This window comes from Pomacea canaliculata, linkage group LG7 (genome assembly GCF_003073045.1).
Source record: "Pomacea canaliculata isolate SZHN2017 linkage group LG7, ASM307304v1, whole genome shotgun sequence".
Classification (NCBI taxonomy): domain Eukaryota; kingdom Metazoa; phylum Mollusca; class Gastropoda; order Architaenioglossa; family Ampullariidae; genus Pomacea; species Pomacea canaliculata.
Window position 1 is genome coordinate 1,071,655 of NC_037596.1, and position 72,089 is coordinate 1,143,743.

The 72,089-nt window shown below is 39.3% G+C and overlaps 2 protein-coding genes across 2 annotated transcripts in view; both read right to left on the reverse strand.

Annotated features, from left to right (window-relative positions):
- LOC112569481 (deleted in malignant brain tumors 1 protein-like) overlaps positions 1-3,034 on the reverse strand; it is a 24,984-nt gene extending 21,950 nt beyond the window's left edge. The window contains exon 1 of the mRNA XM_025247284.1: positions 2,860-3,034. Coding sequence (XP_025103069.1) covers positions 2,860-2,917 — 58 coding nt within the window. The 5' untranslated portion in view covers positions 2,918-3,034. The remainder of the gene's footprint in view (positions 1-2,859) is intronic.
- Positions 3,035-11,703: 8,669 nt separating this feature from the next.
- On the reverse strand, positions 11,704-51,814 carry LOC112569476 (deleted in malignant brain tumors 1 protein-like). The gene is made up of 15 exons (XM_025247277.1): positions 51,636-51,814; positions 47,264-47,411; positions 46,713-46,885; positions 43,920-44,067; positions 43,045-43,217; positions 40,018-40,159; positions 36,491-36,663; positions 28,383-28,530; positions 26,432-26,604; positions 20,316-20,463; positions 15,880-16,049; positions 14,612-14,753; positions 14,101-14,273; positions 13,281-13,559; positions 11,704-12,929 (listed from the first exon to the last, which is right to left on the reverse strand). The coding sequence occupies exons 1-15, from the start codon at positions 51,691-51,693 to the stop codon at positions 12,622-12,624; spliced, it is 2,556 nt and encodes an 851-aa protein (XP_025103062.1). The 5' UTR covers positions 51,694-51,814; the 3' UTR covers positions 11,704-12,621.
- Between the last annotated feature and the right edge of the window lie 20,275 nt (positions 51,815-72,089).

The following is a 72,089-nucleotide window of genomic DNA, read 5'->3' on the forward strand; positions in this document are numbered from 1 at the left end:
TGTTAGTGCCTGCTAACAGATTATGTCGTCTGCAGAGCGTAGGCTGTAAATCGTCTTTCAACAAATGGAAATGGAAGTATGATTGTCATGTAGAGAGTAGACCTTTAATCACCCTTGATAATATGCGTTGTTTACGCGCACCTACTGTGGTGCAAAGGTCGAAACTTCCTTATTCTGCTAGCAGCTCATCTCTGGTAGTACTGATGTTGTTTGTGTTACCTTTAGCATGACCTTGCTTTAGTGGCTGGAAGGCTGATGGTTATGTAATTCTGACACTGTTTGCTGTTTCCTGCTTTTATGTGGGAGACAATTTCTTGCTTTTCCAGACAACAACAGTGAGAACCTTTTAAATCTTTTTCCCGTCTGGCTTCAGAAACTAGCTTAGCTGACTTATTATAAACGTTTGTTGACTTTCCTTCCATCAGACTTTGTAGAGATATTTTGACCCCTTGACGAACGACTGGTAGTTCTGCAGGTTAATTGTTTCTAGTCTTCTTGTTTTGAAGAGTATTAGTGGAAACTAGGTACAAATAGTACACGAATAGTTGCAGTCACTAGTTGTACCTCTCCCCAAGAAACGAACTAGCAACAAACCATGGCTTAGAAATGGCATGAACACCGCAGAATAACAGGCTATATGGCTATAACAGGCTATATGACTTTAGACTACCTAAGAGCACAGTTAAGCAGATCTTCAGATGTCACATTCTCATAAAAAAGCGTCTCAAGGCGGACCCCTACCACGACTTCATTGACTTTAAATAAGCATGTGAGAGACTCTAGCACTTAGGGCTCTGCCATGTCATGTATGAATTCAGCATCAAAGACAGCCTCGTTCTAGTCATTTAAACGTCCAGATACAAACCTAATAAAACTATAATCCACACATAATGGCTACAGTCAGTTCTTTAGGTTATCCAGGTCACACAGGTAATGTTAGACATATAGTCTAGCAAAACTCGTGGACTTCCAGGCAGCTATGAGCAAGGAGAAGGGTCCTCTATAAAATAAATCCTCATAAACAATATTTCAAAAAACAATCTTTGTGTATGGTTTTAACCTGTCATTGCAGCTTCTATAATATATAATTCATGTCGGTGTTTTAGTGGGCGCTTTAAAGTTGTCAGTCCAATTGTGTAAGTAGTTGTGTACCATGTGTAGGACGATGTGTTCACACCAATCAAGATTTACCACCTAAAAGACGTGCGTGGAATTATACTATTAGCTATAATTACTTATTCCCCCGAAATAAAAGTTTCTCTTCTGTTAACACATTTCAAGTTCTTCAGTTATCAGGTCAAGCTGAGTAACTAGTTTGTGTAAACATAATTCATGACGTGGACTTAAGGACACGAGCTTTGTCTACTAAGGAGTCTTGCAGAATGTCCACGGGAGACTAAAGCAAAGTACCACGTGCTTTAGATACTTTGTTTCAGGTTGATACGTTTCGTGGACAGAAATGTAAACATGAAAACATTGTGTAAAGATTTGGAGAAGCGTCGATACCGAGTAAAGTAGATATGTGTCTATAGTATCTTAGTATTTTTTGGACTATAAGGCTAAGAAAAAAGAAACGTGGTATCAGTATAGTGAATAATTGGAATTGTTAAATAATAATGAGTATTTTTGAATGTGCATTAAAGATTACATTTTTTCGTTTATCGTTTATTTGTATTGAGTACTATACCATTCTTTGTTCTAATGCAATTTGAACGGGCATGCAAGAAAAAGATTTATTCGTGTTGTTACAACAACAACAACAACAACAACAACAACAACAACAGCAAAATTGCGCAAATAACTGTCTGTTTTGTCTGCGCATGGAATACTTTTTTATATTCCTGTAACTAAACTTGCATTCATTTTGTTACTCTAGTTGTGTTTTACTTCTGCACCCAGTCGCGTGTGATAATTTTGATAGGGACATTAATATCATCCACAACAAGGGTGTAGAAAAAAGTGTCGACGAGTCCACAGCCAGAAAAAAACCTTAAGCAATCAAAAGGACCTTCTTCACAGTATTTTGATAAACCTTCTGTAAATTAGGTGACCTATAATAATATAGTAATCATCATAATAATGTCATAATAGCGATAATAATAACGATAATAATAACAATATGCAAAATTTTTAAAGCGCATATTCCCACTCCTAAGGAGCATGGTCATAGGGCCGAGGAACAAGAACTAAACATAAACAGACTCAAGGGAAATGAACACAAATAGCATATGAACAATAAAAATTAAGCAACGGCACTAATGTTAATAAAAAGAAGTACAGAAAATACAGAGGAACCAAATAACAAGAGCAAGAGCTGAAAGTAACATGATATAACAAAATTAGGGGTGTGAAAAAGGACTAGCATTATGGGAAATGTTGTTAGGACTATTGTTAACGGAATAGTGAGTAGGTGGTGGATATGGAAAAGAAGACAGTTCTATTGTTTTGCTGCACAGTAACTAAAACTCCTGTGGCCATATTTTGTTGTTCTGGTGACAGGAAGAGTAAGGAGACGATCATTAGACGACGAGCGGAGCTGTTAGCTGGGATGTAAGGGAAGAGAAGGTAAAGAAATAATGAGGACAGGTGCCAGCAGTGACATTAAATTATCAGTGATGCAAAGAATGGCCGCTGCCGTAAAAGGAAGTATGAGCGACACTTGTGGCAGATAAACATAGTAATAATTGTCATCGACCTTTCGTATCTTCTAAAGAGAAAACTTTGTAAACTATATCTTTAAACTATATGACATATATTGTCATAAAAAAACACTAATCTTGCCAGTGGTACCTTTCACAACACACCAGTATAGTTTTCATATCCTTGACAAGTTAATAAAGTAGTAGGATGACTACTTACCCAGGTTTGGCACCAACAGCAGGTACATGAGGTAAGTAGTGACCACCCTGTACCTCATGATGCTCGTTGACTCCGGTGATGAAGACTTACAATGATGGTGTGTCTGTGACTGACAAGACACTGGACGTCGACCGCAGCGCCGCAACTTTACACACAGCGACCAGGATGTGAAGGTCAGCGAGCAGCGATTGGCTGACATGTGACGTGCCTGGCTGTGATTGGTCGGCTCTGTTTTATCCTTTTTTTTATGTCTGTCTCTCTCTCTCTTAGCCTGAGGACGTGCATTTCTTTCTTAAAGGCATCACTGAGCCCTAGGCAAAGTACAGCTTTATTGAAAGACAAAGCAAATAAAAAAAAATTTCGGGTATAATCTTGTTTGTATGATTATCGCTAGTAAAAATAGCAGTTGTAGTTTATTTTCAGAGGAAGATTTCATCGTTAATCATTCCTACAGAGGAAGTGCAATATAGTTCTTACGCAGATTAAAATCAGTTTTCTACTGGGAAAAGCTTAGCAACTAAGCATACTCATGATTAAGTCATATATAAGAGAAATATTTCTACTAAATTATTTTGTAAGAATAAGACAAACATACTCATACAATAAAGAGTTCATGGCAATCAGAAGACTTTCTAAAATGTTTTTGTTTGTCCCGTAAATATTATTTACTTCATACATACGTTTGCAGTTTTTGTTCAGAGGTATGTTGTATGGTGTATGTGCTGGTCATCTGACACTTTTAGAAGCCGATTTGTGATCGTTAGAAATAAAACCTTTATGAAACCTCAACCTCTCTCCCTCTCTCTTTTTTGCCTCTGTGTAATGATAAATGCTAGATTTCTAATTACTGTTTTGCGATCATAACAAATGAAAGACTCTAAAATGAAAATATTTTATGCAGTTTATGTATAAATGCTTTTATGTTTAAAATATTGTATGTGTGCACGTGTGTGTATATATCTGTGCGTGAATGAAACAAAACGTATGTTTATACATCGGTACATCAACAAAGCACACCATAAGCCATAAGGTCTTCAAGTGACAGATGAAGTAAAGAATATTCAGCCATCACTCTATCTAGTGACAGTCGCTTTGAAATCTGCTTTGTGAAGTCTCTTTTTGTTTGAGCGAACTCAAGTGTTGTAGAAGAATTTTAAAGTTTATCTGTGTTAATGTGCGTCTGTGTGTACGTGCGTGTGTATGAGTGTGAGAGAGAGAGAACGAGAGACGATATTCAAATAGGTATCAAGGAAAAAAATTAAGTACGCTGTCTAGCAACGAATATATTACAGCAATGTCAAAGGTCGTGTTATCCTTCATAAACTTTCCTAGCTACAGTGAACATCAACTCGACCTTTAGTTGCTGCAGGCGATGACACGAGGCTGAGAAAATAATCCGCTTAGTGGTGTCCATCCCGACAATACTTGATGTTAGCTTGTTATCGTCACAAAACACTTTCTTGTCTTTTCGTCCTCAGATGTAGCAGTTAAATGACGGTGACTTCTTAGTTAGTAACACGCATCAATGACAGCTGTAAATAGGAAAAGAAAAAGAAATAAACAGTTTGCTCTGTGAGACAAGTTTCAAACAGACCATTTATCTTGTAACAACTAACAAACCCGCCGTTGCATGCACAAGGCAAGTAACTTACCAAAGACAAGTTTTACAGAGAACACAACATGTGTGGCAGGTAGCCTGACATCATACACTTTCTGTATAAGTAGCATGTCATAAATAAAGCAAAATCTTCTGATATACACACGTAACACTGTGCGTGTGTTGTTTGTGTGTGTGTGCATGTGTGTGTTCGTTCGACATAACCACAAAGGATGGAAAAGGTTTTCACGAATACAATGAAGGCGCGATTTAAAAACAAACTGCATGTAATGGTCTACGTAATTAAAAATAATAATCAGTACCAGTTATTTTGATAACAAGAGGTCATGTTCACCGTCTCTGTTCTTTCCATGTCTATTCTATCTCGTTTGTTCCTCTACTCCATCTATTAGAGCAGGTGTCTAGATGGATAGCTGGATGAGTGTGTGGATCAGGAGGTGCTAATAGCTTCATCAGCCGGTGTAAACACCATCCTTGGTTATAGGCGGTTATGAAAAACATCCTCTACATTGTTGTGAGCTAAAATAATAAAAACGTAAGTACTAAACATTCTCTGTGAAACACAAAATGAAATAAGAACTAAATAAGAAACCTATGTACACGAGAGCGCACTCACACACACACACACAGTATATTTATGTCCACATTTTGTCTACATATACTCGTGTCTGTGTTAAGTGTTGTAACTGCAGTCTTAATAGTGTTATTAATTTCAGGTACAAAGTTCGCTAATGACACATAGCCAGCGCTCGCTCTACCCAGGAGAGACTTCAAACTACAAGAACAAACGACTGTAGCCAGCGGAATACCTGGGGTCCACTGAGGTCTTCATGCAAACAGATGGACCCGTCTACTCTTTATTTTATCAATGCATACATCTATCCGTAAAACACTTATGCTTAACTACTACTACACTACTACTACAACACATCTACAGTTAACTTCATGATGGTTTCGACTGATTAATTTAGATAAGACTGATGCGTCCGGAGAGGGAAACTTTATCCATGATTAAGTCTGAAGTTTGTGAAATCCGGCTCAAAGATTCTAAGAAACTGCGTGATTAATCTTCTGTCACTAATGTGAGTGTGTTCCTTGCTTCCGACTGCAAAAGCATGATGAGCGTCGACATCATTCCTCGAGCATTTGCGTAGCTAAATATACGTCGTCGTCGTCGTCGTCGTCGTCGGTTTGAAGACAAGTTTCTTTCCCTGGTCACAGCTGACTGCGATGTAAGTGCTCTGTAAAAAGATCAAAGCGGTGTTACTTTTAACAGCAGACGGGCCTGGGAGAGAGAATTAACCTCAAGGTCACTAATAACTTATCGCAGTATTTCTTCCTCTTTCATTCCAGGCTGATGCTAACACCTTCCTCCACTCTGTAAAGCTCGTCTTGATTAATTTTTTGCGTCTATCACAGGATTCTTCATGTGCTAATCATCTGCAGTAGACGAAAGTACACCATTCATCCTAGTTTTAACCCCCCCCCCCAAAAAAAAAGAAAATAAACAACAAACAAACAAACAAACAAAAAAACAGTGTCAGAACTGAAGAACCATACACCTTAATAGCAGCCCAAGCAAAGTCAGGCTGAAGGCCATACAGAGCAGCATCAGTACTACCGACGAGATGCTAGCAGAACAACAGGAAAGATTCTCACTACGATCTTCAACTGTCACATTCTAATTAACAAGCATCAGCGGAACTGCAGCCACAACTTCATTGACTTTAAAAAGGCATTTGACAGAGTCTGGCAGGAGGGGCTATAGTTGATGCAAAAAGTTAGCATCGAAGGAAGGTTTGTTCAAATCATCAAAACGCCGCACAATACAATATTGCTGAACAACCAAATAGGAGCTTACCTTCGCACCCCAGTAGGTGTTGTTTAATATCTTGTTAACAATAAATGCAAAATTTGTAAAGCACACTCCTAAGGAGCATACTCTTAGTGCTTAAGGACAGAAGAACATGGTGGTGGTAGAGATGTGTTGTGTCAGAGAAAGAGAGAGTACAAGAAGGAGGGAAAATAAACTCCAATAGATAACAAGCAAGTTATTACAACGATATCGACAAGTATAATATACATGTATAATATAAATTATGATCCCTTTAAAACTTTGTTTGCTATAATAAGCATCAACTGATCCTTTCATTGCTGCAGACGCTCTCATGAGGCTGAGAAAATAATCCGCTTAGTCTGCACGTCAAGGCCATGCTTGATGTTAATCTGTTTGTTATCGTCGCAGTCCACATTCTGGCTTTATCGTCTTAAGATGGAGCACTCAACTAATGGCATCTTCAAATTAGCAATAAGAACATAGGACATTTGTTGAGGAAGAAGAAACATATAGTCTATCTGCTCTAAACATTTCCAACACGCTTTATCGTAGCAATAACAAATGAATAAAATCCCGTTTCAAGCAGATGGCAAGTGAAGACAGACTGGACAGAGTACAAATAGCGAAGGTGGCACAACATGTCTGGCACATTACCTGACACCCTAAACTTTTGTGTGCATTTAGCTTTTTATAAATAAAGCAAAATGCAATCAAATACAAACATGAGTGTTTGTGTGTTTGTGTGGTGGTGGACTTTGTGAAGATGTGTGTAGAGGTATCATATACAGATAAGCACTGACATGGGGAGAATAACTTTTTCCTTATTAATGTGTGTTCGTCTATTTCCTTACCACCATCAGCGTAGTATATTTTAGTATATTCACTAAATAAGGCGATATCATGAGGATTAATAATTAATCCGCTTAATTTGTGTCGCTCCGCAGCTCACAGAGACACAACTCGTTATCGCCGCAACTTTCTTGTTTCTTCGACATACTCAAGTGGAACATCTAGTGCATTGTCGTCTGCTAGGACTTTCCTGGAAGGAGTCCGGTCAGACACAAAAGTACAAAATCCAAATATGCATTAAATAGGATGCAGTGAGTGAACACTGAATACCAGGAAGAAATAATGACGAACACGTCTTTGTTCCTTTGTTGCAAGTGCTTACCGTTTGAGCTCGTTAAAAGCATTAATTACAACCTAATAGTTTCTCTTTGTCTCTTAACAGCTCTAAGAAAATCACATTTCTTGCAGTTTCAGTAGTAAGATGGGGAACAGGCATGCCAAACATTTTTCGCGCGACTTTGTCATTCGAGAGCAGGCGACTATCAATGGTGGACGTTTTTTGCTGTCCCCGGTTAGTCAGAGGATTACAGTTGTCGCCCTAGGAAACTATTTTGCTGAGCTCGAGTAATCTGTCCTTGATTAAGGTTTCTCTGGCTACCTTTGTGGCCTTTCTGTATATCGCGGTGATTTGCCTGTATTCTGCAGCTACCTTAGAGCTCAGGCCTCCTCGGTGTCGCAAAGGTCAAGACTTCCTGTTGACCCGTTCTGTTTCTTTGCCATGACGCGCTTGCGAATCTCATCAGCCATCTGACATGACTCGAGAGGGTGTCCACATCACATTTAATTAGACACCAAATTTCTATACACCTAGAGCCTGAAAGAATTAAGCAGGATCTTCTTTAACTTTTTACAGGTTAAAGCGAGTTGGGCGAGTGTTAACCTTAGGTTCATAAAGACGATGTTGTATTCGCTATTAATTAATATCTTGGCATGGATGTGGCCTCCTCTGTGCCTGATTAATGGTAAAGCATTTCTGCAGTAAGTTGAGATCGATCTGGTTTCGAAAATGTGTTACGTCACTAGTCTCGGCCCTATGTAAGGGGGAAAGGTGTTGGCGAGAGATAGCACGTGACTTTAATTTGTGACTGCGAAATTTAACAACCATAGAATTTTTATTTTTTTTAACACAAGATGGGAGTTCACACCGTGCCAGCCAATCGTTGATGTTCGTCTAGGCTGACTTTGGCGAGAAAGTACCCGATCATTGCGAGGACGTCCTTTCTAGGTACCACTCTCATTGCCTTCTCCAGCTGCTCGTACAATAGTTCTATGAATAGAAGTGCGAGCGTACACCTGAAAGATGGTCATAGTGTGGGACTAGTAGCGATGTGGATGGAGATTAACTTGTTTGAGATGAGGGGACCAACTGTAAACTGACTTTGCCACCTTTTTGTGGACAAGAAAACCTCCGCCATGTTGGTGTTTGGACACCTCGCCGCTGAACCACAATCCGTGGCCCTGGTCCGTCCATCAATGTTATTGCAGCTGAGAGTTTTGCGACAGTTCAGTCTAGTGATGTAGTCATTAAAGAGAAATAAGAAGGGGAGGCAACTATCGTGTCAGGCAAGGAAGCCAGAAAAGTAAAGCATTTAACAGCAAGCAAAGGCAGTGGTTTCCCTTGACACACCCATCAAAGCAAAACGTGTGTGTAGATCAATCAGCAGTCAAGGTGATTTAATTTTAATAATAAACTTTAAAGATTCTTGACATTAAAAGCAGATTTATTTTTAGAGAACGCTGTGGAATCAAAGTAATGAAACTCCATTTGTAAGAACATAAGTATGCTATGATGTGTGTATATATATATATAGGTGTCCTTTTAGAGAAAAGATTCCTCACAAAAGTTGTGTGTAAATATTGAAGAATAAACTGAAGAGCTCGATGTTATCATGTTTCATTGATTTCGTTAAAGTGCTGACAAGGTTTTCTTGCGTTTTGTTGTTGTTGTTGTTGTTGTTGTTGTTGTTGTTGTTGTTTTATTTCAGAGAATAGGGTAATGCTACCATTCTGCGGAATTTCGTCTGCTTAGTTTTACTTGAAGATCCTTCGGTCAATGAATTATAAAATTTCTTTATTTGACTTTGATAGCAGCAATATTCTGTAAGCAACGAAAGCATTTAATTCAGAACTTTTCAGTGAGTTATTGGCGTTCTCTTTCTTCATCGCTCCTAATTGTCTGTTCTTTTATGTCTTACAATATATGAAGATTTTTAGAAAAAATGACAATATTTTGTTGCCGAAATTTCCACCTGCTTCCATTTCATGTTATTATTCTCTATTGGAAAGGGAGCGGTATCTTGATTATTGTTGACACCCAGCGAATATTTTGTGACAAGATATGAAGTAATGTCACTCACGATAACGACACTAGGCTTTTAAATATTTTGTCTCGTTCTGTTGTTTTTCAATCTCATGTCTAACTTTCTACTCCACCAAAGTAAGTACAACAGGTACAGAGACAAAGTACACAGACAACAGCACTCGCACGCACACACACACACACAGAAACATATAAAAGGTAATCGAAACACAAACAACAAATTCGAATGTTCCATTTTGATGTTTACTATAATACTCATTTCTAAAAGTCTAATTTATTTCATTTTATCAGTTTTCAGGAAATGAAGGCAGCACACCAGTGGATGTTTAGTCCTGTCACACTGTTGAGTCCAAAGCACGTCTTCCTTCTCCTGCTGACCAAAAGAAAACTGGCGAGAAAAGAGTCTGGCAAGAACACTGAATATTGCTAATACCTTAGAGATGACGACACACGAGACAAAATAATAAAAATACAGTCTTTTATGTTAGCCTTGTGAAAGGAAAGTAGAAAAGTAGAACATTGCAAGAAATAGTGGATGCATATAAGAATGTTGTTGTAATTAAGGACCATTCTATTTGATTAACATAATTTTGTATTATAATGTCATAGACGTAAAACGTAAAACAATGAACATCACACACAGACAATGTGTCAAAGGTTTATAACGTGACCGTCTGTGTGCAATGTGAGAACAGATTATGGATCGGGATTTAAATAAATACCCGGATTCGAAACACTGAGAAATCTGAAATCCATTTCGAGAGACTCAGCTCAGAGCTTCTTTATGTCATCTTACTCACGTGACTATTGTCACATCAGTATTACAATGTTCATTATTCCTTTGACTGGTACCAAAGGTTGAAGGGGAACATGTGAAGAGACTTGGTCTTGCGATGAGAATGCAGGCCGTGAATATATGATGTTGTTATTGTTTGCAAGGGTACCGAAGACATGTGTACCATAGTCATCGAGACACAGATAAGCTCTTACCAAAACACGACTAGAGATTAAAAGCAATGTTCAAAGCTGAACGGCCTCGTCAAATAAGCATTATGCAGACTATTGAGAGACCAAGAAAAAAGGAGTAAAACTAAAAAGAATGAAAATGTAATTTAGATAGGTTGAATAAAATTTGTATTATTGCACTTGTTTGTGATCCAGACTTCTATGGTCACCGTGTATGGCCACTTCTTCCACGCACATAGCTGCCTGCAAAAAGAACAAGTTCATGCGGTTCAACAGCCATTTAAAATACAGTGCATAGACAACGAAAACAAACACCCAGCATGTTAAGAAATCTTACTATGTTCAATGAAGAAAGTATCATTTGTACAACTTAAGAAAATTGTAAAAATCATTAAAAAACTCGTGAGATATTTAGTCACATGGGTGTGTTGCAATAGAAGTAATGTCAGCTTACGTACTAAACAAATGATGTTATTATTATTATTTTTAGTAGTAGTAGTAGTTTCTTAGTTACTGAAACATCACAATTTTGTCATTTAAATTTATCCCAGTAGATATTTCTCCTCAAGAGATTTACGTGATATTAATCCTGTAACAGGAACGTGTCAGAATAGCTCAATCTGCAACAAAGGAAAAAAAAGCTTTTTTAACAACGATTAAGAAGAAGGCTAATAGTGAATAAAGTAAGATTCGCATAGAACTGACAATGTTTTGCAATACAAATCATATAAAATACACATTAATTAAACAGCAACTCTCGCTTTGTCTATCTACATTCCTGTAGTCAGAACTAGAGCTAACTGCTAATATAATTTTTTTAAGTACAGGTTGCCACAATCTACCTCTGTAGGACTCAAATACGAATTTTGGTATCTAAATGCGACGAATACAGCTTATTGGTATCACCATTTTTATTACTTTTCTTACGATAGTACAGAAAATGACATTACTGATACTCGTATATTGTGTAATTTGTGTGATATAGTTTCATCTATGTTAAGATACAGAAGCATTCAACACAAAAGGGATTCTGGACTATCCAAGCAAACATGAAAGATTTTGTGTGGGGATCACAAGAGTCACGTGTAGTCTAATGTTAGCTTAAGTAGCTGGTCATGACTTGCACGATGTCGTTTCACATCCTATAAGGCTAGCAATCAGAGATACCATTAGTAAATTTATTTAACGATTTATGTATCGTTAGCTTCGATATTATTGATATTATTGTGAATTTCAGTTAGTTATGTGTGTTCATTTATAAATACAACAAAACAGAATATTTTTCATACAAGGAGTGAATTATGATTGGTCAGATTTATCAAAGGTTACTGATCCAAATATTTGTCCTCATGCTCTTTGTTGGATGGACAGGAAGGCAAAGAGTTGTTGCCTAGCAACGACTTGACCAAAAAAGTTGGAATGACGTCAGCGACCTTTGACCCGCTTCCAACTGCATCTTTAAAGAGCACTAAGTTTGATAAAACAGCAAGAAAATTACAAGATACAGAGTACACGAAGTCAAATGGGCTTAGGAAGTACGAAACATAAATCCGAAACACCTGCAAAAGTAAATCAAAATAAATTGGTAGAATTAAAAGAATTAAAATCTTGATCTCTGTCTCTCATTTACACTCTCTCTCTCTCACACACACACACACAAAAATAAACAACACTATCAAATAGACACAAACTAAATGCTGTTTAAATAATTCTTTTTTCTAGTACAACAGATTTATGTCTGATCATTTCAATTAATATAAGGAATTATGAATACTTATTACTGACTACGATACGCATTCAAATCGATAGAGAGGTCAACATATCTTTAAAAAAAAAAAACACTCGATGTTATAGAGGTCAGAGAATATCTTGGACAAAAATGTCCGTTATACCAGATGTCTTGCAAGCTATGTTTAAATCGCTTACCTGTACTCGCCCTTCTGTATATGTGTCGCAGCAGGTGTACAATAACATCGGGCACGTGACTCGAGAAATAATAACAAGCAGCAACTCGTACTGCTGGTAGTAGCACGCAAATCATGTGACACGTGTTGTGTCAAAGTGTAATGTTTAGTGTTACATCCTCGTCCCTTTAAATAGTGTCATGAATATGGATTAAGGAAAAAATTGTAAAGTACGTTTATTATTAGAAAAACAATGAAAGTGAAAATGTCAACCTTGAACACTGAGGTTGAGCTCGTAAGATGAGGTCAGCGGAAGTCTGTCGTCATCATCAACGGTTTCAGTGACGACGGTACAGGTGTGCACACCGCTGTGTGTCACGTGGTCTGCCGCTAGGATCCGTAACTCCCCAGTCGTGCTGTTCACTCTTCCTGACCACGTGATGGACGCGGGGGGAGGGTTGCTGTCAGCTTTACACCACAGGGTCACGTTGTGTCCAGGCTTTAAATCAGAAAGACTTGACAAGGGCTGTTGTTCCCCGGTGTTGTTAGTCCATGTTATTGTAATCAACGGCTTATCTGCAAATTGTAAAAGTTTAAAGTAGTTGTTCCCGCCTTGTCTGAATTGTGTATCGTTAAAAAACCGAGTATGAGTTTTTCACACGATTTTTACGGTTTTTACAGTATTGTTTATTCTGAAAAAGAACTTTTTTGTTCTTGTATTATCTGGAATTAAGGGAAGATCATAAAAATAATAAAATTTATCTTAATTATTTTTTTAATGTAATGCTTTTTTATTGAAGTATTTAGACATTTATAACAAGACTTTGAATTATTTTAGTTACTTAAAATACTTTTTATTGCTTGCATGATGTCATTCTTTTTAAAAGTTAATTACAAGTAGACACTGCTATAGTAATAATTACTCACAGTAAACCTTTAGCACATGAGTGTCACTGAACATCATATCATCAGAACTAAAATCCTTCCCACGACAGCTGGTGCAGCATTCCACTTGTCGTCCATTGTACTCTTTAGTCAGTTTGTCAAACATCAGAAACTCGCCATTAGGACGACCGCCAGCTGTGTCTGTCCATGTGTACTCAGATACCCGTTGATAAGTTCGTGGTGTTACGCACATTAGAGCTTTGTTTGCTCCTTCCATAAACGGGTACCTTTCGTCCCGAGAAACTATTAAAAGATGTTTGTCTGCAAAAAATGGTCATGGAACCTACAAGGAACTAAACAAGCAGGAATAAAGCAATGTTTTCTATTGATATATATTATCAACATTTTATTAAGCAAATGAATGTATCAAAGAAAAGACTGTTAATGAAAAATTAAAAACACTTTTATTCAAAACCTTACACGTATTACACCCCTCTGTCTTTCACACCGACACATGCACGCACGAGAAAATACAGGACTTATAGGGCATGACATATGGACAGAAGAATAGAAAAATAATTCTTTGTTATATGAATCAAACTTGTTACACAATGAGTTTTGCAGTCCCTGCTTGCAACGAAGCTCAAGTCAGCAACTTTCTGCTATAAAGACAAGTGTACTGTACTATGCACACCGCTACATATAGCTTTAACTGTGTAAATGTAAAATGTGTAGGTTGGAAGGTCTCATATACTTATGAGACAAGGAATTAATAAAATATTATCATAATGTTCCTTACCATAAAGACGCGAAACAAAAATGCCAAAGATGTTTTCACAAAACAGAAATCAGAAAATCTCACAAAAACTTCTGCTGCAAGAGACGCCAACATCATTGGAATAACATCCCTTCGCAGTGTTATTTCGTCCACATTCATCCAGGCTGCTCTCGCTTCCATCACAAACAAATGTAACTTGAAGTAAAGGTTTCTTGTCTTGTCCGAACAACAAACCGTCTATCAGTGTAGCTCTATCTCTGTTTGAAAAATGTCAAACAGTGTTTGATTAATTTTTTTAGTGGTCTTCCTTTCTAAGGAACATAATTATATATAAATCGGATATTTCATTGATAAGTATTGGATATCTTTTACATTTCACATCGCAATTACACAAGTTAATGTCTCCTGTATTGAGATAATACAAGCAAGTAGCTCTTATTCTGTTTCATACTCAACTCTCTGCAGTCTTATAGCTGCCTCCCTTCATTGTAAAGTTTTTTTTAAAGAAAAAAACTAAATCAGCAGTTTAGTCTTTGTGTCTAAAATTTTCTTCCCATTGTTTTATTTTTGACAAAAGAAAGATAAAGTATCTCACGGGCCTAAATTGAGTTGTCTGCAGATGACTGCGGCAGTTTTCTCGTTGTTTACACACACTGTGCTAAATTGTTTACTTCCAATCTTCACTTCTACACGCCCCATGTTACTGTCTGTACGGCGAGGTCCTGTCAGTCGCAGACCTGTAACAATGAGGTGAAAGGTCATCACGTGCATGTCATCTGTTGTATAGTTGTTTGCTGATCACAAACTCAAACAACAAGCGTTTGAATATTTTCAGGTCTTTTTTCCCATCACTTCTCGTAAAGGACATATTTTAATATTAGGCACACGATCATATCACAAGATTTTAAAACATAATTTAATTCAGTTTAAAGCAATGTTTTTCACTCTTATGTTTACAATTAGTTTTTCTTAGAATGTAATTAGTTTTAGTTTTAGTATATTAAGACATTTTCTTCCTAATAAAGAATATTAGTCTTTATGCATGTGCAATCGGCGGACTTATATAATATAACATTTGCAATTATCGTGCAAATGAATTTCTGTCACAGATTGTAACAAAAGGTTGTGTTATGAGAATGTAATTCTCTTCTTAAAACTAATATTTCCAGGAATTATTTTAGTAAGCGGCTGATTAATTGTCATTAATGATACATTATATTCACTTTTTAAATGTGTGCAGCTGGAGCTTTGGCAGACCTACTTGACGTAGAAAAGAATCAAAGAAATATTTTACATTTGCTTGATCCCTGGGCAGTCTTTTAAGAAAAAAAATGTTTTAAAGTTCTTAAGGTCGAGTACAAAAATCACCCTTACATTAATAGGTTGTGAGAAAGATTGTATAAATATAAAGGGCTGTTCATTATTAACAATACCAGTGTTGTAACCATCTCTTGCAATTTATTTGTATCTTGAAGTTCATCTTTTCAGTCATATTTTAGAACCCTTAAGGTTAACGAGAACCACAAAGTGTTCTTTACAAACTGCCAAACGCTCATGCTTCATGAACTTAATTAACTTCATGAAATTCATTACATCAGCTTCAAACTGAAAAATATTTTTTTCCCTTTTTCCCTCTAAAAGATTCCCCTCCTCTTATAACCTTTCCCCTTTACCATTTGTTTAAAAGTCTGTTATATTATCTGGGTTTTCGCATGTTTAGGACTTAGTCATCCGCATTCATTGCAACGTAAATCTTATGTATTTTAGCTCTGTTTACTGTAAATATATACCTTACTTAAAAGAAAAAATACCCTAATGAAGACATTAAACTCCTTGAAAAAAAAACATTTCTTTTTTACTTACTAAAGTTTTCGAAGTCAGAAATGATACCGACATTGAGGCAGTTGCTTTTGTTAAGTTGTCCTATATCGCATTGTTGAAGATTTGTTTCCATTCCTTGACACTCCATATAATCAAATTGAAATCGTGAGCCATCGTTTACTAGAAGATACTTCACAGCTGCTTGCCCAGTGCTGTTAACCAACAGATAATACACATACATGTATTTACAAACTTACCACCTGCAGGTTGAAGGGTTAAGGTTCACTACGGACCTACTGTCTTTGCTGTGTCAACTGTTTTAATGGTCTTTTAGTGTTTGATTATTGTTGTCAGTTATATCTAGTCAGCCATGTCATTCTAAGCTAATTCAGACACATGCATAGCACTCATACACACTTTCATTGTCATTTGTTCCTTTTGCCATTAGCAAGAACCCGTAAGTAAATAAACAACAATTAATGAATCACTCTAATACTTAGATATAAATTCTATCTTTATGTTATTAATATTCACCTCTTTCATGTACTGTTAGCACTAACAAGTTCTCTTAGGACTTAGGTGCTAAAGTTTGTGTACAAAGGGTAAGTGAAATTCAGGGTATTGTGTAAGTATCACAGGACAAGTCTACTTTGTCGGAAGATCAATTTAAACGGTTTGAGTTGAGTTTTTTTTTCTAGATATCGCTAGATATCAGCGACAGTGTCCAGCTCATCCCTTAATTAATTATCCGCTACTTTTCGCACCAGCGATCAGCGAGCGCCGCTAACAGTGTACTATGTAACACTAACAGTGCACTACGTCACACTAACCGTGTACTACGTCACATTAATGGCGTACTACTTAACACTAACAGTGTATTACGTAGCGTTAGTACACCATTCACAACATTGTCAGCCGTCAACACCAATCACAGCAACAGGTCGGGTTCTTTGGAGGTTGAAAGTCTGCACCTCTCGTGCTAATGTAACAGTTTTTCAGTTATTCAGAACCAGGAGAAATAGAGACTGTCAGCGAACGAATAATCCTGTTTCTCTCTCTCTATTATTGATGTTGACTGCAGGCAATGTTGTGAATGCTGTACCAAGGTGACGTAGTACACTGCTAACGTGACGTAGTAAACTGTTACGGCGCTTGTTGATCGCAGGTGCAAATTGAGTACTTTGCTAGCGAATGATTAATAGACGGATAGGATTTGGAAAGTTAAATTACAGGTTAGGTTTAATTCGCCTATATCTACCGATAACTGCAAAAAGCAAACCATTCAGGTTGATGTTTAAAATCGATAAACAAAGTGACGCTCTATTCTTTGTTTCGTGTTTGAGTATCATGGGTAATTGGGGTGCCCCATGCAGATATTTATGGTAGTCAAGTGGTTGAAAACCCCCATAGAAATTTAATACAATGATTGGTCGAGGACCAAAATAGTCAAACGCGAACAACTTTAAATGCCGAGATCACACTGTACGCCATTAAGTCATTTAGTGTAAAGACCTTAGCACCACATCAAGACCGCTGAAATACAGCCGTCGTCTTCCCCTCTGTTTTCCTTTAAAATTATAATATAGGATGTTATGCTGGGAACAAACCTAGAACACATTTATCATAGCTGTGAAGTTATTTAGACTAGAAAAGTATGTTTTGTCAAAAACATCGCGTATCATAAAGAAAGAACTAACAAAGAATAATAGACAAATAAACAAATAGAAGCACCACATTTTAAATCCATAGCCATTTCATTGTCAGAAGATATTAACTGGTTTGACAGACAAATTGCTGAACGATTCGAAGCATATGGTTAATAAAGAGAATGCTACACACAATAATATAGAGTTTCGATGTTGTTTATTCATGTACCCAACCAAAGATCTTAAAAGAAGTCGTTGGTCCAGTTTTTTTTCAAAAATTAAAAGGAGGGCATTGAAAACAAAATAAACCTCCTGAGATCAGATATATTGTACTTGTAGTAGACGTTGTACATATGTTTGAGCACACACACACACAGAAAGTACCTAGCCTTTTCACAGTTGAAAACATTCAATACAACATCATGTCTGTAAACTGTTTTTACACAGATTGCAGCTTCCCTTGCTTCTATCAGCTGTCGCTAAAAATCCATCTTGTAACGGCCAATTGGTATTTTTCTTGTGCATTGATTTTTTTCTTCTTTGCACAATAGTAGCTAAAATAAGCTTTCACGTATCGCCTCAAATCCGTTTTTCAGAGTATAAGTGGTAATTGTGAAATTCGAAACTCAGTCTCTATGATTTTCTCACAGTTTATTTTCTTAACTTTAAATCTGTCGTCTACTTCTATAGAATTACCAAATGTATAATTTATTGTAAAACGTATTTAAATAGTTTGATATCATCATTTTATATTTTACTTTGAATCTAATGAGATGATAAAACATGCATTGGGTGGATTGAAAACTTTTTTTAAGGCTTAAAGAACAACTATAACAAAATGTATCACGTAATTTTTATGCCTGTTCCTTTAAGAAAATCATGTCACTAAGGTAAAAGTAACATAATAAATACATTCCTATTATAACTAAAAAAAAAAACAGCAGCATCGTACGCAAAAGCAATCAAAAGTTATATGATATATATATGATATGAAGGAGACTTATAACGCGCAAAATCCGAATCCTTGGGAAACGCTCAATGCGCCGAAATGTTACAGAAAAGTACACCAATAAAACATTAGCAGCTGCAGAAAACCAAAAGGAAAGTTAGAATCAAACGATCGGACGGCTAAAAAAGACCACAGTTGTGAGCGCGAACGATCTGCTGCTGCAAAGCGCATGACACTACTCACAACACAGGACCACAAATCAGAAAAAGAAAAAAAGGTGTTTGCATGGGCAAAAATGAAGGGTAAGATTCATCAGGTGCTTGGCCCTGCAGTACAGTCCACAGTCCTCTGACGAGTGCTGAGCTACATGCACTGGTGGTCATATCTCTGTACCTTGTTTATATAGCTGATCGATACAGGCCACACTGTCAACTGCACGATGACCTCCTCTGATGAGTGTGATCAAACATCTACAAGCCACATGAGTTAAGTGTCTTTGTGTTGCTTCTACGAAGATTGCAAGATGACAGCTGATGTCGATCCGCAATCTCTCGCGTGCTCACTCACTGTCACAGCGAACTTGAGTTGTAGTAAAGAAAGTGAAGCAACAATCCCCTTTGTCATTGTCTGTATGGGTATGTGAGCAAAGACAAATTTCTGTCCTCCTGGGCAGACAATAAAGTCTGTTTTGATTTTGATTTTGATTTGATTTTGATTTTGATAATATGATAAGATTCCTTCATAGTCTGAAGATGTTCTCAGTATATGCTCAAAATGTTACCGATGTCATCGATCCTTGTTATCTGGAGTCGTCGCCAAGTAAGTTAAAATAGAAAGACACATTAGATACAGTTTTACCTTTTTTTTTTAATTTATGAAGGCTAAGAGACACACGTGATGTTTTCTAAATACAGTGGTAACTCGACATACGAGTTTAATTCGTTCCGTAACCTTGCTCGTATGTCAAATTGCTCGTATCTCAAAGCAATTTTCCCCATTGAGATTAATGAAATGCCATTAATCCGTTCCAGCTCCCAAAACACCACCTCAGTTGTTTTGTTAAGTGTTTTTGAATAAGAAAAAGTGTATTTACAAGAAACATTATTTATGAATAACAAATACATATTCTATAAAACATATTAAATTCTTCGTTTTGTGAAGTGTGTGGGATTGCTTCAGCATCACCGTAAATCGCTCGTCCTTCTCACACCATGAATGCTTTGTTTAAGGTTCCTCCTTGAAGCGCTTCTCTTCACCACACAGTCAATAGTTCTCCCATCTTTCATGGAGAGAAGTCCGGAGCTTAGAAATTATTGTAACGCCCTAGCTGGCGTTGTACCCTTTATCAACTCCTGTTTAAGCTCAGAACATATCATTGATGTGCTACACCGTACATCATCGCAAAGTCAATTACTCGCACACCTTGCTCATGTTTTTCTACGATTTCGCGCTTTAATTCAGTAGACATCATCTTCTTCTTCGGACCCATGGTTATAAAAATAAATGTGATAATGTTTTGTAAATGTACAAAAAGCAAAAAAACGTGAACCCAACTTATCAAAAATGCTTCGAAAACGAGGGAAACAAGCACACAACACAGACTGAGTCTAGTCTGAGGTGGGGGAAACTGTTAGACGCTGCACACGACCCCAACATCCGCCCAACATGTTGGGTCGTGTGCAGCGGTTGTATGTGCGAATTCCTCGTATCTCAAATCTTGCTCTTATCTCGAAGCAAAATATCGCTCGCTCGGCGGCTCGTATCTCAAAACACTCGTATGTCAGGGCACGCGTATGTCGAGGTACCACTGTACTAGAATAATACAATGCATGCTTGACATCTTGCTGTTGGATGGTGCGGTGTTAAAACAATGGGTTACTGACCTGGTGAGTCCCAGCATCCTGCCGGCCACCTCTACTTCGCTCTGTTCAAATCCACCTTCACACACTGTAGTCCATTCTCCGTTGACCGATATTTGTAGACGTCCTGCCTTTGACGTCCCGCCATACAACCGGGCTGTCATTGGTGTGGCTGTCACAACACAGATGTAGTTATTTTGTTAAATAGTGTATTTTTGTTGTCTGTGCGATTGACTGCATAACACACGTAATGTGCAAATGTTATTCTACTCCTAGTTTTGTTTGAATGAAGGGTGTGGAAGTTGTCGCGTGTCGCATGCTGGCTCAGCCCGAGTTTTAGTCCTAGAGGGGAGGAGGGGGCTGCTGCGTCACTAAAGTCTGAGGCAATTTTGTTTTGTGACGTATTTTGGCGGGGGGGGGGGGGTGGAAGGAGAAAAAAGGATAGAGAAAGGGAGCGGCCACCATGGAGAAAGGTTTGGCGGGAAGAAAAATTCCGTTGCAAGAACTGTGAACCTCTTGAACTGTGAGTACGTTTATGTAGCATTCATCTATAATGCTTCTGTTTGGGAACATTTGAATGACGATTATCTGTGTGACTGTGTGAGAATCCGTTGATAGAACGAAGCGACGTTTAGCTGTAAGGCATCTGTTTGAGAACATTCGAGTGATATTTCAGGGAACGAATGTAGAAGCGAGGGAGTAGTGCTTGGTAGATGTAGGTGTCCCCAACCCCTTGCTTTCTTTTGTGTTTCCTCCCGTATTCCTTTTATTTCATCTTTGTTTGGTTTTTTTTTTTTGTTGTTGTTTTTATTAAACGTGTATTTGTAGCGTTCTCGCGTGTGCGTGTCGTTTGTTCTGAACTGGAGAGCGACTGGATTTGTTGCTACACGCGACAGAAGTGTTTATTATGTGAGTGTACTGCAACTGTCAATCGCGTAATGGCTTAGTAAGAGTACAGGGTAGTTAGTTGTGTAAAGCCAGCAACGACTAGAAAGACCACTCGAGCAGTAAGGACTGCGTTGGTCATGGATCTCGGGCCTGATTACTTTTTCAATCTTGTTACCGCCTAAAGTTCTAAGGTTTAACCGTGTCCATCAAATACTCTGTCTCTTTGTCACCGTTCTCATTCTTATTCATTTTCCAGTACATGTACATGGTTTCTACATTGCATTCCTTGGCAACAACCCGCCGGACACGAAAAGACACCTTGACAGACAAGGAGTCAAAAGACTAGAGGAAGTCAACAACGAGCACCGGTACCAGAGAGACACCAGTGAGACCACCAATACTACAAGGCATTTAAGAAGAGTGATATGCAGCATCAGACTCAATGAGTGAGGAGGATAAATAAGATCCGGGAACCCCTAACAAACACGACTGGGAATGGTCCGGATTGTGCTGTGTAAAAAGCAAGGACGCCTTGCGAAGCACTGTAGAAAAGTGAGTGGGAGGTCACGGGAACAGTTGCATCATACAAGATGTCTTGTGATCCGGCCGATCTCAACCACTACAGGTGGTTGTGCCGACGTCGATGCAGCTTAAAGGGATTCTAAAGGCAAAATAAAACTGCTTAGAATCGCGTAAAGAGTATGCAGACTACATTTCTGTAATGAAACAAGGATAATTTGAGAAAAATCGTCTAGAGTAGATACTACCAGAAATTCGTAAATGGAAAATCACAGTGTTGCGAACCTGGGGCAAGGTTCCGTTGATTTGGTAGGTGGTATGATTTCTGTCACTCGGTCTAACACACCGTCGATATCACGTCGACATCTCCATTCCATGCGCTTCTACCCAATTGCTAATTTACTCTGTATACTTAGATTTACGAGCCCCCAGCATGAATCACCCCAATGAAAAGATAACTCGAGGCAATTTAGTATGTGAAGAAGGCTATATATATATATAATTTACCAGAAGTTTATACATACCAGAAAATGTTACGGTTACAAAGTATGAACAATTGATCGTTGTCTAGACCGTCCCGCTTTATGTCTCTGTTAAGCAGCATACATCAAACGACATGATAAAGTCAACAAAATCAGACTCACAGAGTTTTTGTATCAGACCTTCCACGTTCCAACACAGAAAGGTTAGTGTTTTCTGTGGATTAGTCAGGCTGGGGGCAGGGCCACATCCCTACGATACCTTTCTTGTCTCCTCGGGTGTCCAGACCGAGTGGTAATTGGACACTGCTGAAACATGTCAGTGAGGAGCGGCTGGGACCTGTTGCTAGAGTGGCCTCTCTCGTTGCACGTGGTTGTCTCCTCTCCATAGGAGAGGGGAGACTCCTGGTTGTCTCTCTTGACTTGGTTCTATCTGAGAGATGAAGGGGCACTGGAGATAAGTCCGCACAGGCATCTCCGGTCTCTTCTCTACGAGCTTCATGACTTCGATGGAGGTTCAGGCTGGAGGCTTCTTGCGTTCTTGTATCACTAGTCGTTCTTCAATGTGAAGTTTTCCGTTCTTATAAAATCCAAATTTTCCTTCTTTTTTTACTCGGTCTAGTTCTGCTCTCTGTCTTTTTGTTAGGTCGGCAGTGACTTTAATCCCGTTATTCCTGAGGGCTTTTTTCAGTTCAGAATTTTGTAGTACTGCCATCTTATCTCCCAATTTGTAAAAGCGTACAATTATGGGGCGGGAGTATTTTCCCCCTTCCTTACGTAGGTCCACTCTGTGTGCCCGCTCAATATTATCTGTTGTCCAGTCTTTTACTTTCGAGTGATCGTTTAGGATTTCCATAATCTTTCGTGCAGACTCCCTATAGTCCTCTTAGCCCGACTCTCTGACACCTATGAATTTCACATTGTTTATTCTGGAAAAACTCTTTAAGGAATCCATTTCTTTCTCTAGTTTGTTCATACGTGAGTTGGAGTGCGTGTCCATTGTATATATAGATTGTTTATGTCCCGAGAATTTTGGTCAAGTGTGAGTTTTAATTCACTCAAATCATTTTTAAGTTGGGCTATTTTTTGTTCAGTTCGGTGTTGATTGTCATCTAACATTTTTGATAATTTTTCAAAGTTCTCACCTTGCTTCTGCAGTTGCTCCTCTATTTTTCTCTCCAATCTTTCTAAGAATTTGTCCAAAGGTACTTGTAACGTTTTGTTGGAGGGTCCGTTTCATATGAATGCGAACGTGCATAACATCTACATGTAAAAACACGCTCGCCACACTCTTACTCTTTTTTAATACAAAAAAGACCGACCAACGGTTAACACATTTAATGTTTTAAAAGAGAAAAGAAAAAAAAAAAGCAGAAAAAAAATGATCATTAAAAAAGTGGCTGTGATAAGAAAGAAGAAAATGAAATAGGTCTATAGCATACTGTTTCCCGTCTGTAGAAAGTTGATAAATTTCCCCCGACATTCGACACTCCACTCTTCAAGTAATCTGTTGTCACCAGTCAGAAGATTCAGTGTCCACACACACCCACATTGTTGAACAGAAATCCACCGAACTTGAGTCCACGATCGTTAAATCCACTCCGGGGAATTGTCGTCACGGTTGTCGCAGATGTTCCTTCGAACTTTTGACTGGCGAATGATATCCGAGGCACCTTCGGTAGAAGATATGACGGTTGGGCATGCAATGGATGGTCTGTCCTCGTACACAGGTTTCCACTGTATATTCACGCAAGTATTCACTCCGATGTCTCGTAGCTGAATATCCCGACCGTCACATGCAAGAGACCAATGTCCCGAGGTCTTCACCTCAAGCTGATTTTTCCTTCTGCTCTCAAGGACCGACGCTCATTCACCAGACTCAGTTTTTACTGGTTTCATCAAACAGCAGCTGGTACTGTAGCCCTATACACTCTGTTACAGAGAGGGTTAACGCATCTCTGAATTCAATTGCCGAAGTCGACACACTTCTCAGGCAGAGTTGCAGTGAAGAACTTTGACAGCCTTGAGCCGACCTCCGACAACTTTACTCCACGAGAGCCACATGCGAAAGACCAAGACGCTGATGCCACTCACCAGAAGCTTCTCGCCAAAAACGCTGAGCAATTAATTTTCCCAAAGGGCCGCATGAGAAATTGGGATGGTTTTAGAGGGCCGGACTAATATAGTTACCTCAGTTTTACCCAGTACTGTACATATAGTATATATACTATCCTTCGCCAGCGGGCGGGCCGGTCAGAGACAGGAGGCGGGCCGGCCTTTTCCCAGGTCTGATCTAGATCGTTCTGCCAACATGTTTCCATTCGTCACACGTCAGAACCCCCATTAGATGACGAAGAAAAAATAAATCCGCGCGAAAATTGCCGCGTCTTTGAATCACAGACAATACCCAACTAGAACCAAAAAAAAAAAAAAATCGCCTGAATCGCGAATCGTTACAGCACTGGATTTGGTTCAACATCTCCACACCTGTCTAGCAGTGACATAAAATAGAGAAGAATGACACAGCGGATAACACGATTTCTTGGCTTGAGTCCCTTGATTCGTTGCCTCGCAATGTCGGCCTTTTTCCGTAGAATGACCATCAAGACCGGACTAAAAGGTCCGGTCTTTATTCGCAGCTGGATCGCGTCCGCCGGCATATTCCACAGAGTGAGAAAGAGAAAGGATGATAATGATAATTACTAATCTTTATTAGACGTAGCTTGAGCCTCTACTGATACAGGTGTGAAAATATATTAGCACTAAAAGAGGAGGACCATTCAAACCTCGTAGTATTCTGCACAATAACATGTACCGAATATGTCTGCAACCTGTCGGACTTTCGAAAGCCTCGAGGAATCCTTGGAGAAACTAAAGGTGAGAATGTGTGGCAGCACCCAATCACAAATCACTGTCACAGGTAAACTTTATGTTTCAGCTGTTGCTGCAGAACCAGCCGCCCTTTTGAACATCGCTCTCACTGAACAAGAGATGTAGTTTCGATCCCTTTCGAACGATTTCCGCAGAAAATTTTATCTCAAAATATCACTTGTAGTAGAATGAACAGGTTGGAGTAGTCGAACCAATTATATCACTTGATTGCCAGAAGTAATTTCCGAGAAACTGTTGTCGGAGTACTTACTAGCTGATGAAAAACACGTCTAGCCTCGGTGAATACTCGCTCACGCCCCCTCCGACAGATGGCGAGAAAGCGAGAACAAAGGAATCATCTACGGAGACAGAGCAAGACCATACAAAGGCAGGAAAAGCCAAAGGTCAGGAGAGTCGGCCATGCACTTTCCTAGCTGAGAAGCAGCATTAGCTCCAGTATCACCTGGTGAAGGCGATGACAAGCCAGTGAGAGAGGTGAGCGCACCACGCCGCCAACATTGTGATCAAAACTGGAGACCAGTGCGCTTGGCAAACTAAAGGCGCAGATGGCAGCATTCACTGAGTGGCTTATGTTGTGGATACGATTCCTACAGCTGTATGGCCCACGAATACATTATATTAAAGAACCTGGTGATTCAACCCTGAAAATCAGTGCGAAGGCGTAGACCGAGACAAACCCTTATAAACCATCCCCGTAAATTGCAGTCCAGCCTCAGGCGGGGGGATGGGAGAGGAAAGTCTGTAGATTGAAGACAACCTGTGTATACGGTGAAGTATGTTTCAATCTTCTATCAGTATGTCGTGCATGTAAGCGTAAGTGTATTAATTGATGTTATGTGTAACGTTTAAATTAAGCATTAATTATAATGTTTCTCTAACAATTTGCTAAGTAATTAAAACAAAATGAAAATTTGTGCGGGATAAGGTGACTGTGTAAAGTTTATTATTTGTTGGTGCTTCTAACAAAGAAAAAAACTATATTTCTGTCGTGAACAGCAATAGAGACTATATATTATTGTATTGTATACTGTTAACGATATTCTCCTTTACAAAATTTTGTAAAAGTATGATATAATAACCTTTTGTGTCATATTTAAATTCTCTTCTTTAGATGAAACTAAAACAGAAACGTGAATCTGCTTTGCTTACCTTTTATTGACTGTTTTTTTTCTTTGAATAATAATAATAGTAAAACAACGCGTATTACACACCTTAGAACTCACTTGATTTCTAAACTTATTCGTACAAACAATAATTTGAAAGTAATAAAACAATTATTAACAACACAGTGATTTAATTTTTACCAACAACAACAAAATACTGGAGTAACTATAAACGTTTAATTATTACTGGTCTACATACTGATGTTGCACATGACGCCGACATCATCCCAGTGTTCACAGCTCTGTGTGTAGAGCCCCCAGTGTAGACACTGCGCCAGGCTGGTTTCGTTCCCCACACACCGCAGGTCACTGAACAGAATAGGACCAGAGCCTGCTCCGTACTTGGCTGACCCCACGACTACTGCTGTTGTGCTGTCCGACATCAGAAACAAGGACAAGACAATAAACATTGAAATTACACAGACTTTTAAACCTTAATAAAATTAACGTGTGTAAATAACATGCTCACACACACACATACACGCATGCCCGCACATGCAAACATACAATTCACGAAGGAGCTGATCTTAATGGGAGCCCGGATTTTTTATTTAGAGAAAAAAAATGTTCAAAACATACTAGTCAGCTAAAACAGTAGTGCATAGAATAAAAAATATAGGACTACAGTGCTATAATGCTTGTTTTCAGAACACAAAATACTGATCAAAAGTGACAGACATGCGATTCAACTATGCCAACAAATAATACTCATCTGTGTCTTCTATAAAACTTTGGATAGCTTGTGGAACACCAAAGTTTTCAGGTTCCAAGTGAAGTAAAGTTCCAAAGTTTAAACTTAAAGAAACCGACAAAATGTCACCAGCAGGAGTGGCGCCTGCAACTTAATTTGACTAAATAAGGACAACCATGTGTCCAAAAGAATTTACAGTTTATAAGCTTAATTCGGTTGGGTGGGTCGTGCTGCATGGTTGTTGTTATTTGGTGAAGCAATTTGCATTGGTATTTGCAAAAAAATTGATACAGAAAAAATCACAATTTTGTTGAGAGTGTATTATGAAGTCTTGTGTAAATGGTTTGGTGCAACCTTAATTCTTAAGCAATAATTAACATTTTCTGACTGAAGGTTACATACGTTCTTTAAGCACCAGAAAAGCCTGTAATCAAAAGTAACACTAATTACATGTTTTATCCAGGAGAGTGTTTTGCAATCTTCCTGTAACCCCTTTTTGCTTAGATTGCATGAGTTAATACTGATTCCATGCGTCCCGTTCACCAAACTCATTGCAATTGCAAGGCCTGCCACACTTATTAACCCTTTTTTTCTGGCTCTGACACCACTCTTGTCCATTTACAGACTACATTTGGAGTACATCACATGTAAAGACCCTGTTAAGAAACCTACTACACAACGGAGGAATCTCTCCTTTGTAATTCGAAGCCAATGGCTATACTAATCTAACAGCGGTGTAGGAACCTAAGAAACAGCAACCCATAATTAATAATTTTTAATTAAAAAAATGTGTTGATCATAATAACTGTGTCCACTTTTTTCCATGCACAGAGTTAATTACGCAGCCATTTAGTTGTGTTATGCTGTGTAACAAATAAAAAAAGGTATGAAATTTAAAAACGGAATCAAGATATAAATATAATATTAATCGTTTAACCTCGGAATTTTTTCCCCTAAATTAAAAACAAACTTGATTAAGTGCGTCTAATTGGTATTAATCTGCGGTGGAATCCCAAATGAAAGATTATACTTATAGAAGCAATCGCACTAAAGTTAAAACTACAACCTTAACTAATGCAGGTCGCTGTAGCTTTAGAAAGTTTTCTTAGCAGCTGTCATGAAAGAGATAAACAATAGTGTCGTGCCATAACATGTTGTTAAATAGATGATATCGAGCTAGTCCTGGAGACTTCTTTAAGTGCACTTCTCTTCTAAGCCTGGTCTAGAGTCTAGTCACGTTCTACTGTCACCGTTACTTTTCAAAGAAATAAAAAAAAAAAACAACTTACTGCTTCTTGAGCAAGGATATTTTTCTCAAAGGCATGAATTCTCTTTAAAAACATTGTACTCCCATTTAGTAGCAAATTCATCAAAAGGATACTTCACTTATTAAACAAACATGTTCTTTGGAGAGAAATGAGACAATAGTTTTAAAATCGTAATCAGTAAGACTACCTACATGTTAAATCCCAGCATCCTGCAGGCTACCAAGGCCTCTCTCTGTCCAAATCGCTTGCCACACACTGTGTTCCAAGTTCCACCGTGCAATATCTCTAGACGTCCTGCGTCTGCTGTGCCACCAACTACACGAGCTGACATCTGCTGAGCTGAAATTGAATGAATTAATAACACAGTGAATTATTACATTCAGCTATGGTATTTATTATTATAAAGAGGAGATTTGAATTGAAATAAGAGTTTCTGATTTCACGCAGTGGCGAACATTTAATTCACTGCGTTTATGCGAGCATGGGTAATAGTAAACTATGTTATCAAGTGGCTGACTGTTTAGTACTAGTATAATTCCTACCTTACTAGCTTATTGTTTATTACTAGTATAGTTATATATATATATAAATGAGAGTGGTGTCCCTTCGCCTAACGGACTGGAGGGGACCAGCTCTCTGTCGTTTTGTCTCCTCTGTGGATCTGCATCGATGTTTTGGTTTCTCTACTCATCTGTGATGTTTATTGCGCAGTTCGTTTCTGCTGTGGATTTATCTTAAGAGCTTGTGCTGCGTCCTTTCTTACAATAGACATCTTCTTCCACTTATGACTTCTGTCGCTTGTTCCGCCATGTTGCTTTGGAGTTTTTGACTGTACTGGATTGTGTGCCTTCTTTACTGACACTTTTTGTTGTTCCAGCATTGTGGACCATGCCGTTATCAATTTACAATCTCTGAACTACATACGTTGCTTCATGTTCTGTACATTAGATAAGATTCTGGATCTGTGTGCTTCAGCGATGTCGTCTGGTGATGTGTGTGGGAACAACTGTCTTCGCTAACATCAAAACCACTGACCCGGACGAGGGCATAGGCCACACAGTTTCATACAACATGACTTGTTTTAAATTATTTATTTTGTTTTACTGCGCAAAAAGCATTGGTATGAATGGACACCTGTATAAATGAGCATCATCATCATCATAGTTCCTACCCTCCACCTGACTGTTAAGTGACAGTTTTAATCTCCTGCCGCTGTAACGTAATCATTTCCTATCTTCTAAAACTGGAGAAAAAAAAATGACAGAAATTCTCTTTATTTGGTTTTTAATGTCTTAATTAATAAAACACTCATTAGAAACACTTTCTAAAACTATAAAGTAAGAATTAAGTTCTTGAAAATACTACAGATTCATTTTTTATTTGAAAGATAAGATGAACGCAACACAAAAAAATGTAGGTTATTCGAATAAATTTATCTTTTTCGTCGTGAATTTCTTGCAAGAATCATTTGCCTTAAAAAATATATAAAAGCATATCAAAAATAAGGCTTAGCTATGTTAATAGACTCTTACAGCTATTTTTGTTTTATGCTAAAAGGACTAAATTCATTTAAAACAACATAATTAAAACTAGAACTGCTTCACTACTTGGAGTGATATTTTCATATCGCTAGAAAATGTGTCCTAGTCCATTTTATTAGCATTAATACAATCAATTGTGATCCTCCACGACGAATTCCTTCGCGATGAAAAATTTTGTATTCGAGGCGCCGAAGGGTGACAGGGGTCAGGGTGTGCAGTTTGTCTTTTCTTTTAAAATGGATTCCTTGGTTATTAAACTATCAGGAAAATACACACAGCTATGTTATGTTATAAATAAAAGTTAAAATTTGCTATAAATACGCTTTAATTGACGTACCCTACTGCGATCCGCACTTTTCAGACGAAATTCAAACGCTGTGTCGATACTGTTTCCCTGTCATAACCCATCGTGTTATACCTTGCCAGAAAGCGCAGAGTCTGTATGTTTAACTTCTTCAAAGAACGATTCAAATATTAACCGATTAAAAGATTTGTCTGCAAAAGTTTAGGAGTAAACAAACCTCGTCGGCGGTCTTTACAATTATTTTTTCACCGCCATCACGAAAAATTAAAAACTTTTATTCGGATCAACATCACCAAACCTATACAAAACATAAAAGTTTTCGATGCTAACGTCTTGTATCTCTGGCAATTATGTCAAAATATACTGATGGAACAACTGTTCATCCGTGAGAAAGAAAATAATTTCAAGGGGGAAAAAAAGAGACGTATACGGTCAAAAGAGTCAGGAGTTGTTATAGGGGTCATAGTTTCTAGAAACATTCAGAATAGGCATAAATTTAATTCAAAAGAAAAACAATTACAAAAAATGGCAAATTCGCGTCGATGGGTGGCAGACTATCAGTTTCACGGCTGTTTTTTTTTTTTTCACGGACAAGAAAACTGCTCCCTCACGCGAGGTGGAGTCGTCAACCCGTTCAACAAAAACCACTCGTCGAGTTGCGGGTAAAATCTCTTGAGATAACAGCGTGGTTACAAAACGTCGTCGATGTTCAAATAAAAAAAATGTGGGAGTGCGAGTGGAAAAGACAAAAGAAGACCAACTCCCAAATCTCCGCAGTTATACGACTTAAAAAGCTCCCCTCTTTTCGTGTGAGAACCATATCCCAGTCAAAACGACATTTCAGTCGCCGTAAAAGACACAAGGTTGTTAGGCCTGGTCCAGTGTGATCTTCACATGCCCGAGCAAGATGTCGCCCATTTTCAAAAACATTTACGTGTCTCGCACCAGCACCAAACTTTTCATGCGAGTGTTCGCGGAATATTTTAAACTGTTGGCTGGTTCCACAAAAAAGCTTATCAGTAGCTAAGTCGGCAAAGAAGCTTTACTAACAACACCTTTATTAAAATAGCATCTTGAAAATGAGCTCAAAGTTACTGCCGTTTACCTGTTGATAGAATATCAACCCAAACCTTGCTTTAAGGCTTTTGGCGACATGGTCACCAGCGCGCGACGTCAGACAGCGATCCGTCCACAAAAATTTTGAGCGAAACGTTCAAACTGTTAAGGTGGAGCAACACGGGGTTTGGCAAACACTGTTCTCTTGAAACATTTTATTAAAAAAAGGCCCGTTATTGTTATTTTGACACAGATCAGCAGCTATTTACCTTTTTGTTCATATAAGGTTCAGTTTCGAGCTCCTGAACCCATTTTCTTTGCGCTCGGGAAACAGATGGGCTGAAATGTTTCACATTTAGGAAACAGTGCTTACGGTAAGACGCTGACCAACAACCCCAGGCACTACGACGTTTACTTCGTCGGTGACTCTGATTGCGAAAAACCTAAGAACGACAGTGGCTTTCAAAAACTGATGTAACTGACGGAAGACTTGCACTATCAACTGGGGCCTCCCCTGGTAAACTGGCTATTTCGTCTACCAGTAAGCCAAACTGAGAATGCTTCAGTTTTACTACGACTGCGTGGACAAGTACGTAGACCGCAACAACTTTCAGCTGTGCGAGATGGACACGGATTCACTGTACATGGCTTTGACTGCACCTGGCTTCGAAGATGCCGTCCGTCCCGAGTTGCAACAGCAGTTTTTTTTTAAAGAATACACGCGGTGGTTTCGTGGGACAAGCATACGACAAACATCAGCAGGACTTTGTGCTCAGAAAAACCCTGGAGCCCCTCTGCCTGTCCTTCATGTTTCCCACGTGGTCGCGATGATAAACACACGCCGGGCTTGTTTAAAACAGAGTACACAGGCGATGGCATCGTAGCTCTCTACAGCAAAACTTACATTTGGTTCGGATACACCCAAAAGCTCAGCACCAAGACTCGAAACAAAAACTAAAATCAACTTGACCACAACAATTTCAAACACGTTTTACAGACAAAACAAGAAAGAGGTCGATACAACACCGGACATTAAGCGAAGGGTCCTCGACGATGGGGTGACTACCGTACCGTTAGACATTGGAGACTGCTGCTCCCGTTTAAGACTGTGATATCTTCAAAACTGTGATAAAAAAGTTTTTCTTTTTCTTTACGCATCAAAAACATTTTTGCCAGTTAAAAAAAGCCCTGCCTCCGCGTGGCGACTGGTGGACAAAGTTAATCAAAGTTTATACTTTTGTAAGCTTTGATGAAATGAGCTCTTTTAATGCAGACATTCCCCCCACGTACACACACACACAAAGGGTGGGGGTCTCAACAACAATCACACGTGGGATTACAAGGGGCAAGTCACTCTTGGTAAGGGAAGGTCACTAGGGTAAACACGTTTTTCGCTGTGGGTAGGCCCCGCAATGACACACGTAAAAAAGTCTTTTCACCTGGGATCCATATGTGCGATAACAAAAACAAAACAAAACAAAACAAAGAAAAAACAAACAATATGCGACTTTTTATCTACCCCCCGCTGACCAAGGGGTGAGTCACTCTCGGCAAGGGGAGGGGGTATGACAAGATGGCCCCCACGGATAACCGCGGTCGCGCCCACACCGCTAAAATGGCCACCACGGTTATGACATCATCAAATTGGCAGCCCCCACAGTGACTTCCGCCAAGATCCCCCCGACTTCCCCCAAGATGGCGTTTGTGACGTCACGGCTCCTCTTCCAGCTCCCCAAATAGGGGGTGAAAATCACATCTCTATAGGGTTAAAACGAAAAAATTTAAATTCGGAAAGCTAGAGACAAATAACCTTGCTTCTACAGCTAAGTCTGGATTAAAACAGCCTAAAAATAAACGACAAGAAAGTTTCGTGGATGAAAGTTTGTGCAAATGAAAATTAATTGAAGGTAAAAAGTTTAGACAGCAAAGTGGGTGTACGGACTTCACAATAATAGTTACAGACACGTGTTCTCGAATACCTGGATTTTCCTCTTCTTTATGGCAGACACCACGTGTCACATCCGTAGAGCAGGATCGGTACTACTGAGAATTGTACAGCTTGTATATGATAGTAAAACTTATGGCTATGTCAGATGCTATCTAGTCTAGCTATCACCGCTGTTGATGAAGGAGACACAGGGTGTAGCTGCCTGTCACGGACGCCGCGTCTCACAGAGCAACACACACACGTGACTGTACGAGTTCTTCTAACAGACACAAACGATTGCCTGACAATCCTCTTGTCTAACACATGTTATACAGTTGCTCAGGATTTTACGGAATAGAACAGAGATACGTATATTCATACAAAAATGTCTTAACACATTTCGTTAAGGAAGATGGTAAAAACCATCTAAGATAAGAAAACTTATGATAATGCAATAATGTCTACTCTCTATTATATATGTATATCGCTCCCTCAGTTTGTAGCTTAGAGCAGTTTTCAATGTTCTAGTCTTCAAAGTAACCGTTCCTAATCACGTATTCTGACTCAGAAAATCAACCTCGCTAAAAGTTTTCTCAGTACTTCTTCAAAACTTCAGTTGCCTGTGACCTTACCCACGGTTTGGCGTTTGACTAGCGTAGGGTTGTCCCCTCTCACATCTCCAGTCAGAATATAAATGACACAAATCACAATTGTAACCCATTCGAAGTGATGTTTCCTTCACAGACAGGATAAGAAACTGTTTGGTCGCTCCGTGTAACTCAGCAACGGTTGACACTAGCATACACATGTCCGTGTCACAGCCGGTACCCCAAAGTGAAGTCACGAGAGCAACGGTTCACCGAGCCCACACACTGCTGAGTGTTGGACGGAGGGCACTCTAGGAATGGTCTAGGGAGGTGATTCTTCCTCCTTCAAAAGGACTCCAACACCCGTACACCAAAAAAATCTGTAACTCGAAGTTACACCATACTTCTATTGTCAACCATATTTTCTAATCCATAAACTTTCTCTCGTATGTTCCTGCTTACAGTTTTAAATTCTACGTGAGTTGCATTACCCTTCCATAAATAAAAACACTAACAAAATGTCATACTTCATGAAGGCGAGGTCAATACACCCAGGGTTAGTATCATGCCACATCCAGCTTCGATCGCTACTACCGTGCTCTACACTCTTAAATGATCTCACTGGAGAGATTTACAAATCGTCGCCTTTGTTCGTCTTCTTCCTTCGCCATCTCGCCTGAGTCCTGTACAACCTCCTTCCCGCCAAAAATAATACGGCTGAACAGTGTTCACTAAATATTTCGTGTCACGGTTACCCTTTTCCAGCTGATATTCTATTTACTCTCCATTACATGTTATCTACTTGCAGTTCATTAACAGTGAAGGGTAAAATAACCTAACCACGTAGAGCACGGACTGGTCCTTCACACGTCCTACGAAATGGTGGCTCCCAAATATTTAAAAGCTTCTTACCATTCGAGCTGTACTCCGTGTATATAGATGCTGCTTCCATTGACCATAACTTTGCTCTTTTGAGTGCTGGTCCCTATTACATATCAGTTCGACCTGTCTCAGTCATCTTGTTAAGATCTTGTAGTTCCTTTTCAGTATTTGATAACAATGTATGTTCATTTGAATAAAGCCATTGTCCTTATCTATGGGTTAGTCCTCGTCTTGCTCTTGTTGATGCTGGCTTTGAAGCGGAATACGATCTAATTCATTATTAACCATCCGTGTCGTGAGTGGCCGTCCTTACTAGGGGTGTAAGATGTTAGCTAAGGTGAATATCTATTTTTTTAACGAAAGGTAAGACTTTGATGTCCTTATCATTTTTTTTCGAAGGGCCATACTGCTCAGTGTTCTTGTTCCTTGCTTGCGGGTTAACCTTGCCGTTCTATAATAACCATGATGTACTTTGTCGGAACTGTATTTACAACTTTATCTACCTGTTTGTAAAAATTAACGATTTTGCTGCCCCACACGACAGTTTAACACGCTCATCAACGTTAGGCTTTCAAACCATCAGTCTGTATCACAACAACAGTCACTGAAGCGTGTAGAGAGTTTTATATTCGTGACAAATGATAACGTAAAATAATGACTACTTTCATCAGGTTTGGCACCAACAGCAGGTACATGAGGTAAGTAGTGACATACAGCAACGAGCATGAAAACCACAGCGATGAAAACAACTTTAGTTGCCATACAGTGGAATAAATAAATTGCTAAAGTATCTGTAGTGATCTAACAGATACTGGTTTATCGATGTGAAAACTAGTTCACCAACTATCTGTGCTTCCTAAGGATACCCGTGTTACTGGAAGTAATTATTCAAGGTCTCAGCGCCCAGTATAAGGTGAATATGTGCCAAGACAGGTACATGACAAACACATTTCTCTTAGAAATCTCAGCAATCGTTACTTACCACCTCTTTACATTAAGATGCGTCTGATAAAGAATTTTGTGAAGACTTTCAAAATCGTTTGCAACATCTATTTCAGAATGTTTTAAATTAGGCAATGCATTAAAAAGGAAAAGAGTTTTTATAGGTCAACAATCAAAAGTTTCCTAAAGATACATTTAATTAAATAAAAGTAACTTGAAGCTGGGAGCTTGGATTTTTTTCAGAACGTTTCTCAATAAAGTTCTTGAATAAAAAAATCTGATAATTATAAGGATTTAATGGCAAAGATGCTAATTTCGAAAAGGTAGGTGCTCTAAATTTACTTAAAATTTACTTTCTTCAATCACATCTAGATTGGTTGTCCCCTAAAAAAAGATGTCAGTAATGAACAAGTTAAAAGCTGTCAAGACATTAGTCATTAAATATAATAACAAAGGGAAGAGCAGGTGAAATACCATGGTCGACTTTTGTTGTTTCTTACAAAGGGGAATTAATAGTTCTTACACGAGAAAGTCAAGATGCCAGGGTCATTATCACCAACAACAGTCGCATAGTAATGTAATGGTATGTCCAAACCGTTAATAGCCTAAAGAAAAGGAAATAATTCTTCACGTAAAATTGAAACCAGCAAGCTATTATTTGTTATCATTACAGAAATCAGAATGTTATGATTCTGTAAAAACATAAAAATAACTTTCTAATATAATTTTTGTATGTTGTTTCACAGGATAATAATAATTCTAATAATGTTAATACTACTAACAATAATAACAATAAAATAATGATAATAATGGCAATAATAATGACGAAGATAATGACGATAGTACTGAAGACAATAACGACGATAATAATAATGCGACAAACATAAGGATAATAATAACATGCTATTTGTCTTAAACTCCCTGGAACGAACTTGATTTGTAAACTTTTTTTTAATCAAAGAACAGTACTTGTAAGCTAATAGAGCAGTTCTTAGCAACACCATACTCAACAAGTTAAATCAAATGATGAAGTAGCTGTAAATATCACTGGTCTGCTTACTAATGTTGCACGCGACGCCGACATCTTCCCAGTGTCTACAGTCGTGTCTGTAGAGCCCCAGGTGTTGACACTGCGCCAGGCTGGTTTCGTTCCCCACACACCGCAGGTCAGTGAACAGAATAGGACCAGAGCCTGGTCCGTACTTGGATGACCCCACGGCTACTGCTGTTGTGCTGTCCGACATTAGAAACGAACAGGAGAGGATATAAATATTGAAAATTAACAAACTCTTTACACTGAATACAGACTAAAGTTTGTAAACAGATGTATACAAGCTAACGCGCGCGGACACACACAACATTCTCAATTCCATCGCGGTCTGCACTTTCTTTCGTCTATATCTCTCCAACCTCCCCATACTGTTCTTCTAGATTGGCAGGTTGGATGTGGTTTTAGCACCGCACCTTGTGCACCCTTCATATATGTATATCAGCTTTTCTGGATTTGTTTCTACTGGTTATTCAATACACATCTTTGTTATCTTATTTGTGGTGGACATTTTGAAACCTTTATGTGTGAAAGCCTTTTACTTTTTTTAAGATTTAGCGTCGCAGTCTCTTTAACTTGCAAGTCTTTACTACCTTAATTTTTGTAAATCTTGATCTTCCACGTCAGCGACAGGAATGATGCGATATTTAGGCAATAAATTAAAACAATATTTATTACATTAGAACATAGAGTTTTGGAAAATGAGTGCATATTTTCAGAAAGGAAGTGCAGGACTTCAAGACATGCAGTTAAACATCTATCTATCTATCTATTCCTCTTCGTGCATCAGGTTGCACATAAGGCCTCAACCAGAGTCCGCCACCGATGTCGATCGGCTGAAACCCGCTCTAGGTGACCCCATGTCCAGCCCTTCCCTTCATCTCTTTCCACTGTTCTTCTCAAGTTCCTTTGGGCGGCTCTTTTTCTTCGCCATCTGGAGTCCATCGTAGGGACTCTGGAGAGGTCTGCTGTCTGCTGGCGGAGCACATGTCAATCCATCGCCAACGCCTTCGTTGAACCTGCGTGGTGATGGACTCGGTTTCAGTTCTTCGGTGGAGTTCTTCGTTGGTGATGGTGTTTGGCCAAAAGATGTTAAGTGATGCGCCTGAGGCATCTGTTTTGGAAGACGTCAAGCTTGTTACTGATGGTTTTGGTCATCTCCAAGATTCTGATCCCGTAAAGGAGGGTGCTGATCACATTTGACTTTGAAGATTCTCAGCTTGATCTTCTGGCTGATGTTTTTTGCCTTCCATGTGCTCCTGAGTGAGGTGAAGGCCTGGCTGGCTTTCGCCAGTCGGGCTCGAATCTCACATCTCCGCATCCCAGTGTTTGACATCTTTGGACCAAGATAGGAGAAAACTGTCAACTTCCTCAATCTCTTCTCCATTTAGTTTGATGCTGTCTTGGACTCTGGCGTTCACTCTCATACTTTTCATTTTCTTTGTGCTGACCTTCAAGCCAAGTTTCGAGCTGTTTCTGAGAAGGCCTTTGTTTTTTCCTGCATGTCTGGTGGCGGTGTGACAGCAGGCAATGTCGTCAGCAAAGTCTAAGTCTTCAAGCGCTGTTGTTGCTGTCACAGTCATGGTCATCTGATCCCTCTCCTCTCACTGTCGGAAGTCTTCATGATCCAGTTCCATGGCCAGGATGAAGAGGACGGCGACAGAATGCAGCCCTGCTTCACCCCGGGTATGACGTTGAAGGGTCTGTGAGCTCCGTGTCACAGACAACCTGGGATTTGAAATCGCTGTTACAGCATTGCAATGACCTGAACAAGTTTTGCAGGGACTCCGTACATGGCCTCAGGATCTTTCCATAAGGACTCGCGGTGGATGCTGTCAAAAGCCTTCCTCCAGGTCGATGAAATTGATGTACAGTGGGTGTTCCATTCGTTGCTCTGTTCCAGAATCTGTCGCAGAATGAAGATGTGTTCGGAGCAGGATCGCCCAGGGCGAAATCCTGCTTGCTGTTAAACATACCCGGACATTAACCTGAACTTTGCTGGTAAGTAAATACAAAACCTCTAACTTACAGGTAAGTGTGATGCATTTTACTAACCATCTAACTGCTGTTCACGACAAATATTAGTAACATTACAAAGGCATCCTCTGTAACACAGTCTTTTCTTTCCTCTGTCAAATCGTCGAGAATAATTTACACTGTAAACAATCTAGGTTATACAGCGAGTTAAGACTTCTCCTCTTCTTTCATGATTGTTGAACCTCACCCGATGTTTCAGTAAACCATAAAACACTTTACCTATATAACAGTATGTCCATTAGTAACAAGAATGCAGACGAACCCCAACTAAAAGACATTTCACGTTTCCCAAAGAGTGATTATCAAAAATTTGATTGTCCAGAAAAGCAGAAGCAAATTTGACTTCCATTTACAACCAAAGTATCGCAATTGTCTTGAAAATGTTCAGAACCGACAAAAACGACTGTGTAAGTAGTTTGTTTTACTTATAAACGAGGCATGTGTCACGGACCAGTCTGTGAGGGGCGGGAGGTTTTTGCCCCTGTCTTTTGTTTTCTTAGAGATTGTTGCCCTTGCCTTGCATTTAAGAGAGTGTTCATTGCGTCGCGGTTTCACGTCAGAACCCGACGTCATTTTATGACGTAATTTTAGTCTGAAGGAGAGTGAAAATTATTTGGAAGAGAGCAGACGGCTGTGAGCAGGGAAGAAAGGCGGACGTAAAGTGTGTGTGGTGTTCGCTTGGGATATTGTGTGTGTGTCGATCCCTGCAAGTTTATCTGTGGTGCCAGCGTTGGATCATGTGTTGATCCCCCGGAGTATATTTGTGGTGCCGGGAGTATATTTGTGGTGCCGGGAGTATATTTGTGGTGCCTTGGTCATGTGTTGACACCCAGGAGTATATATGTGGTGCCAGCTTTGGATCATGTGTTGATCCCCAGCAAATATATTTTGAGTCGTCTGTAGGTGTCTGCCGAGTCAGCACCTGTTATTAATAAGCATCGGAACGTGTATGTGGTTGCCTCTAATCGTTTGTGTGGGTGGATATCAGTCAAGTGTGAGTAACTAAGACTCTAATGAATTTATTCCAAAAACATACGACAGATTGAAGTATATTGAAATGGACATGTGTATGCCGTCTCAGTGACAGTAAGAGAACTGTTGGAGTTGCAGATCGCTGTGCGGAAGATCTACTGACTATATGTATATATTTAGTTAATGTTAATTGATTTAAAGTTTTCTTTGATTCCCGCGACAAATCTTTGTGTTATATGTTTGAAAGAACACGCAAGGGGACGCGTGCGTGTTGTGAGTCAAAGTGAGATCTAAAAAAAAAACAGCGTTCCTGAAAGCACGAACTGCCACTGGTTGAAACAGACTGTTCCTATTACATGCAATAGTGAACCTTAAATACTTTTACACCAAATACGCTCTACATTATCAGGCTGAGTTTTTTTATTTTTGTTTTGTTTCATGTTTGATGATAAGCCATTTGATTAAACGTGTAAATGAAGCAAAAAATCACTGTTATTTAAATTGAGTTAATTGCGGTAGACTACACCTACCTGTTGAATCCTAACATTCTGCAGGCTACCAAAGCTTCTTGCTGTCCAAAACCTCTATCACACACTGTGTACCAAGTTCCATCGTAAAAGATTTCCAGACGTCCCGCCTTCGCTGTGCCACCGACCACACGAGCTCTGAACTCTTGAGCAAAAATAGAAAATACAAATATGTTACATTAATAAATTAACTATATCTTTGTCGTAAATAAAGAGTAAAAACGCTGTGAAAAACTGTTATGTTGTATGATTATCAGTTGGTTACACATCTCTTTCTCTTTTGTAAGCTGGAATAGTAACATTGTGCTCTCCTCCTGTATGTACAAATATTTTATTGTTATCAAAGGTATAAAAAACATGTCTACTTGATAAAATATTGCACTAAGGTCTTTTTATGACAGGGAGCATCATTTTAAGACATCATCGTCAACATTGTCGTTGTCACTGATAAATCTTTAACTCATTATTGAGTTAGATTTAGTATTTATTACTGTAAAACCGCTCATTACCTATTTGAAGCTAGACGCACTAAGAAGCCAGGCTATGAAACTATAAGTAAATATCTACTCATTGCTTTCTTGTGAAAAAATGAAGACGAATGAAAGTCGAGGAAAGAAAAATAAACGTATACCACTTTATGAAAAAGTCGAAAAAGAAGGAATAAGAAATCTCAATGTTCAAAAAAACAAAAAACAAAAAAAACAAAAAAACAAAAAACCAAAAAACAAAAAAACAAAAAACAAAAACCATAGCATTAAGTTTAATGTCTGCAGCGAAGTAAGGATGGAAAAAACCTCACAGAATAGAAACTATCGGTACCAAGCAAAAACAAATAACTATTTAATTCTCATCCGTGGGAGAGAAAGTTCATGTAAGTACAAATTGTTGACAGGTCATACAGGTAAAGACTTCTGACAATAAAGGGATCATTTGGCCACAAAAGCAATAGTAACATGTTATACTAATTTATAACTCTGTACATCATAATGTATTTGGCTAATAAGAATACACATATATGTTTTGTCTGAGAAGACAAGATCGTAGACCGCAGTGTGCAGTTTCTTGTGTCGGTCAGTCAGACAGTCAGGGGAGCACTTGGATATAGTCGGCAGCTGACAGACTCAACCAGTGTCCGCCACCGATGTCAATCGGCTGAAACCCGCTGTAGGTGACCCCATGTCCAGCCCTTTCCTTTCATCTCCCTTTCCTCTGTTCTTCTCCAAGTTTCCTGTGGGCGACCTCGTTTCTTTCGGCCGTCTGGAGTCCATCGTAGGGCGACTGTGGAGAGGTCTGCTGTCTGCTGGCGGAGCACATGTCCAATCCATCGCCAACGCCTTCGTTGAACCTGCGTGGTGATGGACTCGGTTTCAGGTCTTCGGTGGAGTTCTTCGTTGGTGATGGTATTTGGCCAAAAGATGTTAAGTATGCGCCTGAGACATCTGTTTTGGAAGACGTCAAGCCTGTTACTGATTTTTTTGGTCATCTTCCATAATTGTGATCCGTAAAGGAGGGTGCTGATCACAGTTGACTGGAAGATTCTCAGCTTGATCTTCTTACTGATGTTTGTTGCCTTCCATGTGCTCCTGAGTGAGGCGAAGGCCTGGCTGGCTTTCGTCAGTCGGGCTCGAATCTCCACCTCCACATCCCCGGTTTTTGACATTTTGGACCCAAGATAGGTTAAACTGTCAACCTCCTCAATCTCTTCTCAATTTAGTTTGATGCTGTCTTGGACTCTGTCGTTCATTTTCATTCTGTTAGGTTCTTTTTTGAGTGCTGACCTTCAAGCCAAGGTTTCCAGCTGATTCTGAGAAGGCATTAATTTTTTTTCCTGCATCTTGGTGGCGTAAGAACATTAGGGCAATGTCATCAGCAAAGTCTAAGTCTTCCAGCGTTGTTGCTGCTGTCATTGTCATGGTCCATCTGATCCCTCTCTTTACACTGTTGGTGGAAGTCTTCATGATCCAGTCCATAGCCAGGATGAAGAGGAACGGCGACAGAAGTAGCCCTTCTTCACCCCAGTACTGACTTTGAAGGGGTCTGTGAGTTCCGTGTCACAGACAACCTGGGATTTGAAATCGCTGTACAGCATTGCAATGACCTGAACAAGTTTTGTAGGGACTCCGTAATGCCTTATGATCTTCCATAAGGACTCTCGGTGAATGCTGTCAAAAGCCTTCTCCAGGTCGATGAAATTGATGTAGAGCAGTGTGTTCCAATTGTTGCTCTGCTCCAAAATCTGTTGCAGAATGAAGATGTCCTCGGAGCAGGATCGCCCAGGACGAAATCCTGCTTGTTGTGGTCGGAGGTCTTTCTCAAGAGTTGTCGTCAGTTTTGACAAAGCAATCTTGCTGAAAACCTTGCTGTTGAGGGAAAGAGGTGTTATGCCTCTGCAATTATTGCAGTCTCGAAGATCTCCTTTCTTGGGTAATTTGAAGATGACGCCTGTGAGACCCCGGGGTGTGCTTGCCTAGCGAGCACTGTAAGAATAAGGTCCCTGCCATCCAGCCAGGCGTGTCGTAAGACGCGACTAAGGTGGACACCTCACCTAGAGGTAAATTAGGTTGTGGTAGGGCTAACAACCCGACCATGTAAAAAATAGATGTTACATAAACCAATACCACCACCAGCAGTCGAATAGTAAGGTAATGGCATGTTCAAACTGTTAATAGTCTAAAAGAAACAAATAGTTCATAAAGTAAAGGTAAAAACAGCAACCTATTATTTAGATTCATTAAGGAAATATGAATGTTTTAATTATTTAGAAACATACTAATGACTTTCTGATATAATTTTGTTCTTAAACAGTATATTGATAATAATAATAATGATGTTGAAAGAAAAAGGATAAAGGATAATGGACGATGGATTATATGTTCTTTGTCTTAAACACCCTGTAAGAGCTTTTTTTAGTCGTATTAATCAAAGAACAATAATTTAAAGCTAATAGAACAAATCTAAGCAACACTACTGATATTTTTAACAAGATAAATTAAATGCCGAAATGGCTGTAAATATTTCTGATCTGCTTACTAAAGTTGCACATGACGCCGACATCCTGCCAGTGTATACAGACGTTTATGTAGAGCCCCGGGTGTTTACACTGCGCCAGGCTGGTTTCGTTCCCCACACACTGCAGGTTATTGAACAGAATAGGACCAGAGCCTGCTCCGTACTTGGCTGACCCCACGGCTACTGCTGTTGTGCTGTACGACATCAGAAACAAATAGCAGACGATAAAAAGATTAAAAATAAACTTACTCTTTACACTGAATACAGGCTAAAGGTTGTAAACACATGTATACAAGCTCGCGCGCGGACACACACGAGGCATTAGTCACAGAGCAACCCTCAGTTTATTTCATGTGACCGTTGCTGTTTCTGTTGTTGTTGTTGCTGCTTTCGACTTTTCCCCTCTTGTTCAACATTGCATGAGTGTTTTCCTTCTCAATTCTATCGCGGCCTTCATTTCTATTTCGTCTACTTCTCTACAACCTCTGTATACTTGGCAGAGTTTCAGCACCGCACATGTAGCTTGTCTGCATGTGTTTCCACTGGTCACTTATGCCACATCTTTGTTATTTTATTCGTTGAGGACGCTTTAAAAACTTTTTGTGTGAAAGCATTTAACGTTTTTAAAGAGTCTGCGTCAAAGTCTCTTTCTAATTTGCAAACCTCGACTTCCTGAATTTTTGTTTTACGAGGCACAAACTGCCACTGGTTGAAAAAGACTCTTATCATCAAAGGCAATAGTGAGCCTTAAATACTTTTAAACTTAACACGCTTTAGATTATCAGGCTAAGCTTTTTTTTTTTGTTTCATGTTTAATGAGCCATTGGATCAAACTTGTAAAAGATACAAAAATAACTGTTATTTAAATTGTGTTTATTTCGTTAGACTACACCTACCTGTTGAATCCTAACATCCTGCAGGCTACCAAAGCTTCTTTCTGTCCAAAACCGTCATGACACACTGTGTTCCAAGTTCCATCGTAAAAGATTTCCAGACGTCCCGCCTCCGCTGTGCCACCAACCACACGAGCTTTTAACTGGTGAGCTATAATGGAAAATACAAATATGATATTTTAATAATGTCCTTATATCTTTGTCGCGTTGCATGATTTTCAGATGATTACATGTTTCTTCCTCTTTTCTTTACCTGTCAAGTAACATTGTCCTCGCCGTTTTATTATTATTATTAAAGTTTTGAAAAACATTTCTACCTGATAGACGTTTGCACTGAAGTCTTTTTATGAACATTAGCATCATCGTTAACATTGTCGTTGTCGCTTGATAAATCAGAAACTCATTATTGAGTTAGATTTTGTATTCATTGGTGTAAAACAGCTCATTACCTATCTGAAGCTAGTCGCACTAAGAAGAAGGCTATGAAACTATAAGTAAAAATCAACTTATTGCATAGTTACAAAAATCGAGGAGGAATGAAAGTCGAGGAATCAAAAATAAATGGATACCACATTATAAAGAACGGCGGAAGAATGGAAGAATAGGAATATTACATGTTAGAGAAACATAACATAACCTTGAGTTGAATATCTGCAACAAAGTAAGAATAAAAAAACACAGAAAAGAAACTATCGGTACCGAGTAAAACCAAACAACCATTCAATTCTTATCCGTGGGAGAGAAACCACATTTATGTTTATAGGTCTTGTGGGTACTGAACCTGACAGCAAACGGATTTCTTGGCCACAAAAGCAATAGTAACATGTTATACACGTTTCTAAATCTGTACATCATAATGTATTTGGCTGATAAGGCTACACACATATCCTTTGTCTGAGAAGACACAGACCACACAGACCGCAGTGTAGCAGTTTCTTGTGTTGGTCAGTCAGTCAGTCGTCCACCGGCCAGCAACTGTCGGAAGGGGGAGCACTTGGATAGAGTCGGCATCTGATAGGGTTACACCTTATTGTCTATAATGGTGTATAGTGAGCAGGTGGTTTACAGGACAGGTTCAGTCTTGATGTTCGTTAGCCATCTATTTCTGTGGCCACCGAGGTGACAAGGGTTTCCAATGTGCTTTAAGAAATAATCAGCCAGGTGTCATGCCGTGTCACATGACTAAAGAAGACCAGATGAAACTAGCAGACTGTTGAAAGCGGAGGTTCCTGGTGTCCTACAAGAGTTTAAATCGTACTTTGTATAAAGTCGTTTGTTCTATGTTCTCTGTATGAGATCCGAAGAAGCCTCCTTATGGACTTGCTCTCCAATGCATGGATTCTTAGACAAGAATCCACGTGTCACATCCGTAAAGAAGGATCAGAGCAACCAGAGATTATTACAGCTTGTACTTGCTATTCCAACTTATCGACTATGCCAAATCCAACCTAGCATAGCCATTACAACTAGTCCGAGTAATTCCATTTCATATACAATTGAACTGTTTGTCAGTTTGTTGTTGAGACCTTGCAGTTGTTTGTTAGTACCTGCTAACACATTATGTCGTCCGCAGAGCGTAGGCTACAGATTGTCTTTCAACAAATGTAAATGGAAGCCTGATGGTCGTGGAGTCATTTAATCACCAGTGATGAGGGTCGTTCTTTACGTGCACCTACTGTGGTGCGAAGGTAAACTTCGTTATTCTGCTAACGACCCCTCTGTGGTGATGCTGATACTGTTTTATGCTATTTTTATCATGACTTTACTAAAGTCGCTGATAAGTCTAATGGTTCTGTAATTCTGGCACTGTCTGCTGTTTCCTGCTTTACTTTAAGTGTGGACGGTAAATAGAAACTGAAAGCATTGCTTTTTCAGAGCTTTTGTTAATAAGATTTTTGAATTAAAAAAAATAATTAAGAGGATTTAATGGCAAAGAAAATGTAGGAGCTCGAAATTTACTACAACTTAATTTTCTTCATGTACATTTACATTGTTTGTCCCCTAGGAAAAAGTGACATCAGTAATGAACAAAGGAAACGCTTCTATTCAGACATTAGTCATTGAATATAATAACAAATGGAAGAGTAGTTAAAATACCATGGTCAACTTTTATTTAGTTCTTAAAGGAGAAAATCAAAATTCCAGGGTCACTACCACCAACAACAGTAGAATAGTGATGTAATGGCATGTCCACACTATTAATAGTCTAAAATAAAGGAAATAGTTCGTTACTTAAAAGTGAAGCAAGCAAGCTATTCTTTATTATTACCAAAGAATTCAGAATGTTTGATGATATAGAAACATATCAATAACTTTCTGATATAATTATTGTAATGTTTTGCAATGATGAAGAAGAAGAAGAAGAAGAAGAAGAAGAAGAAGAAGAAGAAGAAGAAGAAAGAAGAAAGAAGAAGGAAGAAGAAGAAAGAAGGAAGAAGAAGAGAAGAAGAAGAAGAAGAAGAAAGAAGAAGGAGAAGAAGGAAGAAGGAAGAAGAAGAAGAAGAAGAAAGAAGAAGAAAGAAGAAGAAAAGAAGAAAGAAGAAGAGAAGGAAGAAGGAAGAAGAAAGAAGAAGAAGGAAGAAGAAAGGAGAAAGAATAAAGAAGAAAGAAGAAAGAAGAAAGAAGGAAGAAGGAAGAAGAAAGAAGAAAGAAGAAAGAAGGAAGAAGAAGAAAGAAGGAAGAAGAAGAAGAAAAAGAAAAAGAAAAAGAAGATCAGTTCTTTGCAACACCGTGTTAAACTTTTAAACAAGATAAATTAAATGCTGAAGAAGCTGTAAATATTACTGGTCTACGTACTAATGTTGCACACGACACCGACATCCTGCCAGTGTTCACAGTTGTGTCTGTAGAGCCCCGGGTGTTGACACTGCGCCAGGCTGGTTTCGTTCCCCACACACTGCAGGTCACTGAACAGAATAGAACCAGAGCCTGCTCCGTACTTGTCTGACTTCATGGCTACTGCTGTTGTGCTGTCCGACATCAAAAAAGAAGATCAAAATGGAAATGTGGGTTAGGATGGAATGTTTTAATAACACACTTTTGAGGCACAAAAAAATGATTCTGCCTTTCTATTTACATCTACTCATGGTGAAAGGGGCTGTGTAAGTGGATTCTTTAATTTATAAACGAGACACGAACTGCCACTGGTTCCCATCAGAGGCAATAGTGACCCTGAAATACTTTTAAACTTAACACGATCTAGATTATCACGCTAAGCCTTTTTTTTGTTGTTGTTGTTGTTGTTTGTTTGCTTATTTCATGTTTAATGATGAGCCAGTGTAAAACGTGTAAAAGAAGCAAAAAGCACCATTATTTAAATTCTGTTTATTTCGTTGGACTACACATACCTGTTGAATCCTAACATTCTGCAGGCTACCAAAGCTTCTTCCTGTCCAAAATCCAGACGACACACTGTGTTCCAAGTTTCATTGTAAAAGATTTCCAGACGTCCCGCCTCCGCTGTGCCACCGACAACACGAGCTGTTAACTGTTGAGCTGACATTGAAAATATAAAATATTTTACTTTAATAAATTAACTATCAATTAACAGTCAGCTTTTCATTAGCCAAAAGCTCTCGAAAAGGGGAGCACATGGATAGAGTCGGCAGATTACATGGTTACAACTTATTGTCTATATTGGAGTAGAGTGAGCAGGTGGTTTACAAGACGAGCTCAGTCTTGACGTTTGTAAACCATCTATTTCTGTAGCGATCGAGGCGTTTACGGTTTCCAAGACGCTTTAAGATATATTCAGCAGGAGTTATTCCGGGTAATATGAAAAAAAGAAGACCAGCTTATACTGTTTCTTGACTGTTCAAAGTGGAGGTTGCTGGTATCCCACAAGAATGATAATCGTCCGTCGTATAAAGTAGCTGGTTCTATGTACTATGTTCTATGTTCTCGGTATGAGATCCGGAGAGGCTTCCCTTTGTACTTGCTGTCCAATGCTTCGATTCTTAAAGAAGAGACAGACATTATTACAACTTGTACTTGATATTCAATCTTATCGGCATTGCCAAACCAAACCTAGCATACCCATTACTACAATTTAGTCTAATTCCAATTCATATATACAGTGTTCCTTCGCTAATTCGCGGTTTTTTTGAGTGAAGCATCGATCGTTACTTCCGCGCTGGGAATTATCGTTCTACAAAGTACAATAGATATTTCAACAGCAAAAAGACGACAACTTTAGCTATACATGTATTAGAAGCCCATCAGGAAGTGGACGAAGTCTTGCAAACTGGTTTGACTTTGCAACGGCTCACCGACCTCTTCAATGTGACTAAGGAACTGCAGGAACGATCACAAGAATGGGACGATAACATGGTTCGGTCTGTTACATTTTGCAACATGGTTGACGACATCATGGCCCCCTACAAGGTGCTGTTCAATGAGAAAAAGAAGCAACGACGGCAACTGCCGATAACGATGTTTTTTAGGCCTCGTCTATAACAGCCATCAATTCCTGCTGCTACACCTTCAGAAACCACGGAAGAGATGAAAGAGGTGCCCAAGAAAACGGCAACGCTGTCTGAAGAGGTGTAAACATTCGTGATGAGTGCAGTTATAATTTTTTACACTTTAGTGTTATTGTACTGTATTAATACCAAGATTAATATATTTCTTTGCACTAAAATGATATTGTTTTACATGTATATATTATTATTGCATGTATGTCCCTAATTCGGGGAAATTCGTTTATCGCGGCTGGTCTTGGAACCTATCCCCCGCGATAAACGAGGGAACACTGTACATTTGAACTATTTGTCAGTTTGTTGGTTCGACCTTGCAGTTGTTTGTTAATGCCTGCTAACAGATTATGTCGTCTGTAGACTGAAAATAGGCTTTCAACCAATTGAAAAGTAAGTATGATGGTCGGACATTTAATCACGGTGATGAGGGGCGTTCTTGATGTACACCTACTGTGGTGCAAAGGTAAACTCCCGTTATTCTGCTACCAGCTCCTCGGTGGTAGTACTGAGCTTTTTGTGTTACCTTGAGCATGACCTTGCTTTGGTGGCTGGTAAAGCTGATGGTTCTGTAATTCTGGCATTGTTTGCTGTTTCCTGCTTTTATGTGGGAGACAATTTCTTGCTTTTCCAGACAACAACAGTGAGAACCTTTTTAGTTTTTTTCCCGTCTGGCTTCAGAAGCTTAGCTGACTCATTATAAACGTTTGGCGACTTTCCTTCCATCAGACTTAGTAGAGACCTTTTGACCCCTTGCCAAATAACTGGTACTTCTGCAGGTTAACTGTTTCTAGTCTACTTGTTTTGAAGGGTGTTAGTGGAAATTATGTACAAATAGTACACGAATAGATGCAGTCACTAGTTGTACCTCTCCCCGAAAAACGAACTAGAAAAGAATCCAAGAACTACAAAGCCATAAGAATTATCAGCTACTTTTCCAACGTCTTGCTAAAGGTCATACTGAATGGCATGAACACCACAGAATAACAAGGTACATGTCTATAACAGACCATAACAGCCTACATTTCTTTAGACTACGTAAGAGCACAGCTAAGCAGATATTCAGATGTCACATTCTCATAGGAAAGCGTCTCAAGGTGGACCTCTATCACAACTTCATTGACTTTAAATAAGCACTTGAGAGACTAGCAAGAAGGGGCTATGCCATGTCATGTATGAATTCAGCATCAAAGACAGCCTCGTTCTAGTCATTTAAACGTCCAGATACAAACCTAATAAAACTATAATGCACACATAATGGCTACAGTCAGTTCTTTAGGTTATCCAGGTCACACAGGTAATGTTAGGCATATAGTCTAGCAAAACTCGTGGACTTTCAGGAGGCTATGAGCAGGGAGTAGGGTCCTCTATAAAATAAATCCGCAAACCAATATTTCAAGAAACAATCTTTGTGTATGGTTTTAACCTGTCATTGCAGCTTCTATAATATAATTCATGTCGGTGTTTTAGTGGGCGCTTTAAAGTTGTCAGTCCAATTGTGTAAGTAGTTGTGTACCATGTGTAGGACGATGTGTTTACACCAATCAAGATTTACCACCTAAAAGACATGCGTGGAATTATACTATTAGCTATAATTACTTATTCCTCCGAAATAAAAGTTTCTCTTCTGTTAACACATTTTAAGTTCTTCAGTTATCAGGTCAAGCTGAGTAACTAGTTTGTGTAAACATAATTGATGACGTGGACTTAAGGACACGAGCTTTGCCTACTAAGGAATATTGCAAAATGTCCACGGGAGACTAAAGCAAAGTACCACGTGCTTTAGATACTTTGCTTCAGGTTGATACGTTTCGTGGACAGAAATGTAAACATCAAAACATTGTGTAAAGATTTGGAGAAGCGTCGATACCGAGTAAAGTAGATATGTGTCTATAGTATCTTAGTATTTTTGGACTATAAGGCTAAGAAAAAAGAAATGTGGTATCAGTATAGTGAATAATTGGAATTGTTAAATAATAATTAGTATTTTTGAATGTGCATTAAAGATTACATTTTTTCGTTTATCGTTTATTTGTATTGAGTACTATAGCATTCTTTGTTCTAATGCAATTTGAACCGGGCATGCAAGAAAAAGATTTATTCGTGTTGTTACAACAACAACAACAACAATAACAACAACAACAACAACAACAACAGCAAAATTGCGCAAATAACTGTCTGTTTTGTCTGCGCATGGAATACTTTTTTATATTCCTGTAACTAAACTTGCATTCATTTTGTTACTCTAGTTGTGTTTTACTTCTGCACCCAGTCGCGTGTGATAATTTTGATAGCGACATTAATATCATCCACAACAAGGGTGTAGAAAAAAGCGTCGACGAGTCCACAGCCAGAAAAAAACCTTAAGCAATCAAAAGGACCTTCTTCACAGTATTATGATAAACCTTCTGTAAATTAGGTGACCTATAATAATAATATAGTAATCATCATAATAATGTCATAATAGCGATAATAATAACGATAATAATAACAATAACAATAATAATGATGCAAAATTTTTAAAGCGCATATTCCCACTCCTAAGGAGCATGGTCATAGGGCCGAGGAACAAGAACTAAACATAAACAGACTCAAGGGAAATGAACACAAATAGCATATGAACTATATAAATTAAGCAACGGCACTAATGTTAATAAAAACAAGAACAGAAAATACAGAGGAACCAAATAACAAGAGCAAGAGCTGAAAGTAACATGATATAACAAAATTAGGGGTGTGAAAAAGGACTAGCATTATGGGAAATGTTGTTAGGAGTAATGTTTATGGAATAGTGAGTAGGTGGTGGATATGGAAAGCAAGACAGTTCTATTCTTTTGCTGCACAGTAACTAAAACTCCTGTGGCCATATTTTGTTGTTCTGGTGACAGGAAGAGTAAGGAGACAATCATTAGACGACGAGCGGAGCTGTTAGCTGGGATGTAAGGGAAGAGAAGGTAAAGAAATAATGACAGGTGCCAGCAGTGACATTAAATTATCAGTGATGCAAAGAATGGCCGCTGCCGTAAAAGGAAGTATGAGCGACACTTGTGGCAGATAAACATAGTAATAATTGTCATCGACCTTTCGTATCTTCTAAAGAGAAAACTTTGTAAACTATATCCATAAACTATATGACATATATTGTCATAAAACGCTTACTAATCTCGCCAGAGGGACCTTTCACTACACACCAGTAGAGAGCTTGATATCCTAGACAAACTATTTAAGTAGTATGATGACTACTCACCCAGGCTTGGCACCAACAGCAGGTACATGAGGTAAGTAGTGACCACCCTGTACCTCATGATGCTCGTTGACTCTGGTGATGAAGACTTACAATGATGGTGTGTCTGTGACTGACAAGACACTGGACGTCGACCGCAGCGCCGCAACTTTACATACAGCGACCAGGATGTGAAGGTCCGCGAGCAGCGATTGGCTGACCTGTCACGTGCCTGGCTGTGATAGGTCGGCTCTGTTTTATCTTTTTTTATGCCTGTCTCTCTCTCTTAGCCTGAGGACGTGCATTTCTTTCTTAAAGGCATCACTGAGCCCTAGGCAAAGTACAGCTTTATTGAAAGACAAAGCAAATAAAAAAAAATTTCGGTATAGTCTTGTTTGTATGATTATCGCTAGTAAAAACAGCAGTTGTAGTTTACTTTCAGAGGAAGATTTCATCGTTAATCATTCCTACAGAGGAAGTGCAATACAGTTCTTACGCAAATTAAAATCAGTTTTCTACTGGGAAAAGCTTAGCAACTAAGCATACTCATGATTAAGTTATATACAAGAGAAATATTTCTACTAAATTATTTTGTGAGAATAAGACAAACATACTCATACAATGAAGAGTTCATGGCAATCAGAAGACTTTCTAAAATGTTTTTGTTTGTCCCGTAAATATTATTTACTTCATACATACGTTTGCAGTTTTTGTTCAGAGGTATGGTGTATGGTGTATGTGCTGGTCATCTGACACTTTTGGAGCCGATTTGTGATCGTTAGAAATAAAACCTTTATGAAACCTCAACCAGTCTCCCTCTCTGTTTTTGCCTCTGTTCACTAATGACACACAGCCAGCGCTCGCTGTACCCAGGAGAGGCTTCAAGCACCAAGAACAAACGACTGTAGCCGGCGGAATACCCGGGGTCCACTGAGGTCTTCATGTAAACAGATGGAACCCTCCACTCTTTATTTTAGAAATGCATACATGTATCCGTTAAACACTTATGCTTAACTACTACTACACTACTACTACAACACATCTACAGTTAACCTCATGATGATTTCGACTGATTAATTTAGATAAGACTGATGCGTCCGGAGAAGGAAACTTTATCCATGATTAAGTCTGGGTACTGAAGTTTGTGAAATCCGGCTCAAAGATTCTAAGAAACTGCGTGATTACTCTTCTATCACTAATGTGAGTGTGTTCCTTGCTTCCGACTGCAAAAGCATTATGGGCGTCGACATCATTCCTCGAGCCTTTGCGTAGCTAAATATACGTCGTCGTCGTCGTCGTCGTCGTCGTAGTCCGTTTGAAGATACGTTTCTTTTGCCTGGTCACAGTTGACTGCGATGTAAGTGCTGTCTAAAAAGATCAAAGCGGTGTTACTGTTAACAGCAGCAGATGGGCCTGGGAGACAGATTTAACCTCAAGGTCACTAATAACTTATCGCAGTATTTCTTCCTCTTTCAATCCAGGCTGATGCTAACACTTTCCTCCGCTCTGTAAGGCTCGTCTTGATTACATTTTGCGTCTATCACAGGATTCTTCATGTGCTAATCATCAGCAGTAGACAAAAATACAAAATTCATCATAGAGTTTTATACCCCCCTCCCCCCCCAAAAAAAAACTAAAAAAAAATACAGTGTCCGAACTGAAGAACCATACACCTTAATAGCAACCCAAGCAAAGTCAGGCTGAAGGCCATACAGAGCAGCATCAGTACTACCGACGAGATGCTAGCAGAACAACAGGAAAGATTCTCACTACGATCTTCAACTATTCACATTCTAATTAACAAGCATCTTCAGCATCAGTGGAACTGCAGCCACAACTTCATTGACTTTAAAAAGGCATTTGACAGAGTCTGGCACGAGGGCTATGGCAGGTGATACAAAATGTCAGCACCGAAGGCAAGTTTGTTCAAATCATCGAAACGCTGGACAATACAGTATTGCTGAACAACAAAATAGTATGTTACCTTCGCACCCCACTAGGTGTTGTTTAATATCTTGTTAATATCAAATGCAAAATTTGTAAAGCGCATACTCACACTCCCAAGCAGCATACTCTTAGTGCTTAAGGACAAAAGAACATGGTGGTGGTAGAGATGTGTGTGTGAGAAAGAGAGAGTACAAGTAGGAGGGAAAATAAACTCCAATAAATAACAAGCAAGTTATTACAACGACATCGACAAGTATAATATACATGTATAATATAAATTATGATCCCTATAAAACTTTGTTTGCTATATAATAAGCATCAACTGATCCTTTCATTGCTGCAGACGATCTCATAAGGCTGAGAAAATAATCCGCTTATTACACGTCACGCCATACTTGATGTCAGTCTGCTTGTTATCGTCGCAGTCCACCTTCTGGCTTTATCGTCTTACGATGGCGCACTTAACTGATGGCATCTTCAAAGTAAGCAACAAGCAGAGAAAAACTAAAATATAGACTATGTGGTCTATAAGTTTCCAACAGACTTTATCGTAGCAGTAACAGAAGAACAAAACTGTCGTATCAAGCACATGGCAAGTGAAGACAGACTGGACAGAATACAAATAGCGTAGGTGGCACAACATGTGTGGCACATTACCTGACACCCTAAATAATAAAATACACACCTAAATAATAAAATACACTCATGAGTGCTTATGTGTGTGGTGGAGGACTTTGTAAAAATGTGTGTAGAGGTAGCATACACAGACAACAATTCACATGGGGAAAATAACTCATTCCAGTAATAATGTCGGATGTGCGTCTATTCAAAACGTGTTCTTACTACCATAACCCTAGACTATTCTAGTATATTCAATAAATAAGGCGATATCATGAGGCTGAGTATTTAATCCGCTTAATTCGTGTCGCCCCGCAGCTCACAGACACAACTCGTTATCGCCGCAATTTCCTTGTTTCTTCCTCATCCTCAAGTGGAGCAGCTAGTGCAGTGGTTCTTAACCTGGGTTCGATCGAACCCTAGGGGCTAGGTGAGTCGGTCTCAGGGGTTGGGCGGATCCTCCGCCACGGAGGTCAAGACACCCGCAATTCGTGATGACACTAAAGAAGGGTTCGGTGAATGTGCATATGAAACTTGTGGGTTCGGTACCTCAAACACTTTAAGAACAACTGAGCTAGTGCATTGTCGTCTGCTAGGACTTTCGGGGAAGGAGACCGGTCAGACATAAAAGTTCAAAGTCCAAATGTGCATTAAATGGAATGTTGTGAGTGAACACTGCACACCAAGAAGAAGTAATGACAAACACGCCTTTGTTCCTTTGTTGCAAGTAATTACCGTTTGAGCTCGTTAAAAGCATTAATTACAACCTAATAGTTTCTCTTTTTCTCTTAAGAAAATCACATTTCTGTGCAGTTTCAGTAGTAAGATGGGGAACAGTCATTACAAGTATTTGTCACGCGACTGTTAAAAGTAGAGCAAAGCATCTTCTCACGGACAAGGGTTATTGCCCCTGTCTCATAGTAAGCATGAGTTGTCCCCTTTGTTGGACGAATAAGTCGAATGACAGTGATGTAACTAAATGAGTCAGCGAAGTGTGAAATAATTTTTAGTGAAAAGAGTTTTTGCTTTCACAAATAAGACAACTAAGGAGTGAGACTTATAAAAGACTTGCTGTGTGGTGAAATGAATGTAGTTTCTTGCGGAGCCAATGTATTGAACGTGTTATTCTTTTTATCATTACTAATATACTATGGTAATTGCGGGTGAAAGAGGAGTGTAAAGGTTGAGTAATGTGAGACTGCAAACAATGGATTTTTTTTTAAAGAAAAACTTAATGTGCCTTTAAATAGAGCAATAAATTATCACAATTTGCAGGAATTATGTAGGAGAAGAAAGATAAATCTTTGAAGAGAACACCCTGTCTACGAAATATCACTTCCAAGGGAACCTAAGTGTTTACTCCACTATAGTAAAGTAGCCGCATCTACAGAAAAGTCCGAGGTTTTAATGTATACCTGGGACCCAGTGGAGTTCACAGAAGTTAGCTTTTGCTTTTGGGATCTTCGTCAGACGGTTTAGGATATACGTCGCCACGTGCAAGGGGAAGCTAGATTATCACCTACCCACTGATGGCAGTACGGCCGAGCCACTACCGCCACCTCACGGCGATTCGTCGAGTCGACACGGTCATGCGCGTGTGACCCCAAAGTACCTACTGAGAGAACTCTGCCCCCTGAAAAACCTCCAAGATTTCTAATTTATAAGTGTTTTGTGCGATTTTACAACTTAATGAAATAAACAGGAATTGTTCAGTCTCGGGCAATCATTTTGTTGTTTGTTGAAAGAACGTGAGATTGTCTGGTGCGATTGTGTTGATTGAACCCTCTGTTCTGTCACATAGGTAACAGTTTACGATATATTGATCAAGAGCTTAGCAAACTCCCTTCTCTAATAATTTTCTCTATTTTATGGTAACCATCATCACAAGTGGACATTTCTTTTTTAACCAGTCAGTTTCGAATCTGCCATCTCTGCTTCGAAATCAAGCCAATCGGTAATAGACGAAAGTACACTCACCTTACATACCCACGACATACTACACACAACACAACGTTCGACGAGCCCACGCAGATGACGATGACGATGAAGAGATTTGTAGGCGAATCGAATTGAAGAGGCACAAGTTCAGAGAAATGTCACTGAGAGTCATAAAGAAGATGGCGGAGACGACCGTAGTGTTTACCCGCTCACTCGGTCATTTTTAGAGCAACTGCTTGTCTCTTATAAATGACGTCATTTTCTGCTTCAAGTGACGTGGAACAAATGACGCACACAAGACGTCAGATACATGACGTCATTCGTACATCAAACAATACAACGCCGACCACAACTCACTCCACACTCTAACAACACTGCACACATTATTCCACTTGGAACAGAATGTGTAAATATGGAAAGATAAAAAAAGAACGATTATTATCACGTATGTTTACTATTACTTACAAGTCCATATCAAACCCTAATGGTGTAGTTTCCTATATAACTTGCCACTTTATGTACAGGGTTCTAATGTTCCAGGTCCCTATCCTTATTCTTGCCTTGGTTGTCAAAAGATGACTACGTCAGCTGGACTTTCAGGAGCACGTGTCCTAAGCTCTTCTAGACAAGAATCTTCACTACCAGTCGTGGTTTCTGTCACAGCATTATTAAATGTTTTAGGTAGGCAGAATGTCAGTGGGTTTAACTTTTTTGACAAATGATCATTATCCAAGGTATGTTCTCTCTAGTAATAAAATAAAAAATGTGAATAATTCATCTATGAACAGAGAGAAGAAAACATGAAAGGAAAAAAAACGACCAAACGAAAACAAAAATTTCGAAGAAATGGTAGAAAACAGTTAAAATAAGAGAAAGTCGAAAGACGATGTAAATAGGTGCCGTGGGGGAAAATCAAGTCAATTATTTATGGCAAGTTCAAGGCCCACTGGGGTCAGTGGCTGGAGTGTCCAGCAAGCAGTGATGGAAACCAGTTTATCAGGCGAACGAGAAACACTTTGACACTCACTGTTGGGATTGTCACCTTTTTATAGTTAGTTTAATGAACCCTTTGTCTCTTTGAATTGGTCACTTCAGTAAGCGCTGACTACCTGTACCCCACTGAGCCATTACGTAACCACTCAGGTAAAACGGGAGTGTCACCTGCTGCTTCTCAGATCTTTACACCTTCTCCTGCCCGCGGTTTAGTTACCTGTTGGCAGCTTAACAATGCTTGTGGGAATACAAATGGGGGATGTGTATGTAAGAAAGAGGAAAAAGAATTAAACAAAGGAAGAACAAACGAATGTTCAATTGGCAATTAATTACTTATAAAATGTCTTATTAAATGCAAAGTACAACAAAGACTTTAAAAAATTGCTAAAATATTGTGTATGTATATAGATATATACAGGGGTTCCGTTTATGTAGTTCCGATGACCCATGAGTATGTAAATAGTATATCTAAGAGTACTCCAAAGTGAAGTTTTACGATTGGAATTTTTGTAGCGTATGAACCGAGGGAGACAAGTGTCCAGTATTAATGTTTACAAACTAGGAAACTACAAGTACCATTACCTGTACATTTGTTTCCCCTCATATGCCTACACGTGTGAAAAGCAAATCTGTACAAATAAAAAAATTTATTAGCACAAATCAGCAAAAATTATATTTCTAAAGGTGTTCATGACAGATTTCTCAGCAAACACTAAAAACAAAAAATTACTGGTAAAGCTACTGCAGTGAACAGAGTACTTCTCAGACATGATGCACAGAGCCTGAGTCAGGAGAGTCTAAATGTGTGGGTCAGTTTATGTTTACAAATATTCCTTTTTTCTCACGTTCCTCAGCTATAAAAAGAATGTTTTGGAAGTCTCAAATTAAAGAGGGCACCCCTTTTTTGCCATATAATTATATAATAGTCGTTTTATCATACTTTTAGGGAAGTCCTAAAATCATACCACCAGGTAGTACAAATTATCATTGTCAACAAAATATTTGTTTTATCTTTCTTATTAGCTATCGGTCTGTAGGAATGCATGCAGTGTACCTCTCTATATAGGTACGTTTGAACATGTGGTCAGGCAGGTATTTTTGTGTTTTGGAAACAAAGAGATGGATGAACGGTCGGACAGACACACACAGACAATCACTAAGATAAAAAGTCAACTGGAGCCAGTGACAGCTGACTGCAAGTAAAGACAGAAGTGAACAGAGCTTGTAACATGATGTGATTAATAGCTGTTTATATTGTTGACATAATGGAATTTCACAAAGTCTTTGTTTTCAAGTCATCCTGGGTAATGGTTTAAGTTACAGATGAGTATGGTTTTCCCAGACTAATGTCAGTAAACACAACTTTACAGAAACTCCACAGGAACACGTTATTTCGTTACTCTACCGTCCCCCTTTCTTCTCTCCTTCGTCTTTTACCCGAACACAAACAAATATTTACAAACACTAAAGTACTTATATATATATAGATATAAAGAAGGCGTTAGGCAGTGCGAGTACACACAACGACGTTGATACACAAGCACACGTTAGTGCTCACGCACGTATACATACACACAGACTGACAACAGCCTCTACAGATCGGAAGAGATGGAGATGAAGCTCCAGCAGATTTAATATCCATAAAGAGGAAGTGACCTTACCAGGCACCAACAACCATGTTACATGGGAAATTGTCAGTACTGAGACCTCTCTTGTTAGTCACTTGTATTGTTCGTATTGCACAGATTCTATTAAACCAGCCATGTACACCACAGACTAAAACTTCCAACTGTAGTCGTTCTAGTCTTCACAGTCTGCATCTGTGAATGTTTTCTTTTCCAAAAATAATCTTTGAACGCAAGTCTTCTGTTGGTAACCTCCCTCCTAAAAAAAAAAACAAACACAAAAAAAAACAATAACAACAAAGACGACGACAACAACAAAAACAAAAGCCGGTGTCCTTTTATAAATCTGTCACCTTTAATGTCAACATAAGGAGACGAGTTGCTTCTACCTGATATGTTTTCTGTAAAAGATAAGGCGCATAACTCGATTATTTTCTTCTACACTTTGTGTCCAGAGAACTTCTGCCACAGAGACCAGGACAGCAGACTGGCAAGAAAACTGAGCACTGGGAAAGGAATTTGTACAGACTATGAAATGTAAAACGTATCAACAACAAACAGAAATACACTCTGTGTGACACGTGTGTATGTGTGTGTGTTTGTGTAACGTTTCGAGGTGTGTGTGTGTGTGTCGGTGTGTGTGTTTGTAGGGGGTCGCTCTATTCCTTGTGGTGTAAGTGCCGAGGCGAAATCCTACTCTCCACATGGACAACACACACACAGCTATAGACAGAGACTAATGTCTAATCATGGAGAATTATTATTATCTTGAGGTTTCTAAGCTGATTAGTTTCTCGCTAAATCCAGGCAGCGGACTGTCAGGGTTTGTCAACCTCAGTCTGTGGTGTCCAAAGGGTCTCCTTTCTCTCCTGCTGAAACCAATTAAACATGGCAGGCTACAAAGCCTTTTTCATTGCAAAAAAATGTTTGTAAATTGTAACAGATACTTGTAAATATGTTAAAGTCATTCGTAAAGGTTGTGATAGAAATTTTGAATATTGTTAAGGATAATTGTAAGGATTGTGCAAAATGAATGTGAAGATTGTGAAAGAAAGCTGTAAACATTGTGTTTACATATTCCCTGTTACACCAGTTAGGACAATGTCAGCATCCCAAGCTTTGTTCGTCTTTAGATATAGATGGTATACTCTCCCTCTACGTCTTGAGTCTTTGTGAACTATGTTTGTTTGTACTATATGTTTACTGTATCTGTGTGTAGTATATCTGTGTGTGCTATGTCTACGTGTACTATATGTGATCTACGTATGTGTGTACTATGTTTGTGTGCACTATGTGTGTACTGTCTGTGTGTATTATGGCTGTGTGTACTAGCTCTATGTGTACTGTGTTTGTGAGAGAGACTCGTCAACGATATTAATGTGAGACGCAACCACCTGTACACAAATCTTGTCAGGGAAGCTGTGGTCATCATCATGGCATGTATAGTATTGCACAACATGGCTGTGTATTACAAGCTCCCAGACCCTGAGGATGATGAGCATGATGATAATCATGATGCAGAGCTTTATGGAGGTCAACCGGTGCTAGAGCAGAGCGAGATTCCCTTGTTCACAGATCCTTCTGTTAGAGCTTACATATTTGATGGAAAAGTAAAATGTATTTTTATGCAGATTTTCAAAGTTATGATTAACACAAAGTTGTTAGAGATTAGACAGATGTGGGAAGATAATGATCCCAGAGTACTATCCCAGTAGTGTTCAAACAAAACAATCTTTCTGCACTTTAAGACTCGTGCGACAAATATGGACAGATGTTGTGTGAGCACTAGCACTTAATGTAGTGAACTCTCCGACAAAGCAAGAATAGGATCAGTGTTTTTTTTTTTTTTAAATTACATCAACAACGATCTAGCTATGTAATTTAGCTCGGTACCAAATATTCACATAATTTCAAACTAAAAGCATTAACTGTAGGTTTGTCAGAACTATTATAGTTATTTGATCAGTCATTAGTTAATAAGGTGAAGATTTCATTCATGATCATTGTAGAAATATTGATGTTTCTTTTATATACAATCAAGCAAAGCTGTTAGATGAGAAAACTCATGTCCAACACAAATCCTCCTTGTGGTTTAAGATGAACACTGGAAAAAGAACAGCCTTCAACATACAGTGTTTGTCATATACCTGCTGTAGACCAGCCAGCCTTGTTAGTAGTTATAAAAAATTGTGCACTGTTAACAATGGAAGCTTTAAACTAAGCATGACACAGTTATTTTACCCAGGTACAGGTTCACATTTCCTTACAGGAAAATCATATTGTGATTTAGTTGTATGGTCTCTGACTTATTACTATCAATAAAGTGTTTGCTGACCCTGAATTCAAAATGTTGCATCCCAGAAGGCCTCTTACTTCTACAAGCATTGCACTATGGACCAATGGATGGAAACCGATTCTTTGGGAAAGTGGACTGTCCCTATCAGCAGTTCCACACTGCTTGCTCTAAGATGAAGAGAGTACAAACTGGGAAATTGATGTGTGTGTGATGAAAATCAGCTTCGATAAAGTGATTTAGAAGTTGGATAATTCAAACATTTTTTCTATTATTATTTTTACAGTAAAAAGAACATTTTTTTGAAGAGAGCAATAGTTTTGTCTTAGTTTTAAATAGCAGTGTAGCTCAGCAAGTATATACTGTAGTTTTAGGTTTGCACACTTATATACTGTAGGGTTACAGGGGTTGGGTAAGGGACTAACAAGTTATTCCTATAAAAAAAAAAAAGCCCCAAAAATGGTGGGAAACGGATAAGTTGGCAAATGTACTTGAAATATCAAAAGAACGAGAAAGTTCAAGAAGTACACATTCCTTCATCGTGTATATTATCGTACGTGCACAGTGAGAACAACTGCTGGAAATGCATGACATAAAAGTATAAAATAAAAAGCAAAGGAACATATATTTTGTGATCTTAAGCTGACGTGTGCAGTATTGTTGGCACCATCTGTTTTAGCCAGTGATATATTGTCATCGCCTCTCGTTGCACTAACAAACATAATACAACTTAATTTTCATGTGATACGAGCTCTCAACACTGGTGTCTTCGTCTTTTTTACTACTGCAAATATCCCAGACAGCACAAAATGTTGGACCAATGTGGTTCCAGCGCTTGTAGGTACTGGCCATCTTGGCCACTGAGAGCTAGCCTCAAGACAGGATCGAAACGAGACAGCGGCCAGTAAGAAACTCCCGCTACATGGCTGTCACCATGGTAACACGCCGTCTGCAGGTAGCCGATGATGGCTCTTAGTTGCCATGAAGTAAAGATATGGTCAATTGTACTATAAGCTCTTCTAAAGCCTGCCTGCTCTTCTAGAAGCTTTTCTTCTGTTTCCGCCCATCTTGACAGTCTCTTATTCAATATATCTGTGTAAATTTTACTAATAACACTAGTTAGTGCCACTCTATAATGTTCGGGTTCGTTTATGTTTCCTTTTTTTATGGATTGGTACTATGATAGATTTGTGCCATTCGCATGGGAAAGTGCCTTTCTCGAATAAAATGTTGAACAGTTTTAGTAAAAAGTCAAAAGTAACCTCATTTGAATTTTTTAACATTTCACTAATAATTTTGTCCGTACCTGCACTTTTTCAGAGCTTCGTCTACTGGTAGCAACCACACTTCTCCCTATGTACTGATTGAGGTATAGGAACCGGGGGAAAAGAGGCATTAAGATTTAATTCAATTGTTTCTGCGGTGTCTCCTTGAGCTGTGTGTGTATGTATGCGTACGAGTGTGTGTTTGTGAAGGAAATAGAGATATTTCGTGCATCTGCAACTTAAGTGTGCGCTTGTCTTCTTACAACACATAAACCGATGAACAGGAATGTAGTGACAACATATGTGTGAATGTGTTTGGAGAAAAGTTGTTTGTCTATAGCATCTGCCAAACAAACATTTTTTTCAAATCACAAAAGACAACTGTAAACAAAAAAATTATCAGGGTTGTGTGCCATGACACTGTTGAAAGGTGACAGTAGACGTTGACAGATATTTCTTAGAATTCCATTTAGCCGATGACCAAGGTGTTCCATCAGGTGAATAAACTGTGCACGCACAATGTAAGTTCCATGAAAAGAAAAAAGCATACATTTGAAAATCTGTAGAATATTACAACAAAAGTGACCAAAATTATGACAGTTTATCTTACATCCCTTAAGGTACTACAATGTGGCGATAAAAGCATATTTAATATGAGTCAATAATTGTAAGGTCTTTTACCTCACAATCAATTCTAAAGCAAACAATTCTACAAAAAGAAAAAGTGTGGAAAATAATGTCCAATTTTTCGAAAAAACGTGTTCTAAGATTTTGAACTTTATCGTTGTCAATGGCATCGAAAATGCAAGGTGAAAATAAAAAAGGTCAATCGCAATCATTTGTCTTTTGTGATTTGAAATAATGTGTCTTTGATGGCTGCTATAGACAAACAACTTATCTCCAAACACATACACACATATGTTGTCACTACATTCCTGTTCCTCTGTTTATGTGTTGTAAGAAGACAAATGCACACTTAAGTTACACATGCACCAAATATCTCTATTTTTTCACAAACACACACTCATACGCATACATACACACACAGCTCGAGGAGACACCGCAGAAACAATTGAAATAAACCTTCAAGCCTCTTTTCCCCCGGTTCCTAAAGCTCAGTCAGTACATAGGGAGAAGTGTGGTTGCTACCAGTAGATGAAGCTCTGAAAAAGTGCAGGTACGGACAAAATTATTAGTGAAATGTTAAAAAATTCAAATGAGATTACTTTTGACTTTTTGCTAAAACTGTTCAACATTTTATTCGAGAAAGGCATTTTCTCATGCGAATGGCACAAATCTATCATAGTAACAATACATAAAAAAGGAAACTTAAACGAACCAGAACATTATAGAGTGTCACTAACTAGTGTTATTAGTAAAATTTACACAGAGATATTGAATAAGAGATTGTCAAGATGGGCGGAAAGGTGTCCAGTCACTTAATCCCCGACACTTAATCCTTTATAAATCAAGTGCAACCTATAATATATTGTTGGATGCAGTTAGAGAGCCAATGCCTAATGCAGCCCCAGGGTATGAGAAGTGACGATGACGAAGACGACGAGTGACGTGGAATGGTCAGATGCCTCCCAGCACTGGCCTATGTACGTGAAGAAGACATTGTCGATTCCTTCGAATTGCTTGCAGAGTCAATGCCACAACATGATCGCATGCCGGAACTTCTATCCTACTTCGAGCATACGTATATACTGTACATATTGTTGAAGGGTTTGACTTGGCGTGCGACATTAATAAGGTTGTCTCCACCGGAAACACAGCGATTACAAGGCTATCTACGGCCTGCCAGCACCGGCAGAGACAGTCACTCCAGTGTGTCACGTGGGTCACGCACCACGTGATGGCCGACGAAAGCAAGATGGCGGCGGTAGTCACGACAGCTCCACAATGACAAATGCAGTGAGAATTGTTAGCGGAGTGTAGTCCAGTTCACGATGATGTGACAAGAGTTGGAAAAGTGAAAGCAGCGGGACAGACAGCAGCGTGGGTCCCGTTGCTGGAGTGAGTGTGGGCATTGTTAGTTGCCGTGTCACTCGCTTTATTATTATTTGTTTGTGGTGAGGGTGTTTATTCGTGAGATATCTACAATACCAAACACTTTGTATACTACCCTCAGCTACTGGCTTCTCACAGCCGTTGTAAACAGCATCTCACCCACACCCTGCTTCACACTCAAGTGTCCCAGAGCTTGAGGAGTTTCTCCTTGAAGCGTTGACTGTCATTGTACATTTATTATATTTGCATTTCTCGAATTTTTGCTCGAGGGCAGTAGGTACAATGATCCTAAAGAAATATGTCAACTAAAGTGTGTTGCAAACATTTATTTTTGTTGTGGGAAGCGACATAGAGCATGGGTAAGGCGCTAAGTTGAGGAAAGATGTTTTCAAGACTTTCCTCGCTGTGACGTAACTGACTGTCAGCTAACGTACATCTGATGACGAGACGATTTGATGTCTTGTCAACGTCACACGCTTATCTACCCCAACGTCAACGATAATGTACAGTTGGTATAGCATCAAAGCTCAACAGTCGCCACTTTGCTGTCGGTGTTGAAGAAGAAGATCGAGAATGAGGCTGAAGTCTGTAGTACCTGTCACCTGTATGTTGCTTGTCACGTGCACGCCAGGTAAGACTACAACAACAACTAAATATATTGTTTCCAGCTGTAAATAAAACATATGCTTGGTTTCTTACAGCCTTAACATGCTTTACTGTTTGGTTAGATCAAATAAAAGATGTTTACTGAAGAAAATTTTTGATATTTAACTGTCAAAATGTAGTCTTTTCACGAAATAGAATATATAGTATTTGTAAAAATAAAGACTCCTTACTACTACCATTTATGACCTCTGACCTTTACCTGCCCAGCATCGCTAACTATTGCCTGGTCCAGGTGATCGACAGTTGGTTTACTGAAGGCCGACTGAGGCTAAATTAGAGAAGCTCCAGGTGTTTGTTAATGGGATTCCAATGTCGTAAACTTGTGGCTTCAATGTTTATGAAGTATTGCAAGAACCCGGATGACATGAACCCTGTGGGCTTACCCCTACCCCTACCCCTACGCCAACCCCATCTCTTGCAATGCTGCTTCTCCTGGCGATTTGATTTGCCTTCTACAGAGTGAGTTTGTTAGTGTATCAGAGGGTGTGTTCATGGTTCACAGCTAACGAGTAATGTGGTGAATGTATTACAGAGCCTGTAGGTATTTTGTGTTACAAGCTAGTAATGTACAACCTGATGTATTACTACACAGACGACATCCGGGCAATAATATACACCACGTGGTATGGTGATTCCTGTAGTCTGTGTTTTGTGAAACTATTTGACCATGGAGTGGATGTATGTTTGCAGTCTACAGTGATTGTCCTGACGGCTGGAGCAGCTTTGGGGACAAGTGCTACACCTCGACTAGTCTTTCTTATAACTGGTTTCAAGCTGTTGTAAGCTTATTGTTGACATGTTTCTAGTAAATAACAATGATAAACAATATACTGTACTTCACATTCAATGACAAATTACCGTGTGACTCAGACTTTGTTATTGTCCTCCACATCACATTTGATTGCTTGTTCTAAAGTTGACACCTCTTGAGAACTGGAGGTCGCCCTGAGTGGGAGACGAGCAGCGGCTTCATCTTGTCATCTCCGCTTGTATTGGCGCAGAGCGAGAGAGCCGATCGTTCATTGGCTGTGACCAGGCAAAGATGTCTGCTTTGCCGTTATTGTCGCGTGTCCAACATTTTTCTGTGCATGTGTTGCTCTCAGTGCTTGGGGAAGCCCGGTAATAGAAAGGTAGCTTACTGCAGACGACGGTGGACGTCTTTTTTCCAGGCTATTTTTATCCGGTTCGCGGGGAAAGGTCTTCTCCTGCTGACTGCAGCAGCGGCTGACGTCATTCACATGCTACGTCACGTGACGTCGGCTTGAGTGCTGTTTATTCTTGGCGACCACTTGTTTCCATCTCCGTTGTTTCCAGGAAAGCACATCAGCGCCTGTTCGGTCTGAGGCAATTGCGGAATTTTGGTGTCAGTAGCCCTGTCCTCGAGCTAGTATATCGCAGCCTCATGGACAGCATATGTTTCCTCTGTATTAGAATAGTCCATTGGTTTTTAATTGTGATTTAGAGTTATGTCTGCCGGGTAGCACTTTGAGCACGCCCCTTTTTTATGAGTTCAATTTTGAAAGGAGAATGGAGGGCTACAGTAGGTCATGGATAGAGAGGGGGAAGTTTTTTGTTTGATACTGTAAGCCACCTAGTGACCGTTGTTCTTTTGTTTTCTCCACAGGCTTTGTGTACGTGCTTTTTGTACGCCTTTTGACAGCTCAATCATCTTTGTCATCTTTTTCATCTTACATTCTTCACGTGATCTTGTCAACCTCCTCCTGGTTCTTGTCGTCACTGCGTTACTTCGATTTCGTCACCTCTTCTTCTTTACCTTTTCCGCCTTGCGTGTGCGGAGTGGCAACCGTTCTACGTTTCGTCCTCCCTTTATTTCTTTGTTCCGTCTTCTTCGTCAATTGGTCCTGCGTCCTGTAGTCAGCAAGGCAAGGCAACTCTGAACTGTGAACTGTGAACCAGCAAAGGGTCCCGGCACACATCGGACAGACAGTGTGGTTGTTGTTGTGGTCAACGCAAGAGTGTCGGGCAAGGCCACAGAACTGAAGGAGACAGTGTCAACAGAGTGCACAGAGTCTACATCTACGTCAAGTCTAAAGGACTCAGGGGCAGCTACTCTACAGTACTGTGCCGCAGTGTGTGCTGGTGTTTAACTGTTTTTTTTTTTTTTGTTTGTTTGTTTTTTTTGAAAAAATTATTTTTCCCTTACTAACATCTGTACTAAACTTTAGTAAACAATCTTCTGTATTGTAAGAAATAACATAAGGCTTTCTTAATGTAACTTACCTGGTCTGTCTTTACATTACACCTGATTACACTGTGTGTAACTCTCCTGGTCTGTCTGTATCACATTACACCTGATTACACTGTAACTCTCCTGTCTACCAACTTTAGTTCCCTGTTACCTGCCTTGAATCTTCCTTTCATCTGACATGAGGTTGTACTTTTTCTGAAGGTGACAGTCATGAGCTTGTTATGCAATGTTAGTAAAGTTGTAAGTTAATAGAACAAGAGAAGAGAGAATATACACGTATTTTTACATGTGTGTACCTTATCATAGGTTGGATTAGGCTTAGACATTAATAATTTGCTCAGATCCTAGTTGACTGCTTGCTACAGCTATAAACTGTGTTGATATTTAGTATTATTTCATTACTTATCTGATAGACGCCATCTCAAATGTTTATTTGATGACAGTGCTACCATCCCTCTCTCTGTGATGTACATCTCCGTGAAAACAAACATTGCCCCTAGGAAAACTCTTTCTCTAGCACTTGACTCTTTAATTATTAAGAGGTTACGGGAACTCTTTGTCCTTGTTACCTCCCTTAGAACTGATTATTCCTTCTCTTTGATAGGTTCGTTTCCCTTTGCTAATTAGTACAGTTTGACCGAAAAAGTTAGGAAAGAAAAGACTGATGTATACTAAACCTTGGACTAACTGTGTGAGAGGAGGACATCTTAAAGTAAAAGAACTTTGCCAAACACAGTCCACAACAGATGTACTCCTTACACACTGGGTGTGTGGTGTGGAATAGTAGAAATATCACATGACCACACACACTCACACATGTACGCTTACACGTGGCTATGTACGGACACAAACAGATACAAACACACACAAACTTTGTCATTGGAAAGTAAAATAAGCAAAACTACTAAAGGGGAGGACAGAGAAATGCATCATAAACCTTCTTACAGTTGAGGCTGGTGAGTGTAGCCAGCACACACAAATTCTCAGAGAGATCGTTTATTTCGACAAGATTGCCACCAAGATTCAGACAATGAGCCTGCACGAATAAGGCAGATATATATGTTTATATATATCAGAAGGACCTGTGAAAGTTGCACCAAACCTGTCATCCCGCCCACCAACCCACCAAAAAGAAAAAAAAAAACAGACCACAAAGATAAAAAATAAAAAAGAAGAAAGAAATAAAGAAATTAACAAAGAAAGAGAGAACTAAAAATGAAGGAAAGTGAGAATTAAAGAAATGAACACACATTGCCGATCTTTTCAATGTCTTTATCCACAATTTAGTTTTGAAAACAATGTTTCTGAGAATAAAATCATTCACAATGGGCGTGGAGTACCCCTCTAGTGAGCATGAAAAAAATACAAGTATTAGCATTTTAGTTACATCTGAAAGTTGCGCCTGAAGACCCCCTCCCTCGACAAACTACAGTAAAGTACAGACAAACAAACTACTACACCTACAGCCAGGTAAATAAAAGGGACATACCAACACAGAAATTGTCAGTGCAAGTTGTAGTCAAGACACCTACCGCCTCCACTCACACCTCTACCACACATTGACAAACCACAAGCTTGTAGTGTGACTGACTACTGCTACACCAACAGCAAAATACAACAACGCAAAGTTCAAAGTCCATTAAAAACTAATGTCAGGACTTAGTGTTTAGTGTATTGACTATAGAAGGTGTAAACAAACAATCTCCTCCACTAGTGTTGACTTTTGCTGGTAGACGAGGTACCAGGTGGTAGTGGTGTGGAAATACTAAACTGCAAGACACCTTCATGGAGTCTGTTTAACTTGATTGTTGATAAAATAATTACTCATGGAAGATTAGGACAACATGCTAATCACACATTCTACTTCCTTTTTTTTCTCAGATCCCCCGAGACACTTTGTCCTTGTCACATTTTTCACACTACAAATTGTACCTGAGTACACTTTCTCAAGTCAGCTTTTGACTTTTACAATAACAACACTAATCAATTACTGAAGTGTAACAGTCAAGAAATTTCAAATATTTCAACAGTTCCTGTCTTATAAATAGCGAAAGTTCGGTTGTTGTCGGTATAGACTACCTCGGCCGTTAGAGGGTGGACGTGTGACATGATAACAGTAATTTACTAGCTTACACAACCACAACGACCCTTGCGAGCAGCTCCACCTCGATCACCGACAACTGACACTGAAGATGTGATGAAGCAGATGACCATAATTTCCCCTAATTACATCTAAAGATACTGTGGACATTTGTAGGCTGTTTGAGTTTCACAAGATGAACAATAAGTGACATATTTTGAGGGTGTGTATCCCATAATAACAACAGACTATACATGAAGGCCTACACACTTACTTCACCTTCATTCCACGATAGCGGTTCTTCATTGAAGACATAGCAAGATGCGCCACATAAAGTCCTCGGGTCTGGACACGAACAGTCTGAAGAGAAGAAATAGGCGAAGGGCGATAAAATATTCTCTTCTTATTCTCTTATCAAACTTTCTTCATTTCCATGAACATGAATGACATTCGCTGTACAGAGAACTCTCACTGTGCTGTCCATATATATTTTTACATTGTGTTTCAATGAATATACCACAAAAGCTACAAAAGCCTTTTCTAACATACCGACATAAATGTGCAAGAAATAAAATACTACAAATCATAAACACAAGGCAGCTACAACTGTGAGGATAATGAAGTTAATTTGTACTCAGTCTGTCAGGTACCAATACTCACAGCACGTGCCACACAGCAACAACAAGAGGAGGTTGGTGGCTCAGTCAGCAGGCGTGTGACTATTTATAGTCTCCACCACGAGCATCCCCGGTGTTGACACACGTGTCAACAGGTCTCGTGTTGTTGTTTACAGATTACAGATTTTTAGTATCACCTTGTTCACATCTGTTACTGGCCTAGGTAATGGTTTTGATAACAAAACTTTCACTGTCAGATCGGTGTGTCAACATTGCCCCACCCGGCGACACCAAGATTTCATCGACGACCATTATGACGACTGCCACCGCCACCACCGCCACCACAGCCACCACCGCCACTATAACAAGACTAATACTGAGAGACTATAGTGATATCATCATGAAGGTCTCACTTGACTGAACTACACTCTACTGTCAGCTGACATCACGTAACACTGGGCTGCACTCAGTCTCACTGTAGTGTGGTGTACGTCACTGCACGTTACAGTACAACACAAGGATGTCACTTACCTCACACTGTGTGTCACGTCACTTCCGCTAAGTATACTAATTATATATATTTGTGTAGATCGATATAAAATACCTAAATATATCTGGGAAATCTCAGCACAACCATTGAAAGCCCTGATATCTGTAGCACACGATGCTATGTAAGTAAAAGAAGCGCCAGAAATGATGGCTCTGTTTGATATTTCAACTAACTGCAATAGAACAATACAGTCACGTGACACTGCTCACTGTTCATACGTCCTCACCTACACGTGCAGACGACAGGTTGTATTTGAAGATTGACAAAACAATTCTCCGTCAGGTGAACTGCAGCGATGCTCCTCTACTCTCTTTGTCGCTAAGATACTGTTTATTATGTATGTTTAGTGTTGTCTGGCACAACAAAACTGCTTTGATGTATTATCTTACAATTTCACAACTTTCAAAACAAAAACATGCAGCCGTGACATCAGTAGACATCTGTATTTACTTACATTATCCACAAAGTCATCTCACGCAGACACAACTTTGGTACAAAACTTGTAATAAGCTGCCGACACCATGCGTGTAGAGCTCGGTAGTCACCGCCTGCAGCCACACACCTGGACACACACATTCACTCACCTGTCCATGAAGACAAAGACACACACTGTGACACACCCGCACTCTGTTTTTTTGCTGTCCAAGCTCATTCAGGTGTCGGTCAGTCAACTGTCGCGGATTTACTGACGTCAGCGAACCACAGAAGATTGAACCTTTTTAGACTTTTGTTGCAGTACTTTGAGGAGAACCTTAGAAGAGGACACTGTCAACAATAAAGTCATCGCGTGAGCAATAATAATTATACTTATGGACATCGTCTGCGAGTCAACATGCGCTCGTGTGTGTGTTAATACACAGGCAACCAGAATCACTCAAGTCTTGACCATTGCTGACACTCAACTATATTTAACCTCACTAAACCAAATGCAAATCAAACGATGTAGGAATACCAAATTGAAAACAAAAGTCTACATCCCCCATTGTGAAGTACAATGGACAAAAAATGAGATGTTTTAATATTTTAACAACGCTATTCTAAAATATGTTTGACAGTTCCAGATGACTGTATACAGGAAGTCCACTTCTATAGTCTGTTGACCACAGATTCAGTCTATCTGGGGCCTTGATCACCCGGCCACGTCTGCTGTGGGTATGTGTGGGATGCTGTGCAGCAACTCTACCCTGGTCCGCAGCCTGCCCTAGTGTGTCAGACACCAGCAGCAACACCCGGCAACAAACTGTGTAGTGACCCTGGCTGGGGGAGCTCGTGGGTCACGCTTGACCAGACGGTGGCTGCTGTGTCTGTGTTCCTTGGTGTCACGTGTCAGCCACGTGTCTGTGTCTGTGTTGCTCTCAGTGCTGGGGTCGCCCCGGTAATAGAGAGGCCGCTCACAGCAGACGACTATGACGTCATAGTCCAGGCTAGTTTTATCCCTTTCGTGGATGGGGTGAAGGTCAAGGCCTTTTTTCGCTGACTGTACAACGCCTGACGTCATGCCCATCCTACGTCACGTGTCGTCTGCTTGATGTTGTTTGCTGCTTGCTGTAGCAATGGGGGTTCGCTGTTCATGGCCCCTCCCAACCCTGTCCGCAGTTTTGGCGCAAAAAGCCTTCACGCGCTGTAGCGTCACGTGGGTGTTTTGGGCGCTGGCCATTGGTTAC

Bases quoted from the DNA above. Each gene is read 5' to 3' on its own strand.
- LOC112569476 (XM_025247277.1), bottom strand. From the start codon at position 51,693: ATGAGGTACAGGGTGGTCACTACTTACCTCATGTACCTGCTGTTGGTG. The intron at 28,531-36,490 runs GTAAGCAGACCA...ATTCAATTTCAG, and splicing joins CGGCGTCGCGTGCAACATTA to CTCAGCAGATGTCAGCTCGT. The intron at 14,754-15,879 runs GTAAGTAAAAAA...TCATTGTTACAG, and splicing joins TTCTGACTTCGAAAACTTTA to GTCTGCGACTGACAGGACCT.